The sequence below is a fragment of the Alosa pseudoharengus genome, unplaced genomic scaffold (assembly GCF_046254945.1).
Source record: "Alosa pseudoharengus isolate Yale_2024_CS ecotype anadromous, Long Island Sound unplaced genomic scaffold, YU_APseudo_1.1 YU_APseudo_1.1_scf_14, whole genome shotgun sequence".
NCBI lineage: Eukaryota > Metazoa > Chordata > Actinopteri > Clupeiformes > Clupeidae > Alosa > Alosa pseudoharengus.
In genome coordinates this window covers 10,203,729-10,264,676 of record NW_027468609.1, presented here as the reverse complement: position 1 = coordinate 10,264,676, position 60,948 = coordinate 10,203,729, and the positions used below count along the sequence as shown (strand labels likewise).

Below are 60,948 nucleotides of genomic sequence, written 5' to 3'. Positions count from 1 at the left end.
TCATGAAGGCCCTTTTGGACATGTCAGTTATTTGCACCACTGGGTAAAACGGCATTTTGTTTTAGACTACTGGTATTTAATTTGTGCATTGCCAATAAAGCTGAATATCATTTGAACTAGATGACTAAACTTATGCATATGTAGAAGAAGAAACATTCACAAAAATCCATGACATGACCTCTCTTCTTGATAGCTGTTGAAAACTGCATGGAACTGACAGGGATTGTTTTGTTTAATAATAAATAACTAAATACATTATGCTCACACCTTCTGCTTTTCCCAAATACAATGTAGCCTACAGGTGTACCTTTCATTAGTCCAGTTGCAATGGATGGACTGTGATGAACTGCCCTACTTGTGATTGTTTAGAGATTTTAAAGGTTTTATAACAATGCTACAGATTTTTTGGCCCAGAAACACATCTATTCACCTTTGCAGCGCCAGTAGGCTACTTTGTGTGCGGAATGTGTGCAAACACACATTCCAAATAAGCATACACAAAAGTTTCAAGAGTGGGGGATGGAGTAGAAGATCGAGACAAATTAATATGATTTATTTTCGCGGAATGGATGTGCAGGACTGAGTATTATGAATTTTCTGTTGTCATCTCAGAATCTTAGCTGTCGTTTAGTTATCGATAACTGATACATAATGCGCATGGCCTGTCACACTGAGAAATGATGCGTAAATTGCCATGGAATTAAAAACCTGCAATGGGCTACAGGAGATCGGAGTTGCGCACTGAACAGTCTAATCCATTTCTCTTGAGCGCTCACTTAGATCACTTTCGAAATAACAATGCGTCATGAATTAATATACAAAATCCACTGCATGACAGTACCGGTATGTTTCATTCTGTGGAAAGACTGTTTTCCAATGATGTCGAGTGTGGCACTATTCATTATTATTAAAGATGATTTGTTATAAATGTTCCAGTCGACATAGTATGACTTTTGGCAAGATTTGTGATGCAGAGTTATCCTAACTGCGACTCTGAAGTCTACATACATCACTGTGACGTCTGCTTGATTAAGGTGCTTGATTAACCTCCGTTCATAACAGACTCAGACGACCTACTTTCATATCATAACAGTGATATGAAAGTAGGTCGTCTGAGTCATTTCTTCACGTACCTGCCAGTGTCGGAGAAAGTTACTCTAACAACAATGGAGACTGTCCCGAAAGGAGCTTTGATCACTTGCAGGATAGCTAAACGTCACGCTCAAGGCGGGGCAAAACCTGTTAAGCTATGCCAATCCATTTTAACCGCCACGGCAGCGTAGCCGTTCTAACTTTCTGACCCTCGTCTTTACCTCCCACTTGTAGAATGACGTTGAGGGAGGGATAGTACGTTCTTTAAATATGGAAAAGACAAGCTGAACATAGGCAGCAGTCCTGTGCGCTCCAAGAGTGACACAGTACTTAGAACGCAACGTGGGAGACTTGTTCGTACTCGCTGTTAGAGATCTGCTGCGTTATGAGAGCCGGAGAAGTTCATTTTGGTGTAGTTAATAGTATCTTTGAAATAACTCTAATACCAGATAGATAGTTTACACTAAGGTCCATCATTGTAGTAGAATCTCATTTATGTTAGAGGAAGCATTTTTAGTAGGCCTAATTAACGCATTGCATCGATTGGAAGTTATCAAGGAAGATCTGCTTCAGATCTTGAAGTGTCACTGAGCAAACAAATCGGACACTGTTGAGATTCTGCCTCTCGAGAGGAAGGAGGACGAATCTGAAACGTCGACAAAATGAGCGCTGACAAGAGCAAGTAAGTTGCCTAAGTAACTTGTGGTTTCTGTTCACTATTGAAATACTGGCTCACGTGAATTGCAGTTTAAACGCTTTAAGCTTTGGGAAACCAACCCTAAACATTTCCAGCCTAACTGCATTTTACATTTTGTGGTGAAACTTAGGTTAGTTGAGTTATGGCTTTACACCGTTGTGTGTCTTGTGAATCTTCACAAGTTCCCTTGCTTTATTCTAGCTCAAGGACTCCGCTTTATTATATTAGCAGGCTTCCCCTCAAAACAAACCTCTGTGTTAGCCTCAAAGTTCAGTGGGACACAGGCATATGACGATACAGATCTATGTCCTAAAATATACTAGATTTGCCTAAATATTGTCTCAACACAGTGTTAACTTGCATAATGTTAACTGACGTGTTTGGATTAGTTTAACGCTGGTAGGCGACATGGCCACAATGTAATCTATTTCCGACAAGCTGTCACAATCAGTTAGATCCCTCGCTGTCCTATGTGGAAAACAGGATTAACATTTAATATCTTCTCATAAAGTGACTTTTAATATCACGAATATCAAAACTGTAAATATATTTCTTAATTCTGTGAATGCATGTCGAAAAGCAGCGGCCGCTTAAATAGTGTTCCTTGCTGTAGCTCAGGGTGGCACAAGAGGTACCTTAATGCGTCTCCATACTAGCTGTCTGAACTGATTTTACTTTTGCAGTCTGTGAAAGCATGGTGCAATTGAGTGGAGATTCCGAGTTAGTCGAGTTTATTTTCCAGTTAGTCTACCTATGGTGGCGACGGAAGACGTCTCCAAAGTTGCCATTACGCAAAGTGGGTCGGAGCGACAATTTCCATTGTCCAAATCATAAGCGGTTTGTTTAGGGGTTGTCCATATGAGGAATGTTGACAGCAATACAAGGAAGTGTAAGTTATGTATTGTTACAGTGGTTTGTGAATGACCGCCCACTCATATTGATGCATTGTGCCATTGACAGTTGCGCCTCGGACTTGGAACCGGAGGGTTGCCGGTTCGAATGCCGGTTCGAACCCCGACCAGTAGGCCACGGCTGAAGTGCCCTTGAGCAAGGCACCTAACCCCTCACTGCTCCCCGAGCGCCGCTGTTGTTGCAGGCAGCTCACTGCGCCGGGATTAGTGTGTGCTTCACCTCACTGTGTGCAGTGTGTTTTACTAATTCACGGATTGGGATAAATGCAGAGACCAAATGTCCCTCACGGGATCAAAAGAGTATATATACTTATACTTATACTTATACTACTGCTCAGTTGAGTCCCACTCAGCTATCGATGTGACCCATGGCATGTCGCAGGTCCCTCCCATAGGCCCCCCCCCCCCCCCCTCCTGTGCTCGAGCAGCTTAGGACAAAGAAGACTGGTTTAATTAGTGCTACTGAGATCTTGATTAGGTAGGATTAGTGATGAAGTAGGATGAGGTTGCACTTGGTGACGCATGGTTGGTGACACTGGGTTCATTCACCTTTAGTTTGTTTTTGTTTTGCTATAGGTCTTTTTGTCCACAGTTGTATCATACTTGAACCATTGAATTGATCTTAGCAGTCATTGGTAATTGCATTTGATGCCTTTAGTAGAAATGGACTACACTTCTGCTATAAAGTTTAGATCAAAGCGCGCAAACATTCTAATGTTAATCAAATGAACAACATCTTGTTTGCGACTGACCTCAGGGGGAGGATTGATGCAGCTAGTTGCATTTGAGAAAGAGAAAGCTGTAATTATCCTGGGTTCATGGAATTGGAGTGATGTCATCCAAGCCAATGATCTTCAGCCCAAACTGACTACCCTCCTCATGAGTGAATGAGTCCCTGTAGAGATGAGACCAGGGTGACAGGATGACCATAGAGAAATATGACCATAGAGAAATAGCCTTTTAGCGGGGTTACAGCATAACTGAGGGAAAACAGCTTAACATAAACGTGAATTGTAATAGTAAAGTATACATGTGAATTGTAATTCTTAAATGTTATGGAACATGTCAAGAAACTCTGTAATACATTAGAATGGACAAGTATTACTGCTTACATCTCCTATTTTGAGGTAACACCCACCTCACAGAAAATTCTGCAGGCATGTTGATATTTCAAGGGCTCAAATGTGAAACAAATCGCAATTGCAAAAGCGTTGTGTAATGCCTGCTGGTTTTCACCAAGTCCTGACAGATCAGAGAATTCTGGGTTAAGGCAAGCTACCCGAGGGGCCAGGTCAGTTACCCTCGAAATTGGAACATCATGTCATGCTGAATTCATTAATTTACATATTTCATATATACGCCACATGGTCACCATTTCACTTCCTGCCTAGCTGGAATCAAACAGTTTTAAAACTACACACATGCTAACACATGTTTGTGAAATAGGTGCATTTTCTGAAAATAATTAATAGTTGTGGGGATATTTGATTAGAGATCAGACCCAACATATCTGGTTCATATTTACCAAGTATCAGAGTGTCACCTACTGTAATTTAGTCATGATGACTTGACAGGCATACTGGAAATCTTTCACAGGCACTAAAGCGTGTAGCTATATTCATGTCCACAATTACATTTTAGCACCTCAGAACTTTCACCTGTCCTGTCCCTTTTAGCTGCCTCCTGTCAGCCTCTGTATGATTGATAATTCTCTGGAGCTGTAGACTGTGAGGAATCCCCCAAATTTGGCCTGTAATATGACCTGACATGCTGGATACCAGGCAACTGGCTAGCATGTTGCTAAAAGCTACCATGGGGTGAGGTCTGCATTGCTTCTTATTTAAGTGAGTTAGTATCATGAATAGACTCAAGAGCTCCTGAATAGCCTAATGATGTATAAAACTATTGAGGTTGATTGCACCAGTTTTATTCCACTAGCATGCCATGCAAATTGTGTTCAATACAGCTCTGGGGAGGACACTAGATTTGATAGATTTCTTAATCATAATCCATTAAAGCTGTTTGTGAAACATGAACTGTGTGTACTGGCCAATGATGCAATGTCCTCAGTAAATAGCACCCTAAAACCTAGGAGAGTAGTGTGCAATTGCAGACTGATCATGTTTCTTGGGATCCGTTTTCTCATCTCTGTCCATGGGCTGGTTCAGCTGTTTCCAGGTTCACAATTTATTTGCAGATGGGATTTATTTAAGATCAAGGGGATTTATTTGTATTTCTCAGTTTTATCTAATTTCAATCAAAATTATACATATAATAATAATAATAATAATAATACATAGATACATTTGTAATGTAATTACAATGTGACACACATTTATCATGTTACCAAGAGCTGATTACATAAGGAAACACGGCCAATTTCATCCGGAAGATCAGGTCATCAGAGCTTCCACCACCAATCCAAATGTAATAATTGCAATTGGATAGTCTGTATGAGATCATTCTTAGACAAGTCCCTTAGCGCACAGTAACTAATCGTTCTTTGAACTTAATAAAAAAGAACCTTCAAGTCTTTTTCCATAATGAGAAGAGGCCCAGGTTCAGAGGAGCATTGACCTTTCCCCTCCCACGAGAACTGCAGCTGTTCTCTACTTTTTTTCTTGAACGTCGCTGTAAATAATACTTTCTCTGACCGCTAAGCCATCATGACATCCTGATGACTGCAACTGAAATATATGCTTAGGTATATTATTTTATATATAAGATAATAATAACATATTGCTCTTGGTGAAATTATTTAGACCCTTGGTCTTTGTATTGAGCCATCAGAAATGAACCAATCACTGTCCGCATTGGAGGGATGAAATGGAGAGTGTCTAAGTTGGGCCTGAGATAACAAGACTCCTAGAAATGCTTAAAGCAGCTTAAAAGTGCAAATGCCACTCGTTACTTGTCACTAATTCAAGTCATGGGTGGATTATGAACTTTCGGGCCCCTGGGCCCAGATGTATTAAAGGCCCCCCACTAATTGTCAAATATGTGGGATGGGGGGTTTGGGGGTCCTCCCCCAGAAAAAAATGTATTTGTTTGCTGTGATTTCCTGTATTCTGGTGCATTTTGGGGATGGCCAATACTAAATTCAATCAGACTAATAGCCTACATCCTGATTTGTTGATATTGAGGCAATGATTCCATGCAAAGGCTTGGGCTTCAGGGCCCCCTGACCCCTTGGGCCCCTGGGCCTGGGCCCGGTAGGCCCGTGCAGTAATCCATCCCTGATTCAAGTCCCTATAGTGCGGAGGTTGTGCCTGCTACAGTCGGTGCCTACACAATCTCATCCCTTTGTGCTTTAGTCTTTTTCCCCTCTTCAGTTCATATCAGCTGCGGTGCTGTAGCCACACATCTATCTCTGGGGTATGCATGGGAGATGGTGTGCTGCTCATTAAGGGACTGACGGTTCTCCTTCCTGTCTTTGTTTACTGCATGGTTTGCGTCTCTCCTCCCTCTTCCCCACACTTTGCCCAGTAGTACTTACTTTTACTGAGCGAAACCTCAGCCAGTGGCTGCAAGCCCAAAACGGCTTCACGCTAACCAACTGGTTAACAAACATTATTGTGAGAGAATCACAGTGGCTGACAGGCCGGCACAGATACATTCTACCTTATCAATATCTGTGAAAGTAATATGTTGAGGCTCTTAAATTTATCTTTTAAACCTACAAACATTATTTGCTGTGATTTGCTGTGATATTCTTTCTTACTTATGATACTTGCTTACTCTTATTTTCTTATGATACTCAGTTCATCTGTGCACTAGTAGAATGCTGCCAATATAGTATAGAACTTTCTTTTTTGGGAGCTTGAATGGTTGCTCGATTTTGTTAATGGGCACTGCACAACGGCATCGACACAAGCGCTGCCAAATTAATAATCTCGCAAATATTCCTTATTTGGACTTTGAAATATTAGTTTTCTCTTGGGGATGTTCTCTTGGGGATCTTGAGAAGTTGTACATCTTCGCTCTTTTCCCTCTGGGAATGTGTGATTTCTTGAAATGTGTCACATCCTTAAGTCCCTCTGGTTTGCTTCTTCTTTTAAATGACTGGACAGTTGTTTATAAGACAAGGAAAATGACCTCATGAATGACATGTTCCCAAGGAGTTATTTTACGTCTTGTGTCTGTGGTAGGCCGCACACATTTTAGACCAAGTGCAGTGCATAGTGTTTCAAAAACCTCCCATTGTGTGTCTCTTCATCCACTCACAGACACTCTCTCTCTCTCTCTCTCTCTCTCTCACACACACACACACACACACACACACACACACACACGCAGAGCATAGAAGGACAAGACACTCTGTCTGTCCTTCCTGAGGCAGGTGTATAAAGAGGAAGAGGTGGTAGGAAAAGCAGCCAGCACGTTATGTATCATGTATCAGAACATTGCAAGCACATTTCCTGCTCTCTTTCTGGCTCTCTTTCTTTCTTTCTTTCTTTCTTTCTTTCTGTCTATCTATCTGTCTGTCTGTCTGTCTGTCTGTCTGTCTCTACCTGACCACTACGTGCTGGCGGTAAGCTACACTTCTTAAGAAGTTGTGGTAATCCCAACAGGGCAGATCATTGTAAGAGCCCACGTGATGTGCAGCCTGAGGTGAGAGCAGGCTGAGCTGGTGCCTATGTGATGCTGCGCAGTGCTGTGTCAGGGTGGAGACCGCTGCTGGACTGGTCAGATCAATGGACAGATGGATGACAACCTGGATGAAATTAGACTCAGGCCGCCCTCATCCCCAGGAGGCTCGCATGATGGCCTAATAGTTAAAGTTGTTAGAAAGCATGCAAAGCATTCAGGACAATCTGAAACAGCAAATGGAAAGCACACACTCTCTGATCTGAATGTATATTTTGATTTATTTAGAGTTTTTTTGGTGTCTGTTATATCATGCTGCTTCATACTCCTTATTTGAGTTTTAATGCACAGGCACTACTGTTTATTACTTGAATCAGATTGCTGCAATTTGTCAGGGGCAAGACACACAGATATGTTGTGTCCAAACACGTTGCACAAACACACACTGTTGGGGTGTTCTGTGTTTGCTTTTCCTGACAAGATTCCCCCCTTTTCTGTCCTGCAGGGTGGAGGATGAGGCCGTGGTGGACAGGGGAGCCTCCTACCTGAAGCATGTTTGTGATGAAGAGGAGGTGGAAGGTATGAGCGACACACCAATCACATTCTTTTCTCTCTCTAAAGTTTTTTTCCTTATCTATGCAAGAAGAATGTACACAGTCACTGCTACAGTTGCCATATCAAGTCTCAAGAGTCTAAATACAACCTTTGGGGAATATTCCTGAATGAAACCCTTGTTAGCTGTTAAAGTATGAGCATCTACAAGTCAAGTGTATTTCCAAAATGGTTCTCTGTCTTGCGTCATTGTCCAGACCCTACTTTTTTCTTGCCAGATGTGCTTTGTTTCCGTAGGCCATCTGAGTTGTTACGTAGGGCTGTTGTCATTCTTTTCCGTTCCTCTAATTTGGTTTGACCTGTTGGCCCAGGAGCAATGTGGACAGAATTGTGGAGGGGATTGTGGGAGATCAAGATGCAGAGTGCACTCCTCACTCATTGGGCCAACACAGTGCTTAATCTTCTGTTTGGAACCTACTCACCCACCACACTACCAAATCCCCCCACATACATGTGCAGAGACATATACTCATATACATTTCATATATTCCATCGATGCTGTAAATAATCACACCAAATGTTATATTGCATATTTATCTGCAGAGCATATAGCGTGTGTATAAGCGTGTGTAAATCTCCCCATTGCCAATCCTATCACCTCCTTGTCAGATTCCATGCAGTTTTAGCATTGGATTCCATGCAGTTTTAGCATTGGATTCCATGCAGTTTTAGCATTGGATTCCATGCAGTTTTAGCATTGGATACTATGCAGTTTTAGCATTGGATACTATGCAGTTTTAGCATTGGATTCCATGCAGTTTTAGCATTGGATACTATGCAGTTTTAGCATTGGATTCCATGCAGTTTTAGCATTGGATACCATGCATGTGTGTTGTCTCACATGTCTCCCATTGTCTGCAGCATTTGGAGGTTGTCACTCACTTTTCTCACCCTACAGGTCTGTTTTACAATATTGCCATTGTAAAGGCCAAGCTCATATTTGAGCTCATTGTTGGGGATATCAACACACACAATCATGTCCACAGGCACATCTGGGCATTGTTACTTCACCACAGTCACCTTTAATCTTTCCCGCATTTTCAGCAACTACTTCCTGGAGACATTCAGCAGTTTCCTGAATGGTCTGTTTAACAGGAAGTAGTTGATTTTTATTTCAATGTTTGCGGACAAGTGGAGTTAAGATACCTATTGCGTAACAGTGATTGTGCCCAGTTCGCATCTCAAACCCATTGCCATAGTAAATCCTGTGAGCAATCATACATGCTTATCCAACATTGGCTATGAAAGGGTGTATTTCTGTGTGTTTACTTGCCTGACTGACCTACATCATCCTCAGAGTGCTGCATTCTTGGTCTTGAGTGCACGTGGTGTTTCCTCCCTCCGCTATCCCTGTCTGCAGTCGATGGATTATTAGAGATGCAGGATTAATGTCATTTCCTTTGTACAGCAGCATAATCTACCTTGCTCTGAGTGTGTGTGTGTGTGTTTCTGTGTTTGTTTAATGTCAACAGGTCACCACACTGTGTATGTTGGCATTCATGTGCCCAAGAGTTATCGCCGGCGACGACGTCACAGGAGACGGTCCAATCACAAGGAAAAGCGTGAGAAGGTGACGGAAGGCGTGAGTGACAAATCAGATGCAGAAAACACAGACGAGACCACCCCCAGCATCCTAAAACCACTCAGTAAGTCCTCAAGAAATTGCCACTTTCCAACAAACATCCTGTTCAATCGCACAGTTTGTTTGTGTGTCATTTAACACTGTGACCTTCTTTCCTCAGCTTCCCTATTTCAATTCCCTTGCCTTGCTTAGTTTCAGTGCCCTTGCCTTGCCTAGTTTCACTTAAGATTGTGTGGGATATTTCTCAATGTTACCTTGAACTGTGACAATTTGTCAGTGGGTACATTGTGTTTTGAAGTGCGTTGATGTTATCACAGTTTCAGTTTGGTTACTTAGTTACCTTAATGTCCCTGCACTTGCCTTTGTTTAATTGTACTGGTATGTTTGTGTTTGACTGTTCCCTGATGGTGATAATTTTGGTCGGGCAAGGTGAAGTCCTTCTCACCCTTTTTTGGCACTTTGTTGCTAAAGAGACTCCCCTACCCCCTCACAGAAGTTGGAAACCAGTGTGACTTTTAGCAGTTGATTCACAGTAGGGATATCCAAGCCTGTGGGCTGAGAAAGCTCTGGGATCTCACAGCTCAGTTTGCAGCATGTATTTTAGGGCCAAGCTAACTCTGGCTAGTCAGGGCCAGGCAGAGGAGCTCATCAAACCACTCAATCAGACTGACCACAAGCTCTAAATCTCTGATCCTCTCTGCTCGCATCAGCTTTGAAATAGACTGACTTCACATTATTTTGTCCAAAATAATTGTGATAATGATTTGTGCCATAATCGAGCAGCCCTAATACAAAATAAGGACATAGATAATGTAACTGCCCCATTTAAGAAGGAGAATTGCATAAGCTGATTTTAAGGATATTAATTTTGTTGTGTCATTTCATGTCCATGTCCCACTTGTGGCTATATGAGTGTCAGTATTTTTAGAGTCCCAGATAAGACATGGTCCAATAATAGATCCTGGACTCCCTCCGATGACTCACACAGTCTTAAGGCTGACTTACCTGTGGAGTTAGAAGCCATTTAGGAGCACAGAGGAGATGTTAGCCTTTAGCACATCCCTTCTTAAGCTTAGTCTAGTAGCTCACGCTCTGCATTCGCAGTATGTCACAGTTTACCATTTTTATAAAATGATTTGATATCACTGATACTGTAGAAGTTCGTATTTTTGGTATTTGGTGTTTTTTTTTTATTAGTTATTAGTATTCATTAAAGGAAGGGAAGGGGTTTTAAATTATTTAAAGCCAATCACAACATGCAATGTAAAACATAAATGAATTTCCACACAAAAATATGTCTGAAGGAGTGTGGTGTTACTACTGAGTGAAGACTGAGATAGTAACCACAGAAAGCTAGCAACAGCATACTGCAAACGGATCTGAACAAAAGGCTCAAGAGGCCCAAAATAATCCTTTTGTCTGTCTCATCTATCTCAAGCCTTCTCTAGCAGAATAAGATTGCATTAAACTGACAGTAAAGACTGTAAACACACTGGCCGATGACCAAGCTTTGTCCAGACCTGGCCGAAGAGCCCATTATTCAAGTCTGTGATCCGGTCTTGTCCTCTTTTCCACCTTCTTGTCTTCCTTTGCCCCTTTGTGTCTTTCTGATAAGAGCTACTCTAATCCCAGATAGTACATGTCCTTACTGTACCCTGTAACATTTTTCCTTGTTGGCACAAAACATGGATGCACCCAACGTTTAAGCAAACAGTCAAACATGCTCCATTGATGCGTTTGTTTATGAGCTCCATGGTGAGTGAGTGAGAGACTGCTGGCACCTCACGTCTATTTTGCCTTTGGTCTGTCTGCAGTCACCGCTGTCGTCTCCGTCCCTGACCGAGGTTCACCTGTACACAGCTGCGATGGCCACTGTGGAGTAGCGATAAGATTCACCATTTTACTCATAAACATACTAAACATAAACTGTAACTTACTGTAAAATATTATATACTTTTTTTTCTGAGCGCTTGATGTAATGTAGATACATATGGCGTACGTTGATATGCTGGTAGGTAGATATTTCAGTGTAGGTAGCCAGATGGAGTCACTTGATTGTTGAGAAGTGATGGTGACCTTTGCTGTGTTAAGCAGTGTTTTTGTCAGTGTAGTTTAGGGGTGAAACATATACGAGAATGTCCAGCGCCAGACGGTTTGTCCTCTGAAAAAATTCCGCCGCATATGTACACATAAACATTTATCCTCCTTGTTTTGCCCTCTGGCATTATTCTCTTAATCCTGTTTATTTTCTCAGATAGTGTGAAGTCCTCCACTTCAACATGTGTCTAACAGAAACACAGATAGAGTTGTTATTGATAACATACCACTCTAAACCTTGGGATGAACCTGACATGTTGTAGTGGGAACACACACTACACACACTTAGTATTTCTCCCTCATTGTGGCGGGTAAATAACTCCAATAACATTGGACCACATCTGACCACCTAATTTGGAGGATTCTGTAAATCAAGTCATTTCGATTCGGAGCTTAGTGTTTCCAAATCAGAGGTCTGGTATGTGGCTGTGGTCCCAGAAAGGTCTCCAGCTGGAGAGTGCATTACGACTCCACTGCTCCTTCACATGTTGTGCTTTTCCTAATAGTTTTTGAATCAAAGATGCACACTCCACCATCTGTGTGTATTCTGGAGTGGTTGGAATTCAATCAGTTCATAGTTCTGACTTGTTTATGTTAAAACCATACTCGTGTGAGTGAAAAATCAGTCATTACATTTACACCACTGTCCTGTGTCCAAGCTGGTCTTTTCACGCCACAGTCTGTCTGAAAAGGACCATGTGGTGGTCAATCTAGAGCATCATCTTCTTTTCTCATACCAGTCACAAAGGTCTGAAAGGAATTCCATTGTGTGGTCTGGTGAGAGTTGTTGGCTGATCATGGATGAGCTGCCAGGCCACATGCCGCGGATCCTCTGGCATGGCGACACGGAAACTCAGGGCTAAGGGGGCAGGGCAGGGCCTAAGCCGCGATTGCAGGCCTTGATGACACAGACATTAGTGAGAATGAGGAAGAAACACACACTCACACACACACACACAGTTACCAGAAGGAAAGCTCTGACTCTTCCTTTTGGCAGTCTCATAGTTTTGCATGATGAGAGAACAGAGTGTGAGTGTGGCGACTGTGCTTAATGAAGGCTAAGCAATTGAAATGGTTGGGGGATTTGAAGTTTTAAATTGGGTTCTGATGTCTTGCATATTGTTGTCGCTTCCTGAGCTTTAATGTAAAGGTGTGAAGGGAACTGCTTCGCCAAGTCCGAGTGTCGAGGTTTCATTGGTTGTGGTTTGTGTCCGCAGTTTCGCCAGCCGAGCGTATCCGCTTTATGCTGGGGGAGGAGGACAGTGGACCCCCACCGCCACAGCTCTTCACCGAGCTGGACGAGCTACTCGCTGTGGATGGACAGGAGATGGAGTGGAAGGAGACCGCTAGGTGAGAAACAGCCTCTTCCCGACACAGACACCTCTAACAACAACAATCACAACCAACCACAGCCACAAAAGATAGTCCAGCGTTGGCTATTTACTGGTTGTCCTCTGAAGTGGAGTACATGCCCACTGTCCATATGGGAATAAACAAAACCCTGTTATTTTAAAAGTAGGAAATTGCATGGCAAAGGTTAGTAGTCATACTCTTTTCCAAGCATATGGTGCTGTGTTAGCCAAATTGGCCTTTTTCTCACACTGACCTGAGTTAACCCCAGATAAATCTCCTCACTGTGCACAAGTCCACAAGCCACAACCTGCAGTTACACACACAAGCCACTCCAATGTCACTTCAGAGACTTTCACTCTGAATGCTCTCTTTGTCATTCCTGATAAGATACCATAGTACACCTCAGCTCTCGTGCTGTAAATGGATCACTTCACCAGCTTATTCCAACCTTTTGAAAGAATGCCTTCATACAATCCTACACAAAGATTTTCTTTTTCTGAGGGCCCGTCCAGGATGTCATGCACTAGCAAACTACAGCAGAAAACGCTCAAATAGTCTTCTTCATTAGTAGCATGACTCATATGTTCCTAGAAAGTAGTGGATGGTGATGCCAATCATTCTTGACTGTAGTAGTAAGAAGCTTGAACCTTCTTCCAGTTAATCAGATATAGAGAGTAAAGGTATGTAATGCTGCTGGATTGGATAACTGTGAGAAAGGAAACTCGTGTAAAACAATCATCAGATTCTGACAAACTAAGCTTCTTATGCTGGCATATTAAGCCGTAAGCATTAAACAAACACACACACTCAGACACACACACATCCACAAGCACGCACACGCGCACACACACACACACACACACACACACACACACACACACACACACACACACACACACTGAGATATGCTTGTTGGTGGAAAAGCAAGCTAGGCTAGTTAGATGTCTGAGTCCTGATGAATAGTGAAAAAGAGAAATGGTGTGAGGCCAGACACTCAATCCGCACGCGACACCCAATCCTCCCGGGGCATAGAGTGCACCATTATTACAGAGCCCATGAGGCCACACTCTCCCCTTCCCTACCATCCACCCCTCTTCTTTACACCATCACCCCATTAGCCTCTCTCTATGGCTCTCCTACTCACTCACTCTCTCTCTCTCTCTCTCTCTCTCTCTCTCTCTCTGTCACACACACTCCCTCTCTGTCTCTCTCTTTCTCTCTTTTTAATTCCTCATTCCACTTCTTTCTTTCTATTTCATTATGCTATGTAATATTCATCGACTCTTTTGAATTGTCTTTTGTTTTGAAGTCTTTCTCCATGCCCCTCCCCCCACCCCCACCGCTCCAGAATGGCTCATTTGTGCTTTTGCAAACCTCAGCCCACCGCTCTGGATTGGCAGGCCAGTGTGAGCCTTGTTTGTGGTAAAGACAAAAGAAATCTGTTTGTCTCCCTCTGTTGATCACCCATATTTACCAGTGGAAAGTTATGAAAGGCCATGTTTCTTTTTCTCTCACTGGCTCTGACCTTTCACGTGGTATCAGATCTCAATGAAGTGAGGGCACACACACACACACACACACACACACACACACACACACACACACACACACACACACACACACACACACACACACACATACACACTCATTGCATTCCTATCTCACATTGTGCATAATATGTCTTTTTGTACTTTCACAGGTGGATCAAGTTTGAGGAGAAGGTGGAGAAGGGGGGCGAGCGCTGGAGCAAGCCTCATGTGGCCACGCTGTCGCTGCATAGTCTGTTTGAGCTCAAGACCTGCATACAGAAAGGCACCATCCTGCTGGACCTCGAGGCTGGAACCCTGCAGCAGGTGGTTGGTAAGCTGGCCTTGGCTACTTTTCCCACGTGCCAACTCTGTGGGGGAAAATCAATAAGCACACCATCCCTATTCCACCACCTCACCCCACCCTACCACCACCACCGACGACCTTATCTCTTATTTTGTTCTGTAATGAGAAATAATTCCATGCCTTTCCCCTCCCCCTTGCAGAGATGATAACCGACAGTCAGATAGAAGGCGGCCTCCTTAAAGCCGAGCTCAAGGAGAAAGTCATGTACACGCTGCTGAGAAAGCACCGGCACCAGACCAAGAAGTCCAACCTGCGGTCCCTGGCGGACATCGGCAAAACTGTGTCCAGTGCAAGTAGGCTGTTTTCCAACCCGGAGAACGGTAATGCAAATGCCAGTTTGGTGCAGTCTTCTTGCTCTCCCTAGTCTGCTATCTCCATTGGGTCTGCCTGGCCTTTGGTTCCATGCTGTCCCTTATCATTTCCCACCCCAGCAGATTTTGTTCTGTCCCCTTTTGAAGTCTGTCAAATTTTGTCCACACCATGCATACACTCATCCTCACCTTTCTGCGTAGCTGCTCTCCAAGTTATTGTCCCTCTCCCAGAACAAAACATCCAGAGCTGCAGAATAGTTTAGATGTAAATTACAATGTTTAGATATGAATGACTCATATGACTAGCCACTTGCTGTGGTGACATGTAGTCAATTTGTCTGTGTTTGCCTAGTTGTGCTAACGCTGCTTGCCAATATCTTAAGGGCAACATAGCGCTTTTAAGAACTTTTTAATAACTTAATTTATTGACTTCTACTTGTGTTGTCTTATTTCTGTGTGTTCATACAAGTGTTTCATAAGGTTTATTCTTTTTTCACTTGTATATAATCTGGGCAGCATGTTGCAGTTAAGCATGTCCTGACGTAAATGCTCTTGCTTCAGAGCTCTATTTTGACAATAGCTCTTCTGCATGACTCACTGATCGAGAATTATCTTCTTTGACCGAAACGGAACATTTCCTTCACTGTAATGCCAGACTGATTTTATCTGTACATGAGAAGGTCGCTGAATTGTTCCAGCCTTCCAATCGAGTCTAGCATGCTCTGCAACACTGTCACAAACTCTGTGTTCTCTTTCTCTGTCCCTTTCTTTTCTTCTCCTCTGGATGTCCTGCTCTGCATTCTGGACTGACATGTGCATGGGGTGGTTGTGTGTGTGTGTGTTTGTGTGTGTGTGTGTGTGTGTATATGTGTCGGTGTCGGTGCACTTCTCACCAAAGTACGTAGTCCCCATGAAAACCCAGTGCCTTGCTTTACCACGTTCGAGACAGAAGAGCAAATGGGGATGCAGAGAAGCAACAGTATGGGGCTGCTCTGTGAGTTGGGCATTTAAGTTCTCTAGGTCTATGACTATGGCCAAAGTCATGTAGGAGAGTTCAACCCCTAGTGCTGGACCACAAGTCTTTAATGTGAGAGAAAAAAAAAAAGGGTTGGACACATGTTTCTCATGAACACTGATAACTTAAACTCACAATACACAATACTGTGGCTGCATCAAACTGTCATTAGGTTTAGTGTCCCAGATACCTCAAGAAACAGACTGGAAGAGAACAATGAATTGTATAAAATTCTGGCATTGTTTGATGTTTTCAAATTAGTACTCCCTCCATGTAACATGATTGGACTACAGGCATTCCTTAGAGATTAGAGAGAAGTTGTAATTGAGGGTAGACAGTTATTCTCTTTGATGAGATGACCTTCAAATGCAAGACATGGCGTCTCAAATACGATTCCGTCTCATTTGGACCTCTTCATTTAATCTTTTCCTTGCTGATTCCGCTTGATCATCTGCTTCGTTGGGTCATCTTAGAATTCCTTTAAATCAGTCATTTAACAACCTCTATCCTGTTCACACTGTTCTTCCCGATCAAACTTATCCCCTTGGATAGCTTCAAATTTATAATCTCTTTATAATTTCTTTTCCTCTCTGTTTCTGGCTGGATTTGGGGCTTTCTTATTTCCAAAATTTCAATAATTTCTGTTGTGCTGTCAGCGAACAGTTTTGACACTTGGCCCGCTCGTTGACAGGTAGCCCAGCCACTGCCCACCGTAACCTCACCTCGAGCAGCCTAAATGACCTGTCAGACAAGCCAGAGAAAGACCAAGTAAGTATGATATGTGTGTGATGTTTGGAATATCAAGCCTCTCAATGTCACCTGGCTTTGGCCTGTTGCTGTGTTCATGTAGAGCTCTTCTCTTCACTAATCTGATTAACCTCGCTCAAGTGGCCAGGTGTATCCTCCATGTTGTAAACATAGAGGGAGGGCTTTGCTGCTGTCCAGTGGCGCACGGCAGTGGTGTGAGAGCGCTGTCCAGTATCGGCTCCGGCTGTGTGGATGGCAGAGGGACAGAGCGAGCTACTTGCTCCCTGTGATCTGTAACTGTATCTGGGTTCAGTGGCGGGGCAGAGTCTTGGGAAAGTGGCGTGGGAGTGACGTGCTCAGAAGTCTCACTTTTTATCTCACCCATTCACTTCTCAGTTTCCTTACTGGAAATTTGATAAATACTTTGAGAATGTACTAGTAATTCATGTACTTGGACAGTACTACGGAACGGGATGTTTGAACATGATAGCTGAAATGCGATGATAGCTGAAATGCGAAAGTAAATATTGTAGTTGCACAAATGGGAGTTATCAAATATAATTTCAGATATAAGCATTGCAGAAGTGGGAAAAGGAATGTAATTCTGTGCTCAGCTGATTAGGTAGTGTGCGTCATTGATGTTTTACATTATGTATGCAGTGAGGTGAGAGACTGCCGAGGCTTTCGAAACAAATAGATGATGATTGTCACCTTGTCACTAAAGAAAGTGTCCTGCTGTGGAATGTGAAAAGAATTACGCTGTAAATACAGAATTACTCCCCCTGTGTACAAATCTCCTCGTAGTGTGTACTCTGTTGTTGCCTCATCTCTGAATGTCAAGATGACCCTTGACACTTTAGGCCTTTTGGCACTATGAAGACAGGACAGAACACTCTTCAGCTCTGGGAGGGTATAGAGGGCCCTTATACCAGCCATTACATAGGACTTAAGTTGTGTGTGTGTGTGTGTGTGTATATATATGTTTGTGTGTTTGTGTGTGTGTGTGTGTGTGTGTGTGTGTGTGTGTGTGTGTGTGTGTGTGTGTGTGTGTGTGTGTGTGTGTGTATGTGTGTGTGTGGTTTTGTTGACTTGCCTCGGGACTAATTTCAGGTCATTACCATTGCTTCAGTGTCATAAACGCCTGTGCTATCTGATTATAGTTACACCTTTATTGGGTCATAAAAATGTACGGAAGCTTCTGACATACGCATAGCTGCACATTGCAGATCTGCTGCAGTGGAACTATAGAAAATGTCCATGAAAGGTTACAATATTGTCTTCATCTGTTTCTCTCCACTTTGTTTAATTGTTCTGCCCTGCAGCTGCAGAATAAGTTCATGAAGAAGCTTCCACGTGATGCAGAGGCCTCGAACGTTCTGGTGGGAGAGGTGGACTTTTTGGACGCTCCGTTTGTAGCATTTGTGCGTCTGCAGAGTGCCGTCATGCTGGGTGCTCTGACTGAAGTCCCTGTTCCTACCCGGTAGGTCTCTTTTACACACACACACACACACACACTTATACACCACACACACACACACACATACACACACACTTTCACTTTCACCCGTAATCACAGACGGAGGGAGCACCTGGTCTCTCACACTCAGTCTACACACTGTCATTCAGAAAGACACTTTATTACTTGTCAACATAGGACAGCAGCAGTATAGAGCCAAGACTAACATATAGTGTCTAACATCTAACATAATCTAATCACATTTAATTAAACTCACACTTCTTAGGCTTATTTCCTATTACAAAATGGCCTCTAGTGTGTTCAGCTAATTTAAAGTCTAAACCTGTGTCTGATTTTCCCATAGCTTCCTGTTTATTCTCCTTGGACCAAAGGGCAAAGCCAAATCCTACCATGAGATTGGGAGGGCTATTGCCACTCTTATGTCTGATGAGGTGTGTATGACTGTACAGTGTGCTGTGTATGTGGGTGGCTGTCTGTAGTATGTGTATGCACACACACACACACACAGTGACATTCCCATGCACATGGATGTTAAACTGAAGCCCATGTACGCAAAAGTAGACTACACAAGACTGCAAGCAGCTGGCTTACGGAGCTTGAGAAAGGCACAGCGGGTGACGTTAAATACCAAGAAAGCCACCCATGTTTTCTTTGGTGGGGCATGATGACCTGTGTGACTTGCGTGCCACCTCAGTGGTGCTAACCCCTGAGGGATTAACACTAACACTAAATGCTGTCTCCTGGCTGTTAAAGGGGACGGCTCTTACACTGCTGTTGTGCAACAAAGATTAAATGGAGTCCTGCCAGTTATGCAGCTGATGTGCTGCTAATGGGTTTATTTATGATGCTAAGGGGTGTAATATATATACTGTATATGTGTGTGTATATGTATATATATACACACACACACACACACACACACACACGCACACACACACACTGACAGATGAATAAATTGCAAACAGATGCATACCGACACCTATATGTGCCATTTTGTGTGTTTGACATGCAGGTACAGCTGATAAACAAGAATGTTTTTCCCCTTCCACGGTCACACTGGTTTAGTCATTGGAAGATGACATTTTGCTGTTGGTTTATTGTGTAACATTGCTTAATAATGTATAGAGAAACCAGTCAAAATAATCATAATAATTGTGGTTCCCCATGTGCACCATGTGATTCTGGTCTTTCTGATCTTTGGTTTTGACCCTCCACACAGGTCTTCCATGATGTGGCCTACAAGGCCAAGGACCGGCAGGATCTACTGGCCGGCATAGAGGAGTTTCTGGACGAGGTCATTGTCCTGCCCCCTGGCGAGTGGGACCCTGATATCCGGATAGAGCCTCCCAAATCACTGCCCTCTGCCGACAAACGGTATGGTGATGCCCAACCAGCAATCAAGGCCTTGCTGATTTCAGATTTCTGTCCATTGCATGATGTGACTCCATGATCATGTGGTTGTGTTGGTGCAGGAAGAACATCCTGGCTGGAGGAGAGGGGCTCCAGATGAATGGGGACACGCCTCACGATGGAGGGGGCGGAGGAGGAGGCCATCACGTCGGAGATGAACTCATCCGGACAGGAAAGTAAGACCCTTAAGCACGATGCAGCACTGCCAGCAAATAGCGACAAGAGACCATGAAATGTTAATGTATTACAGGCGAAATAGCCATTAGCAGCGCAAAATGTTGTTCAATAAGGTTGGAATAATTGTAACTTTTCAAGCGATGAGCAAATCACTGGCAATGTGAATGGAGCTTTACTCCTCAACTTACAGATGTTTCACATGTTTGCCAATATAATGACTGGAGATTGAAATCAGTGAACTGCAGACAAAGAGGGGAGGCAAACTAAGAAGGTAAAGCTCTGTACCAAATGTATTCTCCTTTGGTTTTCCTGTGCAGGTTTTGTGGTGGCCTAGTCTTGGATGTCAAGAGAAAGCTGCCATTTTTTGCCAGTGATTTCTACGATGCACTCCACATCCAGGGATTGTCTGCCATGTTGTTCATCTACCTTGGCACAGTGACCAATGCCATCACTTTTGGGGGACTGCTGGGAGATGCTACGGAAAACATGCAGGTGAGTGACCCACTGTCTCTGGTGACAACCATGTCACATGTCCAGGATGGGCCTGTGTGTCTGGGGCGCTGCACACGAGTAATGATGTCATTGCCCACCTCATTTGTCTGCATCGTCTGCATGTTGTGCTGAAAGAGCTGGAGTGCTTTGCAAGTATGCAAAATGTATGGTCCTAGCGATTCATTTGAAAGTGTCTGTGAATACTACCTTTGTCCTGGTCTTCATGTTTATATTATCTTGATAGTGTAAACAGGCCAGGAAACTGACATTTATCTCTCACAGTTCTGCAGGAATGTCAGGAAAGGGTGGTCAGATGAAATCAGTCAGAAATTAGTTAATTCTGGCATATTTGGCATTTAGATTTGTCTCTTTTCCAGACTATTATGGTGCAACAGGAACTGATAGGCAGTTGCAAAGTCCATGTATGACAGCGCCATACTTAGTCACACAAGTCACACTCAAGGTGAAAGAATTCATGGCGGAGTGTCTTCAGGGCAACACGTGTGAAGATCCTCATGGCTTGAGTCAGTCTCAGAGTGTGACCTGTGCTGGTCCTGGGGTAGTCATGGATCAGTCAGGCCTCTCACCACTCCTGACATAACTGCTCAACACTAATACTAGTACATCTCAGAGTACTGACTTAGGAACACTGTGTGTTGATGAATGGCAGTGGTATAGAAATAACGGCAGGTCTACATACTGTAGGTCTACAGAGGTTTGTTAAGCATTAGTCCTTAGAAGAACAGAGAGACAGATAGATGACTGCCATACAGGGGGATACCTAAAGGTGTTTTAAAAATGTATTTAGGAGTATTTAGGATAGGTAGATCAGTGTAGTTGGTGTAGAGCAACAGCATGTTCAACCTATAGACGCTGAGAGAGGTTCTGTATATGTCTAAATTAGAGACTGCTAGTACTGCATATAGTTGCCGGATATGGAAAAGTGAATGGCTAGTAGAGGTGCTATGTATATCTGTGTGTGCATTTGGCAGCCCTGATGCAGTTTATGGATCATTCTCCTGAACCCTTTTAGTGTGTATGTACACTATATAGGTATGTAGATATATATAGCCACGTTGACTGGTTGGTTTGAAGGAGGGAATTTGGCTCTGCCATAAATAGCCCAGGAGTCTCAGAGCCAGATTACGGATTAAAGGGGCGTCACTTAGCCAAACGGTCTTGTTCCTGTGGGCAGATAAATCCCTCTCAGGGAAACCCTTCACTGATCTCCAACCTTTCCTTGAATCCTCTGTTCAGAGAAAGAAGATAAAGCCACACCCCAGAAATAATGAAGACCCATAATGACAGATTTCTTTCAGTTATATGTTATTGTAAAGAAAATATGTTCAGTTTTCAAGTTTTCTACAGTTTCAGACTTGAAATGGATTCAATTATTTTTTTTCTTTATCAATTTACACAAAATGCTCAAAACACAAAAAAAAACAAAAAAAAAAAAAACAGGTGTTTGGAGTAATATAAGTATTCGGACCCTTTGTTATGACACTTGCATCCTACTTCTATCAATGGTCCTTGAGATGCTTCTACAACTTGATTTGAGTCCACCTGTGCCTAAATGAATTCACTGGACATTATTAGGAGAGGCACACATCTCTTTATATAAGGTCTCACAGTTGATGGTGTATGTCAGAGTGAAAACTAAGCCACAAGGTTGAGAGAATTGTCCGTAGACCTGCGAGACAGGGTTGTGTGAAGACATAGATCTGAGGAAGGATACAGGAAAAAGTCTGCATTATTTTTTATACATTTACAAAACACTCCAAACAGCTGTTTTTTTGTGGAGTGTTGGAGTATTGTGTGTAGATTGATGAGGAAAAAATGAATGAATTGAATCCATCCATTAAGAAGAGTCTGAAACATAACAAAATGTGGAAAACTTGAAAGGGTCTGAAAACTTTCCGGTTGCACTGTGTCTCTCTTCATTCCTCTACTCGAGACACAAAGAGGCCCCGGCTAGACCGGGTCCGCAACTGACGCACTCTGTTCGCTGACCATAAAAATAGTTTTAGAAGGCTGGTGTAGCCAGTTCCATTGATTATAGTGGAAGCTAATTGTTGCAGCAGAACGCTTCATTTATGTGCCCGCTGTAGCCTCCCACAGACATGATATTAACTAGATAGATAGATAGATAGATAGATAGATAGATAGATAGATAGATAGATACTTTATTGATCCCCAAGGGGAAATTCAACTATAGCAGTGCATGGAGCTGCTCCTCAGTGTTTGAGGGATGCCCTCATTGTGATGTCAACAGCACGGTTGCTGATTAGGCAGATTCCAGGTGGTGTGAAAAAGCAGTTGCAGTGCAGGTGAGAATAGGTAAAGAGCCGCCCGCAGCTTTGCCTCTGCCACTGTGTATTGTAAGCAGACAGTAACATTATAACAAGCCCGCTGTTGCTCCTGTCAGATGAACATGATGAATGACATCTGGAAACAGTGTCTCGTACTCCACAGCTGATATGACCTCATATGCTGTAGTGTTGGCAAGTTTTGAACAGACAGGAGAGCACTGCTGTTCATCAGAATCTATCGTGTGTGTGTGTGTGTGTGTGTGTGTGTGTGTGTGTGTGTGTGTGTGTGTGTGAGTGTGTGGGAGAGAGAGAGAGAGAGAGAGAGAGAGAGAGAGAGAGAGAGAGAGAGAGAGAGAGAGAGAGAGAGAGAGAGAGAGAGAGAGAGAGAGAGAAGGGATCTGGGAACTGGGATCCAGTCCTCTAAGCAGTTACTCCTAGAGGAATTATTCTGTATCAGGAGCAATTCAGCAGTGCATCTAATATTTATATGAGACTTTGGCTTTGGTCAAGGGCCATCGGCTACCTCTGTAGCTCATATCTGTGTTTGTGTGTCGTTGGAGGGAAGTTGCTAGGCCTTCTGTGATGTCTCTTTTCTCTGTTGTCTACTACCTGTATGATTCTGATAGCTGTTCTAACAGGAAGCTGTGCTTGTCATCCAGGGTGTGTTGGAGAGTTTCGTTGGCACGGCGTTGTCGGGTGCCGTCTTCTGCCTGCTGGCTGGCCAGCCTCTCACCATCCTGAGCAGCACGGGGCCCGTGCTCGTCTTTGAGCGCCTGCTCTTCAACTTCAGCAAGTAGGTGCCAACACATCGACACCAGTGCAACTCCCATATCTCCTTACTGTATACTGTCTCCCAGTACCAATTTTCATCAATGACCCCTTGGTGACAACAACTCATTGTTTATCATCAGTGATAGCTTGCTACTAATGTGAATAAAATAGGAAACAACACAAAGGTAGTGTCATTCAGAAGGACCCCAATTGAACTGACACCAACTACGACCAAAACATTACAATTCACCATAACTCATCTATATTGCATGAGGGCAAATTACCCTCTACGACCTTTCAGAGGGTTTGAGTTACATGAAGGGAAAACGAGAGTCTCCCTTGGCATGGTCTCTACAAACAAGACTGTAGCAGAGAATTTGAAAACCAAGCAAAGAATTTTCTGTTTTTGTAAACAGATCATAACACAAGCAACCTTTCCCAAAATGTCATTGTATCGCGGAGATGTTCTCAAGCACAAGTTGTTCTGGGCACGATTGACTGAAGTCACCGGGCCAGGGCTGATTGTCTGTTCATTTCCACTTGCTCTCATTGTTTGCTTCCTGCTCTGAGGCCCTCCAGTCTTTAGCTGCATTTCCACAGAGGTAGCTTGGCTCCGCCCGCCAGGCTATTGCTCCCAGCTCAGTTTCCCCGCTACCATAGATTATTTATTGATTACCGTGATCAGAAAACAAGTAAGAATATATTATGATGTAGACCTGGTAAAGTACAGGGGAGGCTCATGTTAATTCATAGGTCAGGTCCATGTCAATTTATGACTCTTCTTACTTTTTAGTTACATTTCATAAACAACTTCTGTTCCTTTTTACATATTTGTCCTTTTCTACTCTCCATCTCCTCTCTGTCCTTTTGCCTCTTGTCTTTCTCTCTCTCTTTCCTCGAGTAAGGTCAGACTCCTCTAAAGTTACTGCATGTCTGTTATGTTCCATTATGAATAATTTAATCTGATTTCATTTCGATGTCTGGATGAGGCAGAGCCAGTGGCCCCCTTCCTATCTGGTTTCCATTATGTCCTCTAAGCCAATGGACAGATGCCTGCAACTAATCTCACAGGCTTACATCTATACAGATCATTCACTAATGTTTAATCAATCATTTTCACGCTTACATTCTTGAACTGTATTTTTTTTAAATGTGCTATATTCCTCTATTATAAGACACTGCCATAGTCCAAATATTTTTTTCCTTAATGGTGGAATTAGTAAACTTGGTTTAGTTCACTTTTGGAATACAGTATCTGGCAATTTCTCCTCGTGAGGCAGTTATGCAAATGCATTAACTGATGATTGTGTGTACATACCTAGATAGATAGATAGATAGATAGATACTTTATTGATCCCCAAGGGGAAATTCAAGGTCCCATGCAGTAGCTTATGACACCAAACACAACAACATAAACAGGATGATAAAAAATAAATCCACATGACTAAAATGAACAGCACAAGACACTAAAGATACTAAAACAAGGATCCACATGACTAAAATGAACAGTACAAGACACTAAAGATACTAAAACAAGGATCCACATGAATGCACTGTACTGTATAAGCATGAATGATCCACATGAATGTAATGTAATGTATAAGCATGAGGCACTTGCAGTGACAGGGCAGGGACTGACCCTGTGATTCAATATGCCATGGTAAGGTGCTCAGTAAGGTGTGTGTCATTTTGATAGTGCAAATAAGTCCAACAGTGCAACAGTGCAGGGATAAAGTCTAGCGACCAGCAATAAATATGGACAATATAAGAGACCAGTATTAAATATGGACAATATAATAGAAAAATGTAAGCATAGTGATATAACAGTTATAGTATAATTATATGGACAAAATGGAGAAACATTTAAACATAGTAATATAAGAATTATAGCAGCAGTGCAAAGATAGCTTTGCAGTAATAGGGTATCAGCCATTGGTCAAGTATGATGTGATGTTAGACCACAGTCCAGACTGGGAGATGGAGGGAGGGGTTGTACATACAGTATGGGCTAATATAGCCAGTGAACAGTGTAGACAGTGTAAGCAGTAACACAGTGGGCTAGTGGACTGCCAGTACAGTCAGAGGTCACGGAAGTGTAGAGGGAGGTGTGGCGGCAGATAGACTATGCAGAGAAGTCTAACTCTCCTTTTCCTTTAAGTGAAGCATTGAAGAGTTGTATGGCCCTGGGGGACAAATTACTTTCTCAGTCTGTCTACCTGTATTGGGAACACCAAAGGAAGGAGGCACAGAGGTTGAACTGTCAACCTGACAATATGATTGTCTTTGTATGAATGTTGCTGTGGAGAGCGATGTTAATTATTTGGGACACAAGAAGAACTGGTTTCTGCTCACCCTGTTCTCCAGAGACCACGGCTTCGACTACCTGGAATTCCGCCTGTGGATTGGCCTGTGGTCCGCCTTCCTGACCCTGGTCCTCGTCGCCACGGATGCCAGCTTCCTGGTCCAGTACTTCACCCGTTTCACGGAGGAAGGCTTCTCGGCGCTCATCAGCTTCATCTTCATCTACGACGCCTTCAAGAAGATGCTGAAGCTCGCCCACCACCACCCCATCGACTCGGACTTCGACGTGGACCGAGTCACTCAGTACTACTGCCACTGTGCCCCCCCTGACGGTAAGCAAGGCTGGTGAACGTGGATGTGTCACTGGAGCATAATGTGCTTCATGCTGCTCAGCTGGTTCAGCAAGGTGCCACAAACACACGAACGCGGATGATGGGAAAATGTGATTCATTGAATCTGACACTGCATATTTAGATTCAGTTACAATGAAATAGGCTGTGATAGTCTGTGACTTTGTGATGAATTCCTGGCAATGGTTCCATTTCAACACCCTTGTAATCAGAGGGTGAGTTGTGAGTTATCAAGTTGGCAGCGGCTCTGTGACCACAGGCCTTCCCGCAAAAAGAGGGCAGACTTGTCCCGGTCCAGCCAATATTCCACCTGTAATACTGTGTTGTGTACTCAGAGATAGTGATGTTGACACGCAATGTGATGGTATCTTTATTTGGTGTGTTGCATGTCAAACCCATAGCAACAGATAAGCAATCAGCTTGCACAGCACCGGGGCGCTTGGTTTCCGTCTACACTATCAATAGGTCGTGATAGATCATATTTTGCAACACAAAACCGACTATTCTGTTATGAAACATCTGGACTGTTTGGCCTACTGTGTTTTCACACCCTTGACATCAAACAAACCAATGGCATGACAGTGAAATATTTGCACTGATATGATTACTGCTCAATTTCCCTTATCTTTTGAATCTTTGCATGTAAGAATTGGTCAGAAAAAGTGTTTTTAATCTTCACAGGGAACGGTACAGGATTACAGAATGAAGTCCTGGATCCATGGGTGGTGAACAGCACTGATCAGGTGTGTGTGTGTGTGTGTGTGTGTGTGTGTGTCTGTGTGTCTGTGTGTCTGTGCGCGTGCATGTGCACGCGCGTGCATGTGCACGCGAGTGCGCGTGTTTGTGGGTGTGTGTATGGGTATGTGTATTTATGTATGTGTCTATGTCTGTCTGTGTGTTGATGTGCTATCACCTTTTGTCTGTTAAACTAATTATTGATGGATGTCCTCTTTGTCCGTCAGTGTGTATTTGATTTAAAGTGAGGGGGGGTAATGTTCTCTTGTCTTTGAACATTACCAGTGGCATTCTATGGCTGCGTTCAACCTCCCTGGGGAGGTCACAGCACAGTGCTTTCATATATATCCCGCCCGCAAATGGGAGGCAGCGAATCGCAGAGGCCACTGAAATATGATGCTACCAACAGAGACCATGACACAGCGTCCATTAGGGGGAAATGTGACCGTTGTTTCCTTCTCTACTCCGTAGTGCTCGATTTGCTCTCAAAAACAAACTTATGTTTATTATAGTGTATAAATAAGTTATTAATCCGTCACCTTTTGGTCATTAGTCAGTAAATCCTTTAATAACTCGGATTGAAAAACTCACACCCGCAGCCTCACCAGCTTTCCCCTGTAATCACCATCTGTTTACTGGGAGAGACATACTGTACGCTATCATGTGTCTCTTAGAATCTATCTATTATATTCAAGGTGTGAAACACAATATTAAAATTGTGTTTTAATATATACATGCCACACATCATGACTATATATCGGCTTTTACAGTATGTGCATTACATATAATATATTTATTATCACAGAGAAGCAGCAACTCTGTTTTCGTTGTTTGTGTGTAATCTTGTGTTTGCTGACATTGTTCTGTCTGTCTGTGTGTCTGGCAGCAACATCTGAATACCACGTGGGCGTCCCTGACCAAGACCGAGTGCGCACACTATGGAGGTCAGCTGGTGGGGCAGGCCTGTGGGTTTGTCCCTGACATCACCCTCATGTCCTTTATCTTGTTCCTGGGCACCTACGCTTGCTCCATGGGCCTGAAGAAGTTCAAAACCAGCAGGTTCTTCCCCACTATGGTAAGAGATTGTCATGGTAAGAGATTGTAGCAGGTCTTCTCTCTCTCTCTCCTCTGTCTCTCTATCTTTCTCTCTGCCTCTCTCTATCTCTCTCTCTCTCTCTGTCTCTCTTCTCTCTATATGCCTGCCCTGCACCCATGCCCACACACACGCACAAACACACACACAGTCAGTAGAACACTCTATAAATATCAGAGTTCTCTCCAGGGAACAGGTCACTTTACTTCCCAGCTTCGACTGCCAAGAGCGCATCATGCATCTCATATAAACTACAACTCCACACACACACACACACACACACACACAGGCTTCAGTTTCACCCATTCACTGAATCATGGGTGGCCTAACCTGTTGAGTTTCTCCTGAAGGTCATGCTACTGCAACTTCACCTGCTGAGTTTGCATCTGTTTTGCTGCAGGTCTGTGTAGACAGATCTATACACATACTGAGCTATAGCACAACAGCTTTACCTAGCCAGGACTGCAGAGGAGACAGGTGGCCACTTTCTAGCATGGGGCATTTTTTTATAGCCAAGGAAATTGGTCAACAATATCAACATAATCGTTATATCATTATTAAAATGTGTGTGCTGTCTTTGTTGTGCAGGTGCGTAAGCTTATTAGTGATTTTGCCATCATTCTGGCCATTCTCATCTTCTGTGGAGTCGATGCCCTGGTCGGAGTGGACACACCCAAACTCCTCGTGCCAAGCGAATTTAAGGTGAGGGCTTGTGTTTGAGTCTATCTTTTTATCTGGGCCTGAACTGAGTGTACTGTAGTCAGATGGACCAACATGCTGTTTGGTTTTTCATCTCTATTTAATAAACATGGTCTGACATTTTGAGATCTCTCAGAAAGGCCTTTGGGAAGACGTCTGCTTTTCTCATCAGGGTCTAAATAGGCGTCTGGGTCTTACTGGCGTAATAATTAATCCCTGCTATTTGAGTACGGCATCACACTTCAGCTGAACCCATAACACCCAGCCAACTCAGATCCTGTTCTCAATTTCTGTTTTAATATCAATCTGTTAGTCTCATATGAATTTGCATAAACTAATCACATCATTTGGGGGTTAAGAAAACAATGGGGAACGTCACACACACTCACACAAGCATTGTGTTCTCTTGTCCTAGCCAACGAGCTCTGCTCGGGGCTGGTTCGTGCCCCCCTTCGGAAAGAACCCCTGGTGGGTGTACCTGGCTGCCAGCCTCCCTGCACTGCTCGTCACCATCCTGGTGTTCATGGACCAGCAGATCACAGCGGTCATCGTCAACAGAAAGGAACACAAACTTAAGGTCAGCATAAAATACAGCTGTTTAGCTGATAATGACAGTGCAGGGTATTACATTTTCCCACCAAATGATTAACAATTAAATTTTTGCCATCGTTTGTACTCAGTGGAGTGTGTGTGTGTGTGTTCCTCCATCCTCTGTCTACAGAAAGGTGCAGGGTATCACTTGGACTTGTTCTTGGTGGCTATTCTTATGATAATTTGCTCCTTCATGGGGCTACCGTGGTATGTGGCAGCCACGGTCATCTCCATCGCCCATATCGACTCACTGAAGATGGAGACGGAGACCTCTGCCCCTGGAGAGGCTCCCAAATTCCTGGGTGTCAGGTTAGTCGGGGTTGGAGGAGCTGGGAGACTCAGAGAGGTTGAGACAGTAGCCGTTTAGTAGAAAGAGGAGAGCACTTCATAGTACAGCTATGAAAAGTTCTACTATAGATTTTCTATGGTAGTAAATGTTGATGTGAAATTATACTGTGATGTCCAAAAACTATTTCAAACATATCAGGTGTAATGGGCTTCTTTGCTTCTTTAAACAGGGAACAGCGAGTGACTGGCATCATTGTCTTCATTCTGACTGGGCTCTCTGTGTTCATGGCCCCAATCCTAAAGGTACTCACTCCAGAACAGAATGTGTGACTAGTCCTCTTCAGAGAGAGGAAGACACCTATTAATGCTTCATGTCAATAATTCCACAGAAGTGTGGTAATCCCGCTGTCATCTGGGCACTCAAAATGTATTTCAAAATTAATTTCACAGTATTTAACAAAGCCATTATTCCTATTTGGTAATTTGTGAAATGTTCTAGTGGGGATACAGTATGTGTTCCACCTAGGGTTAGTGTTAGGGCTAGGGTTAGGGTTAGGGTTACGGTTGATGTCATATTTACACATGATGTATGTGGCATAGGCAGTCAGGTCATTTTAGTTGCTGAAGAACCTATTGGCAGACGAACAGGGATAAACACCACTTATAATCCACCGTTTATACGTGATGGGTCTGTCCTTCTAGTGGGCAGTTTTAGAACTACATGTAGGATCTATGTGGTGTACGTACTGTAGCTCTTTACTTCTGAACGATTAAAGACCTACTAAGGCTTACCAGTGCAGTCATGACGACACACAACTATACATCTCACAAGTCAAAAGTATAAAATAGATATATGTAGCCCTTCTCATTCCCGTTCAGATTAATGAGCGGACCAAAAGTGGGTTCGTGCTAAGCTATAGCAATACAGTGTACACACAAATGTATTCTGAAGTGAGTGGAGTCTGACAAGATATATAGTCCCAATCAATAAACAAAGTATTTATTAAACACAAAAGGCGCTTCAAACAATATCAATGGGCAATGTCATGGCCCTCCATTTACAGAAATTATCTAATTGAATATGCCCCACCGTTAGCATTCCAAGATATGAGTCCACCCCAAATCCATACTATTACCTGTACACTGATAACTGATACAGACAGAATAAATCTAATAAGTTTACTATTCCCTACTTGTAATTTTACAGTTATGTTTCACTGGTACCAAATGCCAAATATCAGCCTCTTTTTACTAGCCACTCCTCTAAACTGTGGCTACCATATGCCCAATCAATTTACAAAATGTCCCCTTGTACCTTTAGGGAAACAAACATAAAAGTTGGATTCAAAATACTGTATCAATACTTCCCCTCTAAAACTGTGTCAGAAGGTAACTGGGTGTTTAAACTAGGCTACACCAAAAGTTTACCTGATCTCTCTCGGTGAACGAACCGAGGCCTTTCTCACACTTTGGACACAACCAATCATACACACAAATGCACCGGTGCACCAAGAAAATAAAACTTAAAGCCGGCTATAAAAGAAAACAACAAACGTTGCAGGCCTGTTAGGAGTTCTCTTCAAATGTCTTTCCCATTCGGTAGTCAGTTTTTACTCACGATACCGATGACTTGCAAACTGTAGGCAAACGGTGATGTTACCATCCCATCCAAGATGTCGTCCTGTACACACGAGCCTCCCCCGTAGCCCAGAGGAACCACTGACTTTAACCGGGTCGCCAGTGGTGCTATCTGGGGCGCGTTGATCCCTCGTCGGTTGCTTGGTGGAACCACAGACGTGTCTGGTAGTCTGAGGCGCTAACCAAGCAACAGTCGCTGTCTAGTATTACTGTATATGCGCATCAACAACTACAACGATGCTGCACACTTTGTGTTAATCTAACTAGCTGCACATTCACTCATCTCACACAGAGCATACGTAGTGCTACACAGATAGGGAAAGCAGGGCACTCTATCACTGCCACAGCATAGACAAAATGCTCCACGTCACCTAAATATATTCTTTAAATAACCAAAACTGACGTTTTCGTAGGACTACGCAGCTATATCTCAACTCCTTGTAAATGTTTCTTAAGCCGGCTCCTCTCAGAATCCCGTTCTCTTCCACCCTTCTCTTTCCCGCTTCTCCCTCTTGATGAACTCACGCGTTAACTTCACAAACTCACATGCATTTTCCCGCTGCCCTTACATGTAATATGTCATCTTATTACATTCTATTTAGCATAGAGATGTTTTTTAAACTAATAAAAATGATGTTGCTCACCATGAACTTAACCATCTATTTATTTATTGCTGAAAATGAAATAACCTATTGAAGTGCAATTTAGTGACCCGTGGATTCTCCCGGGTTACACCCTCCCCCTTCAATTGTCTGCATGTCCCCATCAGACTGTTGGAACAATACGAATCATCAAACATGCTGTACTAGAACCGTGTCTTTCTTTGCTGACAACTACACGTATGTCCTTGTGCTGTTTAACTAACGGGCAATCTGAAGGCTTCCCCAACTCATCGTAGGTAAACCGGATTACGGGCTTTGTGTGTCGCCTCTCTCTCGTGACATATTCTTCCACATCATCCCCTTGGGAGTCAATACTAACAATGACACTTTCCGTGTCCCCTGCTGAACCTGCTGTTGGTTCCACACAGGCTTCTTGCAACCCAGCAGCATCATCATCATCATCAACTAACAGCTCAGCAGCTTCCTCTACGACTGTGAGATTTTCATCTCCGCTATCATCTACCTCACTACACTCTGTAGTAGGCTGCGCTGGCAGAGGTAGAACTGTCTCCAACACCTCTTGACCCCTAGGCTCTTCTAAAACCAGTGGAGGGTAAGGCTCCAAACTCAGTGTCACTCTAGGTGCATAATGGTCACTATCATCATCAGAGAAACTGGACTCTTGGTCAGTGTGTTGTGTTTGTCTGGTATGTTTTGATAACCTGTGTTTACGTCGGGTAGACACTCCCTTGTGGTCTGTCGTTGGTACCTCCATGGCATTATTCTGAGAGTAAGGCAGTCTTACTACATGGCCAATGGGCAACAAATTATCTCTATGTAGAGTTCTCACTATTCCCGTCCCCATTTCTGGCTTTACCCGATAAACAGGTAAATTAGGTAACTTGTCCAAGACTACATGGGGAAGTGAACTCCACTTATCTTTCAACTTCTGCTTACCAACCCCCCCTAATGCACGCACAAGTACTCGGTCTCCCTTTTCTAGCACCTGTTGTCGTACAGTAAGGTCATAAGCCCTCTTGTTCTTCTGATGGCTCTTATTGGAAACATCAACAGCCAACTGGTAAGCATTCTTGAGATCCCTTCTCAGATGTTCAACATACTGCTGATGAGTTACCTCCTCCTCACTGTCTAGCACTGCTTGAAAACACACATCTATGGGCAATCGTGCCTCTCTCCCGAACATCAGAAAATAAGGGGAGTAACCTTTGGCATCATTTTGCGTGCAGTTGTACGCATGCACAAGTGTGGCTACTTGTTGACTCCACCTGTGTTTCTTTGCTGGGTCTAGAGTACCTAACATGGCAAGCAAAGTACGGTTAAACCGCTCAGGCTGCGGGTCTCCTTGCGGATGATAAGGGGTCGTCCTAGATTTTCATATCCCCAAGGCCTTGAGCATCTCTTTGATCAAGCGGCTTTCAAAATCCCTCCCTTGATCGGAATGGATTCTAGCGGGCAAGCCATAATGGACAAAAAACCTCTCAACCAGTACTTTTGCTACCGTAGGTGCCTTCTGATCCCGAGTGGGATAGGCTTGTGCGTATCTCGTAAAGTGGTCCGTCACTACTAAGACATTCATGACTCCGCGAGAATCCGGTTTAATTGATAAAAAATCAATGCAGACCAGCTCAAGTGGTCCGCTGCTGGTAATCTGATTTAACGAAGCAGCACGCCCAGGGAGAGTCTTCCTAACTACACACCTGCCACAGGTTTTTACATAATTGGCTATGTCTACCCCCATCTTTGGCCAGAAAAACCTCTCTCTCATCAATTGGGTGATACGATCAATCCCCAAATGCCCACCATCGTCATGGAGCGATCTGAGTACCTGAGATCTCAACTGCTTGGGCAGTACAAACTGGGAAATCTCCTTCCCTAACTTTCTAACAGTGTTCCGATATAACACCCCGTCCTTGATGACCAGACGTGGCTACTCTTTTCTTAATGTACTTAGTTCAGGAGGGTCATGCGGGGAGATGATTAGTCGTCCAGCCCGCAAGGCTTGTTTCATTTTGCTAATAGCATCATCTCCATCCTGTGCCATTCGCAACTCACCTAAACTAAAAGGCTCTAACGTCCCTTCACTCACCCGGGTCGAGTGAACATATGCCTGGGGAATACACTGTGGTGATGCGCCCAATTGATCAACGCATCTTGACATGATTGGGCAAGGGACATTAATCGGCTTACAAATGGCTTTCACCCCAGCGGGGGAGATACACCCTATCTCATCAGCTACGTTCCTAGATAGAAGGTCAGCATCTACATTTTCACGCCCGGGCCTGTATTGTATGCTGAAATCATATGCGGACAAGGCCGCCAACCACCTATAGCCACAGGCATTCAACTTAGCTGTAGATAGAACATAAGTTAGTGGATTATTGTCTGTTCTTACGGTAAAGCGAAGGCCATAAAGGTATTTGTGAAATGTATCGACTACAGCCCATTTCAGGGCTAAGAATTCCAGTTGATGAACTGGGTAGTTACGTTCCGAAGCACTGAGCTTTCTGGTCGCAACCCTTCTGGGTACGTTTGATTGAGTACAGCTTCCAAACCATCGAAACTGGCATCCACATGTAGTATGTACGGACGCGTTGGGTCAGCAAAGGCCAAAACTGGAGCATGAATCAAGCAAGTCTTAATTTTTTGGAAAGCCTCTGTGCAAGCAGAAGTCCATCTTTCTCCAAATGGCTCCGTCTTTCCTAGGTATTGTTTAGTCTGTCCGATTTGTTTTGGCCGTCCCCTTTTGGGGGGTTCATAGCCTCTTGTTAGGTCGGTCAAAGGGCGCACGATGGCCGAGTAGCTAGCAATAAATCGTCTGTAATAACCACAGAACCCTAAAAACGACTGCAATGACTTCAGGTTCGTTGGTTGTGCCCACTGAGCTACCGCCTTAATCTTGTCTGGGTCAGTAGAGACACCGTCTTCAGACACAATGTGTCCTACGTATTTAACACGAGTTTGACAGAATTGACATTTGTCAATTGACACCTTCAATCCAAATTCCTCCAAACGGTCCAATACCTTAAACAATCGCTCCTCATGCTCCTCGAGGGTGTGACTAAAAACGATTACATCGTCCAAATACACTAAGCACTTTAACAGATTCATATCTCCTACTGCTTTCTCCATCAAACGTTGGAAAGTAGCAGGAGCACCCATGATGCCCTGTGGCATTCGTCCGAATTGATAGAAACCCAGTGGGCAGATAAAAGCGGTCTTCTCCTTGTCCTCCTCCGACATAGGGATCTGGTAATAACCACTTCTTAAATCCAATACAGAAAACCACTTGCTTCCAGATAGGCAATCTAGCGCCTCGTCTATTCTGGGAACTGTGTACTGATCAGGGATAGTACGGGTGTTTAGTGTTCTGTAATCAATACACATCCGAACTTTGCCACTCTTTTTCCGTGCCACCACAATAGATGATGCGTAAGGGCTACGCGACTCTTTAATTATTCCAGCAGCCAATAGCTCTTGTAAATGCCGACGTACGTCATCTATATCCCCAGGAGCAATACGTCTTGACCGCTCGTCCGGGCGTCGGTAAGCCTAATGCGATGCTCCACATCTCTAGCCAACCCCACATCCCATTCCTCCACCGAGAAAACCTTGGTCCTTTCGGGTAACTTCTGAGCTAATCTGTTCCGCCTATAGGTAAGGTGGAGTCGCCAAAGTCAAACAATGCTGGATCAATGCCATCTCTGGTGGACAGAGTCTGTGCAAGACCAGTTACCACATCTGCTTTATGGATTTGAGCTATGACAGTTCCTTTAGGAATTGATTTTGTTTTCAAGGAGATATTCTGTAGGAGAACTGTACAGCTGTTTTTATCAAGATCGGCAGGTAACAACACACAAGGAGGTAAGGCCACCCCTTGGGGTAAATCACGTGAACTATCCACAACCAGTATGCCAGGATTCCCTGTCCCATTAATAGTGGCTTTGCCGACAGCTAGACAGGATTCCCCTGGTGTCAAAATAAGTGACCCAGGCCCTGCCCATTTAACCTGCCCTACGTTATCAGAAGTAAAACCAGTCATTTGGTTGTAGGTTGGCTTCGAAGGGCCTGCAACCACTCTCCAGGCTCTCGCATGGTGCTGTTCATGTGCTGTGCTACTTGCCACTGGTCCATGGCGAAACCCTCGTGCATTGGTGCCTATAATTACTGGCACTTGGTCTGGTCCTTGGGGGTCAGGACACACTAAAGCCAAGACTGTCTGAGTAAGCAAGTTGCCCTCATCATCGGGTATCTCCAAGGTGACTGCCACATAACCCCGGTAAGGATAGCTACTGTCACTTAGACCCCAGATACATAAACTAGATATAGGATGAATTGTGAGATGAGACAAATGTTCACGGTACCACTTTTCAAAAATAATGGTAACGGTAGACCCACTATCCATTAGGCAGGCATGTCCTAGCCTAGAAATCTAGACGCGCCCCTAGCGGCAGCAAATTACATTTGCTGCCAGGGCTAGTCTAGCAACTCTCCGTTGGCTTGTGAGCTCCAGATCTCCAGACTTCGTCGGGCCAATGAAATCGTGTATAGAGTCGGTAGGTGGACTTAACATAATGATTGATGGCAGAGTTGCAACGGTTTGGCTTGAATTCCCTGCTACTTGAAAACAAATAAGATGGATGTTGCTGTTGGCGAACAGTGTGACACGAGTTAAGCTTTTATTAAGTTGGCAAACGTTTGAACTAGCCAACTAGCTCCGCTGGTGGGAAACGCATGGGACTCATAGCGCTGCCGCTGTCCTATTGCGTGCAGAGGGAATTTGAAAGACAACTGATTATCCCGCCCCTCGGACTGAGCACTGCGAACGGTGAGTGTCCAGACCCTACATGTAAATGTGGGTCTGGCTCGCCAGGCTAGGCATGTCTATCTATATTCACAGAACTCAGAGACAGTTTTCCCACCAACCCGTCAGGCAGCAGCGATGCTACCGGGGCCTCGACATGACTTTTTTTTACTGTGCAATTCTTATCTGCTGATTCAGGTTTGTTCTGAGAAAATTCACGGTCTTCCCCCTTCTGTTTACGCAAAGTACGAATAAATCGAGAGATGACTTTACCAGAGTCTTCCGGTTCATTGCACCGGGTGGCTATATGACCATCCTGCCCACAACGATAGCAGAAATACTCTCCCACCCCACTAGAAGGCTGAATTCTCCTACTGCTAGTGTAGCTAGGGTTGCGATAAACATCACCTGCCATCTGAGGCTTCCAGTCAGCAGGTGTACTCATGGGCACACTACGGTGGTTTACTGTCATGATCTGTAATTGTTGCTGAAGGTCAGTTACTTGTCTTTGTAATGCCCTGACCTCATCATCACTGTCTACTGAACTACCTCGTGGACCTACTGTAGTGTCAGCCTCCCTGTTCTGTGTGGGGTGCCTTGCTTCATTAGCTGTCAATCTAGCAACCACCACTCTGAGCTTGTCAAGTTCTGCTCGCAATTTCGCCGCATCAGTGGAACTCAGTGGCTCATCATCAGTCGTCCTAACTTGTCGTACTGTGGTTTTAGTATTCAGTGTAGTAGGCTTCTGTCTCAATGACTGCTGGTCTTTTTCTTCTCGTATTTCAGTTAGAAGCTGTAAGAATGACAAGGGCGAATCTTTGCGCTCACGAAGGCGTAGCTGTACTAACATAAGGTCTGACTCAATTGCCCCCCTCAGAAGTTGTTCAATGCGCACACGGTCTCTCTGATTAGCTGTTACACCCCCTCTAAAAACAACCTTAGTTAGTGCATGTTCAATGCGCCGCAAGAAATCAGACAATCTCTCTCCATGGTTTTGACGCAAGGCTCTAAATGCATTAAAAACTGCTCTGTAGTGAAAGTAGGTGGCTCAAGTGGAGGCACAGGCGCCGGTGGCACATTGTCATTATCTAAAGTCTCAGGCACACTTAGCACCCATGGTTCGCCTGCCGCGCTAGGTACCACGTCCATGGGAATTTCTTTTATATTCACTACCTCCTTACAGACACATAACACCACCAATCCATTAGATTGAGGATCGAACGTCTTCCCTCTCACTTTAACCCGACCAAGACGCTTAATTGTATGCAGTGTTTCTTCTATTGTGTCAATGTCGGCATCAGCTGGGACTTGGCTGACCACTAAAGCATGCTTGGGGTCTACCCCCTCGCCCTTACACCAATTTGTAAACATTGCTACGGTTAAATTCGTATATTTACATAAAACCACTCCACTCACTCATTAATTTAACTGTGACAAAAAAAAACCCCATCCTCGTCGCCATTTTATGTAGCCCTTCTCATTCCCGTTCAGATTAATGAGCGGACCAAAAGTGGGTTCGTGCTAAGCTATAGCAATACAGTGTACACACAAATGTATTCTGAAGTGAGTGGAGTCTGACAAGATATATAGTCCCAATCAATTGTATTTATTAAACACAAAAGGCGCTTCAAACAATATCAATGGGCAATGTCATGGCCCTCCATTTACAGAAATTATCTAACTGAATATGCCCCACCGTTAGCATTCCAAGATATGAGTCCACCCCAAATCCATACTATTACCTGTACACTGATAACTGATACAGACAGAATAAATCTAATAAGTTTACTATTCCCTACTTGTAATTTTACAGTTATGTTTCACTGGTACCAAATGCCAAATATCAGCCTCTTTTTACTAGCCACTCCTCTAAACTGTGGCTACCATATGCCCAATCAATTTACAAAATATCCCCTTGTACCTTTAGGGAAACAAACATAAAAGTTGGATTCAAAATACTGTATCAATACTTCCCCTCTAAAGCTGTGTCAGAAGGTAACTGGGTGTTTAAACTAGGCTACACTAAAAGTTTACCTGATCTCTCTCGGTGAACGAACCGAAGCCTTTCTCACACTTTGGACACAACCAATCATACACACAAATGCACCGGTGCACCAAGAAAATAAAACTTAAAGCCGGCTATAAAAGAAAACAACAAACGTTGCAGGCCTGTTAGGAGTTCTCTTCAAATGTCTTTCCCATTCGGTAGTCAGTTTTTACTCACGATACCGATGACTTGCAAACTGTAGGCAAACGGTGATGTTACCATCCCATCCAAGATGTCGTCCTGTACACACAAGCCTCCCCCGTAGCCCAGAGGAACCACTGACTTTAACCGGGTCGCCAGTGGTGCTATCTGGGGCGTGTTGATCCCTCGTCGGTTGCTTGGTGGAACCACAGACGTGTCTGGTAGTCTGAGGCTCTAACCAAGCAACAGTCGCTGTCTAGTATTACTGTATATGCGCACCAACAACTACAACGATGCTGCACACTTTGTGTTAATCTAACTAGCTGCACATTCACTCATCTCACACAGAGCATACGTAGTGCTACACAGATAGGGAAAACAGGGCACTCTATCACTGCCACAGCATAGACAAAATGCTCCACGTCACCTAAATATATTCTTTAAATAACCAAAACTGACGTTTTCGTAGGACTACACAGCTATATCTCAACTCCTTGTAAATGTTTCTTAAGCCGGCTCCTCTCAGAATCCCGTTCTCTTCCACCCTCCTTTGTTCTCTTTCCCGCTTCTCCCTCTTGATGAACTCACGCGTTAACTTCACAAACTCACATGCATTTTCCCGCTGCCCTTACATTTAATATGTCATCTTATTACATTCTATTTAGCATAGAGATGTTTTTTAAACTAATAAAAATGATGTTGCTCACCATGAACTTAACCATTTATTTATTTATTGCTGAAAATGAAAATGAAATTGAAGTGCAATTTAGTGACCCGTGGATTCTCCCGGGTTACATATATATTTCATGACATTAGGTTTAAGATGTTTGAGTGTGATGTGAGGTTGAAGAGTGTGGAGTGATTTGTAATGTTTTAGTGAGTCATTTGTGGAAAGAGGTTGTGTGTGTGTGTGTGTGTGTGTGTGTGTGGATGATCTTGAACCTTGACCTACTCAAACAGACTCTTGGCAGGTTGGCCCCACACATTCTAGCAAATTCTAGAGAAATGTAATGCAGTGCTGTTATATACTTAAATGAATGTGTCCAATTAGTCATAAATTACAGTATGAGCAACTTTGTACTTGACCAAGTTCCATTTATGAAAAGGTTGGACAATTGTTTCATTGTGTAACAATTTTAAAGTCTAACATATCCATATTAGTTTTCAAAGTCCAACAATATGATTACTGCATTTCCTACCTTTTTGGTTCAACTTCATCATTTCACCTGCTTCATTTTGTATTTTCTGATCAGTTTATCCCGATGCCTGTGCTCTATGGAGTTTTCCTCTATATGGGAGTTGCATCACTGAATGGTGTTCAGGTAAGAACCAAAACTAGATTTTAAATACACACACACACACACACACACACACACACACACACACACACACATACACACACACAGCTCTTATCTTAATGTACTGTATGTCTACTGTCTGTATACTACTACTGTATACTACTTGTCTCGTCTTCTGTGTCTAGTTTATGGACCGTCTGCAGCTGCTTTTAATGCCAGCGAAGCATCAGCCTGATCTGATCTACCTGCGCCATGTTCCCCTGAGACGCATCCACCTGTTCACCTTCATTCAAGTGCTCTGCCTGGCCCTGCTGTGGGTGCTTAAGTCCACCGTGGCGGCTATCATATTCCCGGTCATGGTAAGAGTAAAGGCTTATTCACACCAAGAACGATAACGATAACTATAACTATAACCATAACGATAAAAGCGTTCACACTGAACAACGATAAACAAAGTCTCTCCTTGTGTTAATAAATGTGACGGCTAAAATTCGATGGGTTCTGATTGGCTATTAGCATTTTATCGTTGTGAAAATCGCTCTGAAAGTGATCCCCAACGATATCGTTCTTCATGTCGTTATCGTTTTAGTTTATGTGTGAACGTCGTCATTCATATTAACTAGAACGATATTTATTTATAGTTATCGTTATCGTTATCGCTCTTGGTGTGAATGGGCCTTAAGGAGCGCAGCATGGCGCCCCAACTGATCCTGACACAGTTGGATGCCGTCAGCTCTCACAACAGTCTCCTTGTTTCCTCCCACCTCTAGATCTTGGCACTGGTGGCAGTGAGGAAGGCCATGGACTGGCTCTTCTCCCAGCATGACCTCAGCTACCTAGACGACGTCATGCCTGAAAAAGACAAGAAGAAGAAGGAGGATGAGAAGAAAAAGAAGAAAAAGAAGGGAAGCATCGACAGCATGATGAACGATGTAAGTTTGAGTTTTGCTGATTCATCAAATACCTTTAAGATTATTTTCATGTAATGATTGTTAGTTGTGGTCGGTCAGCCACACAGTGCATTTAGAGTTTTTGAATTGTAGTTGTAACTCTGTAACAGCCTAGCAGAGTTGACCTTAGGCATAGTTTGAGGGAGGTCAAAGGTTACGACTTAGTTGACACTGCAGACCAGGTCATCACAGAGAACATTTCCTACATCCACAGTCTGACTGCCATCTCCATGACAACATACCAAGTATTAAAATCTCCATGGATATGATGGAGCAGGAGGCCATGTTGGGCGACGAGGCCTCAGACAGTGAGTAACGGCTCTCAAGGGTCACCGTTCCCACTGACCCCACTCTCCGAACTTGCTCCCCTGAGCAATCTCTGCTGAAGATCCTTCCATGTTTTATATTCATCTGAACTATAGGCCCTTTCAACAATAAAAACAAAAACAATGCTTCAATGTTCTATTTAGTTCCCAATCTACTTCCTCTGCATTAACATAACATATGGAATGTTAAAACGGAAGCCTTGTGGGGCCAACTATGATGCTGATAATAGAACTCTCTTGAACGGGTCTATATCATCTGTTTTTCTCCAATGCTCTTGCTGCCTTTTTCTGCTGTTTGCCTCTGCCTCTGACACTAACACCTGCTCAGGCCTGCCGCCCACAGAGATAGGCTGCCTTTCCCCCTCTTCCGTCCAACTTCACTAATACTCTGTGTCTTCTGATTAATCTTTTAGGCCTCTGCTGTGAAGCATGGTCTTTTAACCGATATTAACCTCTCAAACCTTTCTTCTTTCTTTATTTAATCATGCCCCCAGCCATTGACATGCTATCTGTTTGTTCCACAGGAAATAAATCCTCCTCTCTCCTCTCTCCCTATTGATGGGATGCACTTTTTCCAACCCAAGTCCAAGTTCAGGTAAGGGTTTCTCACGAGAACAATGAAAGAGTCAAACGTGTGCGTGGGATCACAATGTTTTTGATACAGAAAATGAAGTCACAGTGCATTGATCAGATAATGAAGATGTGTAATTGGCAGTGCATGGTTGCCAAGAGTATTGTGTGTGAAAGACTGAGGAGTAAACATACGTGTTGGGTTGTGACATTTGTTGTCTGTCTGCTGCAGTAAGCTTGGAAACCCCTTCAAGAACTCTGTGCCTCAGATTAGGATAGACCTGGAGCCAGAAGAGGAGCGCTATTTCTGGAAAGCTCCATCCTCGGAAACGTCTCTCTGAAGACACATGCTGTCCTGCCAGACTTATCTCACACAACCCTACTGAAGGACTCTTTAAAAGCAATGCTCTTACCTAGTCGTTAGTCGTTAGTCGTATTGAATGAGTTAGTGGAATGCTGTATGGCAGTGGTGAGAGAATGTAGATGTAATCATTTTGAAGCTTAAAATCTGAAAGCCGTACCTCTCCTTGACACTATGCAGAACAAATGGGAAGGTATCGGGGTGTGTAGCTCTTGAAAATCACTGTAGCGAAGGTATTTGTGACATTGCAAATGCTTACATGTGCACATAGTACTGTATGACTTTTAGGATTTATTTTATTTTATTAATTTTTGATTGCTTTACAAAACCAACTTATCCATATAGTGAAGGAGTTCAAATCTGTTCTAAGGTCAGTATTGGTCACAAAGAACACCATGATGTGTATGTAAGGTTAATTCAGCTCACTGTAAAATGTCTTCATTTTTCCCTTTCTCTTATTTATTTAATTCTTTACTATGCAAACTATTCCTTTTGTGGAGCCAAAGTGGTTTGTTAGAAACAGGTCTACTGTTTGTATGTATACATTTTATTGGAACTTTTCCTGTGTTTGAAGACACAGTCCTGGTGTTTCCTATAGTGGGGAAGCGTATGCGTTTTTTTTGTAGCTCTACCTCTTGTAATCTTGACTTTTAGGTGCCAGCCATTCAAAGTCTGAGGACAAACATTTATTTATGCAACCATGTATGCATTTTAAATTCATATGATCTGGGTTTTTCTTGATTTTTTTAAACATTGGCTCAGTACTGGATATTTCTTTTTGAAGATTCTCTCTAAGACTTCAAGCATGTAATAAACCAAGAGATTATTTGTATAAAACAACACTATGTGACCCTGGCGTATCATATGTTGATGAAACATCAACACCTGATTTGTTTTTGTCTACGTACTTTGAAGTTGTTAATTACTTTCATTTTATTATTGTCTGTGGGGATTTTTAATGTATTATTTTTTAAGAAGTGATTTAGATACAGTATTGTCTTTTTTACTTGCATAACTAATTGATTATTGACTGCGAGGTTGTAAAGCACAGAGGAGGTTGTTGGTATGTTATTTGCTGCAAGTACAAATGTGGTGTAGGTAAAAGGAATGTAATCCTCAGCAAAGGGTGACAATCACTGATCAGCATACATTACCTGCCATGTAGCACTTCAGTCCAGCTGATTCAGTAACATTGGGCAAGTCTCTACAATCTTAATATACCCTGTGATTTACACAATGTGATGTCAACCATAGATTTAAATTAGGCATGTCATACAAATGTGACTAGATTTGTTTGAGGTCTTGTGAGCAATATTCACAAGATTAGGATTGATTTGAAGGATCATGTTCCAGAGCTGTTCAATATTATTCTACAATATTCAGCACAGTGATCCTTACATAGGTCATCTGTCAGCAGCTGTATTTGTGTGTATTTTCTCTGCCTACTGTATTGTACCATATCACCACTTTGTGACAATGAAGGTATTGTAATTAAAATGAATTAATCAAAACACCCATTGCTGGTTTAAATAATCAAGTGCAGTAATCTATAACGTGATGCGTTGTGCACAGGAAGTAATCAAACCAGATGAATACAATAATCAAGATGTGACAGTTTTGTAGCATCTTTGAAGGACTACACACCTCTGATCAAAAGTTTTTTATTGACATTCATATATTAACTTGAGATGTATGTCATAAATAAAATGACTGATGAAATGAAAGATTGGGTTCATGTTTTTTGCATGTTCTGAATGACCAGATTCTCTAAATACCAAAACTGCATTTGTTTTCTGTTTATGTTTGAGAAAACTATCAGACAACTGAACAATACTAATGACACACATAAGTCTACACAAAACATAGAAGTCACAAACAAACACTAGTTTATAATGTTTATAATTATAGTGTTTATAGTTATTTATAAGTGTATACTAACCTCAGGCCTGTCGCTAGAAGGCAAGCAAACCAAGCAATTGCTTGGGGCCCCGAGCTGGCCAGGGGCCCCAAGACAACGACTGGTTAAGAATAAAATGCAACGACAAACTGTGAGCGCCCCTTTGATAGTCAATGCAGTAAAGTGCAACGACACTGTTACCGGTAATACCGGGATCCCCCTCAAGGGGGCCCCTCTCAGTAGTCGCTGACAGCAGCCAGCCAGCCAGGTTCGTGATCTCTGCTGCCGCGAAAATATAAAACCTCGGTAATCATAATGAAGCAGAGTTATGCGTCCGGAAGCCAGAAGAGAAAGGAAGAGGATGACAAGAAAAAACAAGATAGTGGTAAGTGATAAATTACAATGGATAAAATAGCTCTACTTGTCTTGTACAAATGGTGTAATGTTGCAGCAGGAAGGCTAGCCTAGCAAAAATGTTTTATGTTAACTACCTGCCTGACGGCCCATGCTGCTTGTAACAAACTAGAACAGTTAGCGAAACTTTTTTTTCGAACGGACGGAATATGGTTACATACTGCAATATGTGTATTAACGGGATAAGGAAGACGCAGATCTGTTCCAGAATCACTGTCAAGGGCGTAGGTTTGGTCTCCGCTTTGGTGGGGACACATCCACAACTCCTGTTGTCACGATACCAACATTATTGTTTCAATACCAATAGCAAGTGAAGAATCTCGATTTCGATACTATTGCGATTTGATATTGATAATTATAGCATTTTATGATCTGCATGATTATTAATAGCTAAACATATTTAGTAATTTGATTACATCATATTGATATTGGATATCGGCTGCCTTTGACACGGTTAATCACCGCATCCTTCTCTCTATACTCGCTAACATGGGAATCTCCGGTTCTGCTCTCTCCTGGTTTGAATCCTACCTCACAGGACGCTCGTTTAATGTATCATGGCTTGGTCAGCTATCTGCACCTCACCATCTCACCACAGGGGTCCCCCAGGGCTCAGTGCTGGGCCCCCTTCTCTTTGCTATCTACACCAGCGGTCCCCAACCACCGGGCCGGACATTCCTAACCGGGCCGTAGCCTACGACATGAGTTTAAAAAAAGATGCATGCAAACTAAACTCAATTTAATTCGCAATAATGTCACGTTTTTACATGACCTATTTAGGCCTATATGCTTGTGTTTGATTGCACGCATGTTTGCATTTTGCAAGGTCTATTTTCTTATGTCTGTCTGTCCCGCCTTCAACACTTTACATATTGCCTTCAGCGCTGCGCAGCCTCAGGTCAGCTCACTTCACTTGATCAGTTCTTGGCGAACGGTAGTGTCACACAAAGTTAGCTAAACTGCTAGAATGAGCAGGGGCGCAGCTACCCATTTTTGAGGGGTATGCAACAACAAATTGCCCCCCCCCCCAAAAAAAAAGTAAAAGTAAAACAAGTAAAACAAAAGGCCAAATTTATTTTTTAAGAAATTCTACCGATTTGAACTTGAAGTATTGTTAAATGTCGCATTGTCACTTTAAGAGAGTCTAAACGGTTCTCATAACGTCCTTTTGCCAGCTGTTGCTCACAAAGGATAAGACTGATTCAACTCTAGCCTTTGTTTGCGCCACATTGATAGTAGCTGTCTGACTCTCAATGTAAGTAAAACTGTTGCTATGTATTTCTCTAAAAAGGGAAATGCACAGCAACAACCTGACATCTTGGTCAAAGGAGAGGTGATCAAAATTGTTGACCACTTTAAATACCTGGGCATAATCATTGATTCCAATTTAAATTTCAAAAAGCATATTAAGAAGATATCAATGATACTCAATGATTTTCTGCCATTTGTCTTATTGTGCTACAAGCTGGTCCCAGGCAGGTGTGACCACTCTGAAACCCTTGTACTCTCTTTACAAACAGGCTGTGAAAGTGCTTGATAAAAAAACAAGAAATGATCACCACTGTACTATTATAAAAAAACATAGCCTGTTAACATTTGACAGTTTTATTTGGTCCTCTGACATGTGCCTGATGTACAAATTGACCCATGATCTTGCACCACCACCACTTAAGCAATGTGTGTCATTCTGTAGAGACAATGTTAGGGTATCTAGGGCTGCAATGAGAGGAGACTGTTACACTTCATTCAAAAAGACCACTTTTGGCCAATCAGCATTTTCATATCAAGCAATTAGAAAATAGAACTCAATCCCACTCCATATCAGAGACTCTTTAAGTTTTAAAAGTTTTAAAAAGTCTTTGAAGACATGGCTGAAGGACAATCAAGCTTGTGATCATTGATCTTTATTTTTCACTTAGTTTTTCTTCTATTTGTAATGTTTATCTTGTTGTCTTTTCATGTCTGTGTTTGTTTATGTTTTTACTGTGCTTGAACATCCTACCCAGGGACTACAGGTGCAAATTAGCTATTTAGCTAACCCTGGTATAGAAGCTGTTGTAGAAGATCGGCCTACTGCGGATCTACTGAGATGTTAGGCCCCGGAATGACCTGGTTGACGCGTGGAGTTTTGTTACCGTTTAAGAAGAGCCCAAGCGTTGTCCTTGCTTGAAAGAGTATCCATTTATTCCGCAACGTACTGTAGGCTAAAAACAGCATGGCAAACGCACCTTCATGGTAGAACGGTCAAAAATCTTTTGCCCTTCCGGGGTTAACACCTAACCACAACAGTAGGCTTCCTACCTATATACCTGATGCACCCCCACAGATACACAGCGACCCCCTGTGCAATAAAGGGACATGACACCTCAACCATAGTAACATATTTGGCTGCTACATACCGGCCCCTATTTGTTAATGGCAGACAGACATAACAATTCAAATAAAATACAACAAAGCACCAAAATGTTGCAATAAACCCAATAATGATCCAAGTTTCATAAAGTCAAGTTAAACCTCATGCACCAAACACAGCTTTGTTACAGGCCTTTCAATTATACTGGACTTGGTCTGTAACCTCACAGAACGTACATGACCTTGTTTGTCTGGAAACACCTCAAGAACCTTGCCCAGGGGCCAAGAACCCCGTGGGGCTGACGAATCCATGATTACAACAATATCTCCTGTGCTCAAACTTTTTTCCTTCTGATTCCACTTTTGTCGCTCTTGGAGTAAGGGCAAATTCTCGTACCCATCTTTTCCAGAAAAGGTCCGAGACATACTGAACTTGTCTCCATCGTCTTTTCACATACTGATCATGAGGCCCGAACACTCCAGGTGGCAAAGCCGGTTTACCCTTCAGAAGCAGAAGATGATTAGGAGTGAGTGGCTCCAAATCATTTGGATTATCTGAGAGCTGGGTGATTGGACGATCATTCAAAATGGCTTCCACTTCGCAGAGCACTGTATGCAATCCATCATCATCCAACATCTGCTGGCGTAGCACAGAGCTGAGAACTCTTCTCACCAGGCGGATCATTCGCTCCCACACACCTCCATGGTGTGAACCTGCTGGTGGATTAAAGTTCCAGCGAATTCCAACCTGAGAAAGGGTTCCTTGAATTTGGACATGGTTCAAAGCAGCAACCGCCTCCCTCAGTTCTCTTTCTGCTCCAATGAAGTTGGTGCCGTTATCAGACCTTAGCTGTGACACCTGCCCTCTTCTGCTGATAAAACGTCGCAAAGCATTGATGCAAGCGTCTGTTTCCAATGACCCTGCTACCTCCAAATGGACAGCCCTGCTTGCCATACAGCTAAATATAGCTCCATATTGCTTGCAGGTCGATAGCGCTTACAAAAGCTGCATTCAGAGATTACCTTACGTACAGCAGAATTGGCATTAGTAATCCAGAACCTCTTCCTCACTGCAGACAATGTGTGAGCGCGTCCACTATGGCCCAGATTCTGGTGCACATGCTTGAGAATGAGCGTAGAGACGTGCTGATCCTTTGAGAGGATGAGTGGATGTTTGGCCTCTTCAGGCATTGCCCCTTTACTCAATCTACCTCCAACTCTCAAGAGTCCATCATCCAGAACTGGATCCAACCTGTATATGGAACTCTGACGCCTTATAGTCGCCTGAGATGATAGAGCAGCAATCTCTTGACTGAATTGTTGCCTCTGGCAATAGCGAATGATGACCACTTCTGCTCCCAACCGCTCATCCAGTGTTAAGATGCCATGCCGGGATGTTGCCTTGCCTGTTTGTTTTCAGATTGCCAGCCACGGAAGTCTCCAGCCGCTTTCTCCAGCGACTCTGTTCCAGCAACGTAGACTTTATTCTGAGGAGCCAGGCAACTGCGGTCTTAAGCCGCCTCCAGTCAGAAAAATAGACCATGAGGTGATCGATAGGATTAAACACATCACACACATTAATAGCATTTACAATCCCCTCCCTTTTAACCTCTACATCATTGGAGTCCACGGAAATGTCCAATACATCTTTAGGCCAGTACTCCTCATTCCTCCAGAGAAATGCAGGCCCTTCAAGCCACCTGTCATTCTTCAGTAAGTCTACCACCTTAAGTCCCCTCGATGCATCATCTGCTGGATTGTCTTGGGTACGGACATGTCGCCACTGTGATGGCTCAGATGCATCTCTGATAGCTGAGATTCTATTTGCCACAAATGTATGAAAACGCCCATCCTCATTGTTAATATACTTCAACACTGAAGTGCTATCAGTCCAGAAGACGGAGTGACTCAGTTTAAGCTTCAGCTCCGCTCTTAACGTCGAATCTACTCTGACAGCAAGTACAGCTGCTGTCAACTCCAGCCGGGGAATAGTCACGGCCTTCAGTGGAGTCACTCTGGCCTTGCCCAAGAGAAAGGAAACCTGAATGTCGCCTGACTGATTTAACATGCGAATATATGTTGCAGTTCCGTAACCACCTTCGCTTGCATCTGCAAAATGATGTAATTGGGCATACACGATCATTCCGAAATTCCCCGGCCTGATGCACCTGGTCACATTAAATGTTGCCAGCAAATCCAGATCCTTCAACCATCCTTTCCACTGATGCAAGATGTCAAGTGGCAAATCATCATCCCATCCACATCTCCTCCTACAGAGTTCTTGCTGCAACATTTTTGCAAGTAAAGTAAATGGTGCCAGGAAGCCTATAGGATCATACACTGAGCTGGTGATTGACAGCATACCACGTCTAGTGAGAGGCTGCCCTTTCATCTCCATCTTAAATTTGAAGGTGTCGGTCTCCACACACCACTGTAGGCCTAAAGCTCTTTCCACTGGAAGCTTGTCTCGATCAAGGTCCAACTCCTTTAGGTCTTGAGCCCTTTGATCCTCAGCGATGGCTTGTAAAACAACACGGCTGTTGCTAATCCACTTTTCCAAGAGGAAACCCCCCTTTGAGCATAAAGCAGTGAGGTCTTTAATTGTCTGGATAGCTTCCTGTGCCGTGGCAGAGCTCTTCAAACAATCATCCACGTAGAAATTTTGTTTAATAGATCAGAGTACTTCCACTGAACACTTGGACTGATTATCATCGGCAGTTTTTCTCAGTGCAAAGGCAGCGCAACTGGGAGAGGAGACTGCGCCGAACAGATGTACAGTCATCCTATATTCCACTAGGTCTTTAGTGATATCTCCATTTGGCCACCAGAGAAATCGAAGAAAATCTCGGTCTTCCTCAGCGACCTTTACCTGGTGGAACATGGCTTGAATGTCACCCATGAATGCCACAGTTTCTTCCCTAAAGCGGATAAAGACTCCAAGCAATGAGCTAGTGAGGTTGGGACCCTGTAGCAGTTTGTTGTTTAGACATGCTCCTTGGAAGGTGGCCCCACAGTCAAACACCACCCGAAGTGAGCCCTTTCTTGGATGGTGAACCCCATGATGGGGAATGTACCACACCTTCCCACTTTCCCCAGGTAGCTGTTGCTGCGGTACTCGTTCTGCATAGGTCTTACTGATGAGCTTGTTCATGTACCCTGCATACTCCTGATGCAAGTCATTGTTGTTCAGAAACCTTCGTTTTAAACCCTGTATCCTTTGCTTGGCCACTGCAGAGTTGTTTGGCAGAAAGACTTCTTTCCTTTTGAAAGGGAGTTTCAGACAATATCTCCCGTTCTGAAGAATAGCTGAATGCTCCACTATTTCCAGAAATTTGTGGTCTTCTCTTGACATTTCCTTCTCCTCGCTGGTTTTTTCACTAAAATCATGACTATACTGAGCAGTCAGCATGTTTTCCAGCTTACACAGAGAGACCCTATTCACTGTAGCAGAAGGGAGCTGCCTCTCTGAGGTCCCACCATTTTCAGTCAGCGGCCCGTTAATGACCCATCCCAGCTTTGTCCTAATGGCATATGGACCTTGCCCATGGCTGTTGATAACCTCCCAAGGTTCCAATATCTCAGGTGCATTGGTTCCAATTAACAGCTCCACATTTGCATTTATACTTGGGATGTGCACCTTTGACAGGTATGGCCATTTAATTAGATCTGCAGATGTTACCATGTCATTAATAGTGACAGGCATTTCTTTCTGTGTTAAAACCTCTGGAAGGATGTAAAATTCATTACTGTCCAGATCAGATATTTCTAGACCAGTCAAGGAGTGAGCTGGAACAATCTTTTCTTGCCCCATAGTCCTCAACAAGAAGTTGGTTCTCCTGCCTGTAATATTCAGCTTTTGCATTAGATGTTCTGAACAAAATGTAGCTGAGCTACCAGCATCTAGGAAGGCATATGTTTTTATAATGCGGTTCCCCTTTGTGGATTTCACCTTAACGGGTAAAATGGACAGAGCACATCGATCTTCTCCGGCCCCTGTACGGCCACAAGTTTTGAACAAAGTCGACTGACTATTAGAAGATTCCTCTACTTGCTCCGGAGTTGCAGCCTGACCTTTAATATGAAGCACAGTAGGGTGGGTTCGACCACAAACTTTACATGTCAAGCGCTGCTCACAATCTCGGCTTATATGACCAGAACATAAACATGCAAAGCAAATTCCCTTTTCCCTCAAATAGCTAATCTTTTCTTTGTGCTTCTTTCTCTGGAACTGCTTGCATTCCTCCAAGGTGTGACTTCGAGTACGACAGCAAAGGCACTCTGCTTTCTCAGAGGTCTCTGAGTCTGAAATTGGTTCAGACACTCCTTCAGTCAAATCCATTGATGTTACTGTAGTGGCGACAACATTTCCCTTTATTCTATCCCTGGGCTGGGATTTAAACCTAGAGAGACCCTTTACCCCTGTGGCACCAGATGATGGATCCTGTATGTCACCAAACAGAGGATCGGAGAGAATTTTGACACGGTGTTCAATGAATGTGATCAAATCATTGAAATGAGCTCGGTGACTAGTTGTTTCCATGATGTCATGTGCTTTAGTCCTCCACTGCTCCCTCATCTTGAAGGGTAACTTTGAAATGATGGTTCTCATGTTCACTGGCATGTCTAATTCCTGTACATATGGAAGCTCCTCCATTACATTACAGCAACCACGCAAAAATAAAGAGTAAGCTTGGAGTCCTCAGATTTTATGGTTTCCCATGCCAGAGCCCTTTCCATATAAGCAGTCGCGATTTTATAAGGATTTCCAAAGTGTTCCTGTAGAAGATCCTTTGCCACTGTATAGCCACGACCTGGTGCCATGTGCTGGCAACTACGCACCAATTCTTGTGGCCGTCCTCTTGTAAACTGCTCCAAATAGTATAAGCAGTCTGCCTTTCCTGCCTTGTCCTCTACTCCTTGCTCAAAGGCCTTAATGAATGCTCTGTACTGGAGTGGATCCCCTTCAAAGGTTGGAATTTCTCGAGGTGGCAGTGACGATGATTGCTGCTGTCGCACCAGCGCAGCGGTTATATCATTTTGTCTGTGCATGATGGTGAGAAGATCTCCAGATGGATCTTGACCAACTTGATGGTATAATAATTGCCTTTGCCCATCCTCCAATGGAGCCAATATTGACTGGTGATGAAAATGCTGTGATGTTCTCATCATATTGGTTTCTTGCTGTAGTTCTTTGCGGTTGTACCACTGCCTTGACGCGGCTTCACACCACCACTCGGTTTCCTTTCTCCACACCTCTAGTGGTAATGGGTCAATAGATGGTAGCAATACGTGGATGATTGTTTGTAGCAATATTTTGCGTTGGTTTCCGGGATCCAGGTTTGTATTCCTTTGCTGTAGGGTTCAATATATTGGCAGATGGTTGTTTCCGTTTTTCCTTTTCCAAGTAAGAGTTCATGCCATCGGAGGGTGCTTGAAAGGAGCCTTTCAGGTCTGAGGCTTGTAATACAGCCAGCTTAGCAGCAGATGCAGCCAATTCAATTTCTAAGTCCAGCTTCTCCCTTCTTCTCCTAAGCTGTTGTTCCTGTTCCTCCAGAGCATGTCTCTCCTTTAAAGCTCCCGCATGCGCTATTAGTGCAGCTCTTTCTGCCTCAGCCTTTACCCTTGCTGAAGATGTGGTACTTACTCTGCTCATACCACTCCTTTGACTTGAGCATTTACTACCAATGCCAACATTGGAAATACTATCATTTGGATTGACATCATCCTCATCACTTTGATGTAAAATGATTGAAGTATTATTTTGAAAAGTTCTTCTCACAGCAGTAGGCCTAGTGCTTTGAAGAACACCAGGCCTGCTGGAGACATTATCAGTTGGATCAACATCATCCTCATTGCTTTGATGTGTAATGACTGAAACATTATTTTGCACAGTGTGCCTTTGTAACAGTATCACATTGATTTACATTAGGTCTAGCAACATTCTGAGTTGGATGAACATCCCCACCATCCCCATCATAACAAGAAACCCACAACTTTGCATCAGCAATACACTCATCATTAAACATCATTTTTGCTTTAAACCATGTTACATGTTTGTCCATTTCATCAACTGGCAACAGTTCCAACAGAGATTCATGTATACATTGTATTTCCTTACACAACTCAATCAGTTTGTTAAGAGCTTTCTCCACCTGTGTTTTATCATTTTTTACCATTAAACCTTGCATTGATTTTCTTATGAGGCTTGCTTTATTTAACTTGGCTTTTCTATCAGTTTGCAACTTATCCAATTTCACAGCAAGTGCCTTTGCAGTGAGCTTAATTTCACGTTTTGGAGTCTGTGTTTCAACATCGTCAGTCACGTCAGGTTTACTAGCAATTTGTACATTATTCTCCGCAACTTTAGTTACGTCAGTTTCTGTGTCGCGCGTATCCATGATAATCAGTCAAACGACGATAGTCCACCGCAACAATTCCCGAACGCAACGATCGGTCTAAATGCCCGGCTACCAATGCATTGGATTTACCCTTTATGTGTGCACACAAAGTTAATGGCCATTAAACAGTGTAGCGCTACGTTACCTCTGCTCGTTGGGCGCCGTGTAGTCCAGATGCACAGAACACTTCCTCAGGTGTAGGCCTATTACCGTGGATCCAGTTTAATTAGGTTTTATTATCCAAGCGATTCCCGGCAACACTCGTAATTCCAAACGTGCAGACAGTCCAAAGACCCGTAATTCCAAACATGCAAAGATAATCCAAAAACGAAGTTTCCAGACGCAGTCCCAAATGATGGCAGGTTTTTGACTAATGTTGTAGAAGATCGGCCTACTGCGGATCTACTGAGATGTTAGGCCCCGGAATGACCTGGTTGACGCGTGGAGTTTTGTTACCGTTTAAGAAGAGCCCAAGCGTTGTCCTTGCTTGAAAGAGTATCCATTTATTCCACAACGTACTGTAGGCTAAAAACAGCATGGCAAACGCACCTTCATGGTAGAACAGTCAAAAACCTTTAGCCCTTTCCGGGGTTAACACCTAACCACAACAGTAGGCTTCCTACCTATACCTGATGCACCCCCACAGATACACAGCGACCCCCTGTGCAATAAAGGGACATGACACCTCAACCATAGTAACATATTTGGCTGCTACAGAAGCTATTCTATGCATGGTCCCTGTCAAACAAAACTAATAAACTAAACTAAACTAAATTGACAGCACAATATTAAGTTATTACAAGGAGTCTTCATTGTTAGGAAATGGAATCATGTAATGAGTTGTTGCTAGTGTGACATTTCTGTTTGCAGTTTGCCATTAAAAGTGCAGGATGAGCATGGTAGCCACCTAGCTATCTGAATGGAATATAGGCTGTTTCAATCGGCATATGGTTAGCAAACGCTAGTTAGTCTGGTAACATGAATAACATCAGTGGCCCAAAAAGTGGGTATGCGCTATGCGGATATTATTATTATAATAATAAAAATAATGATATATTTGGTATATTCTATATGTAGCTACTGTTGTACGTTTCTAAATCATTTCTGCGTTTCCTCAATGTTAAATAACATTTTAGAGGACTAACAGGCTAGAGTAGGCGCCCTATCTCATAACATTCTATCATAGAATGTTGACATAGAAGAGGGAGTGGGGGCGCCGTGAGCGCTGAGTGAGCAGGTACGAGTAGTGAGTTTTCATCTATGGAAAAAGATGGATAAAGCAAAAAAGCTGTCGGGGGCTAAAATAGAAAAAGAAAGGGAAAATGAGATGGCATGTCAAGGGATGCGACAGTAGTTAAATAAGTGGATGGTGAAAAGCAACAGGTAGGATTTAAAGTGTGACGTCTGTGCCTGGAAGCACACGTTTCATGTTCATGTTATAATAACATGAACATGAAAGCAACAGGTAGGATTTAAAGTGTGACGTCTGTGCCTGAAAGCACACGTTTCATGTTCATGCCTGGAAGCACACGTTTCATGTTCATAAAATTCAAAGTTCAAAAATGAATGGGGTTTCCTTGAGTCTGATCAGCTTCAAAAATGAATGGGGTTTCCTTAGACAGTGCTACACCTTTCCAACAAGTTTTGTGAGAATTGTACCGGTATCTTTTGCGATATTGTTGACAGCCATAGATATATACACTAGATGTCGCCTTCTGCTTCTCAGCATGGGTCAACACCGCCGCCATCTTTGTACAGGGATCTGAATCGCTAAACTAGTTCTCCTGTATTGTCAGCGTTACCTATTTAGCGACGTTTGGCCATCCCCAGCGATAGAAAACCTTTTTAGCGATTAGCGACAAATTTGGGAACTTCTCACAATGATGGCAGATCGGCTTCTTTGTTGTTGAAACGTAAGAAAATCACCTTTCTCATGGCTTTGTCATTTATGAATTCAGCTACATCTCGTTTGCCCATGGCACTGACCCATGATTATAAAAGTAACGACTGGCGTAGCCTATGTAGTAGCAGAGGTAAATGATCTACAGATATACAGCAACTTCTGGTGAGATTACAACTTACATGAGGGGTATGTGGCCTCAACCAGAGCCTGTCTACGAAGAGCCTGTTTACTTTCATTGTATCGAACCTGGTTGCAGTTTACTCATTGTTCCTCTAGGGGCCGCCGCTAGCTAGTGCAGAATGAATGGGAGTCTATGGGGCTAGACGGGTAAAATGTATCTTTATTATCGTCTTAAGCTTAGTTTTCTGTAGACTCAACCATAAATACATGCCTGTCAGTTGGAACAACCCAAAAAATTAGATAATTGCTTGAGATTTTGACGATTTATGGTGATTTTATTTTCGCTAGATCTTTGCCCAGATTGACGCTAATGCATTATAGAAGAGTGGATCACTGAAGCAAGATGGCGTCTCGATTGACGCATTCGTTCCAATGAACAGCAGTAGTCAAGGCGACATCTAGTGTATATATCTATGGTTGACAGCCTGCACCGCAGTTAGCCTCGTGAGACCATCCTGATCTCGCGAGCTTCAGGGTTTCACTCGCAGATCAGTCTGGATACTTTCCGTTAAAGAAAATTTGGAGCAGTTCGCCAAACGAACGTCCAATCAGCGTTGGCTTTGAGGCGGGTTGAGGTGTGACGCAACGAACAACATGACGGCATCCACAGAGATGAGCATAGCTATCGCGCAAGTTTTATTCAAATTAGAAAGTATTCCTGGGTAAACTGTGAAGCTATGAGTCTCAGCCATGCAGCTGGGAGGAATGAACGACACAGACATCCTCCACGGCTGATTCCAGTTCATAATGGAGGAATATAGCCTACTATCTTCAGAAGTGTAGGGCCTACCGTGAAAACTTGATGGGAATTGTCGTTGATTAGGTTCATAAATGGTAAGTTAAAACATCTTAACGTTTGTCACGTTACCTAACTTAATTGTATGTTAAACGGCATTAGAAGAATACTTTGTTCATCTAATTGGTTTATTTGGCCCGTCGATAACCAACAAAGGTGATGATAGACAGATGGTTTATCCAATCAGCTAACCAGTATGTCCGCCCCTTCCCAAAAGTTCTTCAATGAAAAGTTCCCAGATGGATATGCGGTTTCCTGTAGTAGCCTATATAGTTTTTTTCTTTATTTTTTTGTATGTCCGAATATTGGGGGGGACATTTTGGTCACATCTGAATATTGGGGGGGACTGTACGCTCAGGCCAATCCAAACTTTTCTCATCTGTTGTTCCTCGTTGGTGGAACACACACTGCCAGTTCCTACAAGGGCAGGGACATCCCTCTCCATTTTCAAAAAACTCCTGAAGACCCAGCTCTTTAGAGAACATCTCCTCTCATAGCACCACTTACAACAAGTCTTGCTGATCCTAGCACTCACCAGCCGTCTTAAACTGACACGTAACTGTTAAAAACAGCACTCACTGATGCACTTATTCTTACTGTAGCCTACTCTACCGTTTTTTAAATTGTCCTAAATTTAAAATTGAGAATTGCTTTAAAACTTAAACTGTTTACCATGTTGTAAGTCGCTTTGGCTAAAAAAGCGTCAGCCAAATGTAATGTTATGTAATGTAATATTTAAATTATTAGGCTACACTTGTCTATATCATCACATTTGGTGTGTAAATCTAATTGAGTGCCTGTCACTTTAAGAGGAACGTGAATGCTGAAAAATAGTTTCGCAAGTGCAAGGATATGTGGATTCAATTCATCATGTTTGCTGTGTCATTAGATAAAATAAATGTTCAAAAAACTAACAAGTCAAAGAAAATCTTTCTGAGAAGAGATCATAGAAGTGTCTCCAATGTTATTTTCTATGAGTATGGAAATGCACCAGTTTATCTTTTATTTCTTTGCATTGTGCAGGCTACATTCACAAATACATTAGCCTACATAAACAGAATATAGGAACAGGAAAATGTCTCGGATCCATTGTTTATTGCGACTGCAAGATTGGTAGCCCAATTAGCCTAACAGCAGGGTTCTCACACACGCAATTCAACAGGTTCACACGCTCACACGCCACACCTTGCATTTCTAACGCAGAAATATTACTAGGGATGTCAAGGTATCTGCATAATTATTAGAGGACGCGCAGGCATACGAGAGGATATCTCGCAGGGTTCCTAACTAGCGCACCACTCACCAGCAAAATCAAAAACATAAATAGCAACCGACATCCAATCAAAAAATAGTGTTCGTTGTATCCGGGTAAAATTCCAAAATAGGACATCCCCTCCCTGCAACCACGTTATGTTTGTGCGCTTATGTGGGGTTACACGTTTAAGATGTCAAAACTGCACCAAAATTAATTTTATTCAGAAATTCAACTGTTTGTCATTTTGGTAAACCAGCCTATGGCACTTTAAAAGTGTGTGTAAATCAGGCCTTTCTACGAACACTTGTAACGCTGTAGGCCTAGCTTAGGCTAATTTATGGCAAACTTATTTTCCTATTTATAAACTAAACTAAAATGTCGGACATTAAGAAAACATAATGAAGTGTCGTTGTAGCTTTGTGTAACCCAGACATCAGCAACGTTCATTTTATACGACCTATCACTCTCGTGGTTGCCTGCATTTTCCCTGTCGTCACGGCTGCATCTTTCGCACTCGTTTGTGCTTTTTAGCGGCGTGTTCATCAGGTCCCGGGACACCCGTCTGAGCCTCCATGGACCATGTTAACAATAAATGAAATTAGCTTATTATCAATTAGTGTTATCAATTTGAGCGAGTATAGGCTACTACACATATTTTTTTTTCTAAAGATACAGGACTGCTGCAGACAATGAGCTGCCAACCACCATAATGTAATAGCAACCCAAAATAATGAACTTGCTGTCCTTATAAAAAATAAAAAGTTGGTCTCGGCATGCCCATTCTTGATCCAATGGTTCAGTGGCAATAGGCTACTCAAGTGAAAAAAGCAATTAGCCTAATACATAAAATATTTGTCTCACTCAGTACATATATCTCGTAAATTGGTGAGCCATAGAATATCCCACCGTCAAGATTATTATATTTGAAAATTCCAATCTATCCCACCTAAATATCAAAAGTTATTGCTTCCTGGTGACATAAAAACACAAATGGTTTCCCCTTGATATAAAGGCTGACATAAGAGACATAAGCTATTGTAACAATCTGCAAGGTTGTCGCTTTTGACGTATTCCAGCTTCACTCATAGCCTGCCGGGCCAACTCGTGTACTCCCTTCAGTCTCTCGCGTAGCTGCTTGTAGTATTCCAGCCCTGGCTTACCTCCAATCTCCGCTTCCGGAGGCGAACCGAACACCAAGTCCACCGGCGTGCGTAGCTCTCGCCCGAACATCAGAGCTGCCGGTGTGCATTTCGTTGACTCTTGCACCGCTGTGCGATATGCCCAGAGCACCAGGGACAAGTGTAAGTCCCAGTCCTTTTGTCTGCGGTCCGCCAATATGGCCAGCTGCACTGCTAGCGTCCGGTTAAACCGTTCGACCAGCCCGTCGCCTTGTGGATGCAGAGGTGTCGTTCTCGTTTTCCGGATGCCCATGCGCTGGCAAACCTCAGCAAACACCTCCGCCTCGAAATTCCGCCCTTGGTCGCTGTGGAGCTCTTCCGGTGCCCCGAACCGGCAGAACATCTCAGTGACCAGTCTGTCCGTTGTCGTGTGGGCGCTCTGATCTGGCACTGCATACGCCTCCGGCCACTTAGTGAAATAGTCCATAGCTACGAGCACGTAGCGATTTCCCCGCTCTGTGACTGGCAGTGGGCCCATGATATCGACAGCTACCCGCTCCATGGGAGCCCCGACTGCGTATTGCTGCAGCGGAGCGTGCGAGCGTCGCGTGGGGCCCTTCTTCGCCGTGCAGGCGTCACAGCAGTGAACATGCAGTTCAACGTCCAGCCTGCATCCCGGCCAATAGAAGTGGCTTCTCAGCCGACGAAGAGTTTTTGCGATGCCGAAATGAGCCGCCCCCACAGCCCCATGTACCTGTTCCAGTACACGGGCTCGTAATCCAGCAGGAACCAGCAACTGGAAAATGTCAGATTGTCTATCGGGGCTCGCCAGTGTCTATACAACAGTCCTTGACGTGCTACTATTCCCGGCCATTGTGAATAAATCGCTTTGGTCTCTGGATCGAGTGCTGATACGTCAGTCCATGGCGGTCACTGACCGGCTTCGATCCATGACCACACTCGGCCGAGCATGGCGTCCTCCGATTGCGCCTTCCGGATCTCCTCCGTTGACATCACGTCCACCGGCGACTGCGCGTCCATGGCCCCAGCTGCCGCTCTGCAGTGCTGCGTTGTGGCGTTGGGCTGCGGTGCATTGTCTCCGGTCTCTCGATCACTGTAGCTGGTAGCGGAAGGCGGCGAGACGACCTCGGGGTGCTGCTGGCGAGCGTTGACTCTCTCGCTGCCGTGAAGCTGGCGAGCGGTGGCTCTCTTGATGGCGTGGCGCTGGCGAGCGTTGAGTCTCTCGCTGGCGTGTTGCTGGCGAGCGTTGACAACAGCGACTCTCTCTCTCTCTGCCAGCGGTGATGCAGCCTGGACAGGGCGTCCACGTTGCCGTGAAGGCGACCCGCCCGGTGTCGAATCTCCATGTCGTAGTCCTGGAGCGCCTCCAGCCAGCGAGCCAGCTGGCCCTCTGGTTCTTTGAAGTTCAGCAGCCAGGTGAGCGATGCATGGTCCGTTCTCAGCAGGAACCGTTTGCCGTAGAGGTTGGTTCGGAAATGGCGCACTGCCACCACCACAGCCAGCAGTTCTCTGCGGGTCACGCAGTAGTTCTTCTCCGCTCGGTCCAGTGAGCGGCTGACGTATGCGACCACCTGCTCGCCCTGCTCGCCTGCTTGAGAGAGGACGGCGCCGACGCCCACATCGCTGGCGTCGGTGTCCAGGCAGTTGAGGGTCAGGGAAAGCGAGCACTGGGGCCTCACATAGCGCCCTCCGCAGCCGCCGGAATGCCGCGTCGCACTCTCGCGTCCACTCGAAAAGCTGGCCTTTGTGCGTCAAACGATGCAGCGGGCTGGCGACTGTAGCAAAGTCCCGGATGAAACGCCGGTAATATGACGCCAGGCCCAGGAAGCTCCGCAGCTCAGCACCATCGCGCGGAACAGGCCAACGCCTCACCGTCTCCACCTTAGCTGGGTCGGTGGCCACTCCGGCGGCCCCCACGACATGGCCCAGGAATCCGGTTTGCCTCCGGAACAGGTGGCACTTTTTCGGGTGCAGTTTGAGCCCAGCACCCCGTATGGCGTCGAACACCTTTTCCAGATGTCCTATGGCACCGGTGAATGACACAGGATGTCGTCCAGGTAAACCACGCAGCATGTTCGTGGAATGCCCGCCAGGACACGCTCCATCAGCCGCTCAAAGTTCGCTGGCCCGTTGCAATGGCCGAACGGAAGTACCCGGAACTGCCACAGCCCTTGCCCGATGGTAAACGCTGTCTTCAGCCGAGCTTCCGGGGCTAGCTCAATCTGCCAGTAGCCACTGCGTAAGTCCAGCGAGCTAAACCAGCAGGAGC

General features: G+C 43.8%; 1 protein-coding gene across 2 annotated transcripts; it reads left to right on the top strand.

Annotated features, from left to right (window-relative positions):
• The first annotated feature begins 1,327 nt into the window (after positions 1–1,327).
• LOC143122862 (electrogenic sodium bicarbonate cotransporter 1-like) lies at positions 1,328–44,069 on the top strand. 2 transcript variants are annotated; one of them, XM_076283819.1, is made up of 26 exons: positions 1,328–1,774; positions 7,793–7,866; positions 9,372–9,545; positions 12,796–12,928; positions 14,631–14,791; positions 14,965–15,144; positions 16,034–16,129; positions 16,842–16,918; positions 18,220–18,377; positions 18,718–18,805; positions 19,594–19,748; positions 19,847–19,960; positions 20,279–20,453; positions 23,422–23,555; positions 25,898–26,166; positions 26,866–26,927; positions 27,806–27,994; positions 28,601–28,714; positions 29,127–29,288; positions 29,433–29,611; positions 29,821–29,893; positions 40,094–40,162; positions 40,324–40,497; positions 40,909–41,070; positions 41,939–42,009; positions 42,217–44,069. In XM_076283819.1, the coding sequence occupies exons 1-26, from the start codon at positions 1,755–1,757 to the stop codon at positions 42,323–42,325; spliced, it is 3,372 nt and encodes a 1,123-aa protein (XP_076139934.1). In that variant the 5' UTR covers positions 1,328–1,754; the 3' UTR covers positions 42,326–44,069. The 2 variants fall into 2 exon arrangements, with proteins under 2 accessions (XP_076139934.1, XP_076139933.1); XM_076283818.1 differs by lacking the exon at positions 16,034–16,129 and adding an exon at positions 41,303–41,396 and having other exon boundaries at positions 1,329–1,774; positions 42,217–42,305.
• Positions 44,070–60,948: the final 16,879 nt, after the last annotated feature.

Excerpts from the sequence above, each read along its gene's own strand:
- LOC143122862 (XM_076283819.1), top strand. The coding sequence starts at position 1,755 with ATGAGCGCTGACAAGAGCAA. Across the intron at positions 16,919-18,219 it reads ACAAGCCAGAGAAAGACCAA|CTGCAGAATAAGTTCATGAA; the intron begins GTAAGTATGATA and ends TCTGCCCTGCAG. Across the intron at positions 29,894-40,093 it reads TCATGGCCCCAATCCTAAAG|TTTATCCCGATGCCTGTGCT; the intron begins GTACTCACTCCA and ends TTTTCTGATCAG.